Raw genomic sequence first — 72089 nt, forward strand, 5'->3', positions numbered from 1 at the left:
TTTCTTTGGTGTACACTCTTATGTAAATGAAGAGGACATTTCCTGTCATAGCTGAAGTGTTTCATTTGATTTAGTTGTAGGAAGTCCTTAGGTTCCCTGCCTCATTGAGAGAAAAGTAAGATCAAAGGAAACAGAAAAAGAGTCAGAGATAAAAGAACTGTAGGCTGGGAGCGGTGTCTCACACCCATAATCCCAGCATTTTGGGAGGCCGAGGCAGGTGGATAACCTGAGGTCAGGAGTTCAAGACCAGCCTGACCAACATGGAGAAACCCTATCTGTACTAAAGATACAAAATTAGCTGGGCATGGTGGTGCATGCCTGTAGTGCCAGCTACTCGAGAGGCTGAGGCAGAAGAATTGCTTGAACCTGGGAGGCGGAGGTTGTAGTGAACCGAGATCAAGCCATTGCACTCCAGTCTGGGCAACAAGAGCAAAACCCCATCTCAAAAAAAAAAAAAAAATCTGCCACCACTGCATCAGAGAAACCACAAGAATGATACATGTCAGACATCAGATGCTTTCCAGACAGACTTCAAGACTAAGAAAGTCCACGTGAATGTCTTACTGGACTTTGAGGATCTTTTTTTTTTACATGGAGTCTCACTCTGTCGCCAGGCTGGAGTGCAGTGGCGCGATCTCAGTTCACTGCAATCTCCGCCTCCTGGGTTCAAGCAATTCCCCTGCCTCAGCTTCCCAAGTAGCTAGGACTCCAGGCACGCACCACCATGCCCATCTAATTTTTTGTATTTTAGTAGAGACGGGATTTCACCATGTTGGCCAGGATGGTCTTGATCTGACCTCGTGATCTGCCCACCTAGGCCCCCCAAAGTGCTGGGATTACAGGCGTGAGCCACCGAGCCCAGCTGGGACTTTGGGGATCTTTAAGGACTTTCAGGAATACAGGTCCTGAAGGGGACCAAAGTCAGGATCCAGAGTATAGAGGATTTAAGTGAGAACCAGCAGTAGGAAAGCAGAGATGGCAATTATGGAAGACTTGTTTTTTAGAAATTTTGCTGGAAATGATGGAAACAATTAGCAAAGCATAAAGTCTTTGTATGTTTTTTCATATGAATAGGAAAGACATAGTAGGTACTCAGTGAATTCACAAATGAATGACGATAACTAACGTTTATTTGTGCTTTCTGGGTGTCAGGTATTAGCCTAAGCACTTAAAGTGATTTAACTCATTTATTATCTCCAACAATCCTACATAAAGTAGTGTTATTATCACCAATATCCCATTTATAGTAAGGAAACTAAGGCACAGAAAGTTTAGGTCACATGCCCAAGTTTGTTTTCAAGGTTCATATTACTGTCTTTAATGATAGGTTTGAAGATCAGAGACAAAACTTCTAAAGGGTTTTATTTTTTAAAGTAAATCTATAGTAAATTGCATTAATCTTCATTAATGATTTCATCTATTATCCAAGGAATGGTTATGACAATGAAAACAGTTAGGAATAAACCCATGCAGATTTATAAGATCAAAGAGCTTTTTTTTTTTTAATTTTTTGGGACAGAGTCTCTCTTTGTTACCCAGGCTGGAGTGCAGTGGAGTGATCTCAGCTCACTGCAATCTCCATCTCTGGGTTCAAGTGATTCTCCTGCCTCAGACTCCCATGTAGCTGGGATTGCAGGCATGCACCACTGTGCCCTGCTACTTTTTGTATTTTTGTATTTTTTTTTTTTTTGAGACAAAGTCTCACTGTTGCCCAGAGTGGAGTGCAGTGGCATAATCTCGGGTCACTGCAACCTCTGCTTCCCGGTTTCAAGTGTTTCTCGTGCCTCAGCCTCCTGAGTAACTGGGATTACAGGTGTGTGCCACCACACTCAGATCATTTTTGTATTTTTAGTAAAGATGGGGTTTTGCCCTGTTGACCAAGCTGGTCTTGAACTCCTGACTTCAAGTGATCTGCCTGCCTCGGCCTGCCAAAGTGCTGGGATTACAAGCGTGAACCACTGTGCCCAGCTAAAGAGCATTATTAAGACAACCCTCTTCCTCCCCGGTGTATCCACAGCACTCAGCCCCATGCACTTTGCGCATAATGGGATCATAAATATTTGTTGAAGAATAAATAAATAACTCCAAGCCATGAATTATTATGATCAGATTGGTAATATTTATTAATGTGAACATAATTTTTAACAATGATAAAAAGATGCAGTAAAAGAAAAAGTAGCTATTTTAGAAAAGTGTATTCCATATCCTCTTTAGCTTTTCATATAAAGATTGCTTCTTCTGTAAAACTTTCCAGCCCCAAATCAGTTTCTTTCCTTTTCCCCTCCTTAAGAGTCCTTAGGGATTTTTTCGTTGTGGGTTTGGTTTTCTGTTGTAGTTTTTTGTTTTAATGATCTATGTTGCTGAAACAGCAGAGGGAGCTAAAATTAATGAGCTGAGGTTGCTGCCGTCATCATCAATGTTTCCAAGGCACAAAGATTTGAAAACCAGACACATCGCCTTTCCATGCCACCTGAAACATGGTTTGAACAGAGAGTAGGAGGGCACCCCTCACCTAGAAGGTAAGAGAGTCGTAGTACTTAAGATTAGGGAATAGACCTGAAACACTGTGTTCACATGTTGAGAAAGCCTAAGTCATCCATGAACACGTTCCAGAGGAGGCCGGAGGAATCAGCGACTCCGACTACTAGGCCTGCAAATCCACATACTCAATCTCAGCCGTCTGGGAGGGAAGTCAGGCCCAGAGGCCTCTGGAGAGTGACATGCCGCCTCCAGCAGATGCAGGCCTTTTTGGAAGTGGTCAAGTTGGGAAGAGAGGTCTTTGACTACAGCAGATCTCTTTTAACTGCAACACATAGACCATTTACATGTCATGTAATTATTGATCTATTTGGGAGCAAATTTACCTATTTGTCCCATCTGTTTTATTTATTTATTTATTTATTATTATTATTATTATTTTTGAGACAGAGTCTTGCTTTGTCACCCAGGCTGGCGTGCAGTGGCATGATCTCGGCTCACTGCAACCTCTGCTTCCTGGGTTCAAGCAATTCTCCTGCCTCAGCCTGCCAAGTCGCCACCATGCCTGGCTAATTTTTTGTATTGTCAGTAGAAATGGGGTTTTGCTGTGTTGGCCAGGATAGTTTTGAACTCCTGACCTCAGGTGATCCACCTCAGCCTCCCAAAGTGCTAGGATTACAGAGGTGCGTGAGCCACCACACCCCGCCTGTTATATATTTTTGTGTTGTTTGAAGAGGAGGTTGAAATTATGCTTCATGTCATTCACTTTAAGAAACAATATGACTGTATGGTATGTTTTAGAGGGATTTCCTTCAAAATTGATAAAAATTAACATGTCAGAGCTTAAAATAAGCTTCAGCTATTTGGAGAATTGTGGTGTGTGCACTGTCTCATCTCTGATGATGCTGCTGAATCAATGAGATGCTGCTCTCTGCTTACTAGTCTTACTTCTCTACTTACTAGTTCACATCCCTGTCTGCTAAAGGGAGCATGAACAAAGTCACAGCATGAGTCTCTGGTGGAGTAGGCGCTAGATCTTCAGTGTTTTGATTTTCCATTGACGGCTTCAGACACTAAACAATCCAGGAGCGTACCTGAGCCTTTTCGTCTGCCCCATCTGAGAGTTATCTGTGTCAGTGTTACTCTGTGTCAGTGCATGGCTGCGGTGCAGAAGCTGGCAGTGCATTCACTCTTATTAATATGCTGAAAATATTTGCTTCCTGACATCTGTCATTTTGCATAACTATGAACACAAACCATAGACGCCATCTGGGATGTCAGGGCAAAGGGAAGTGTGGTTGTTTGAAATTCCTTTCCAATTTAATTTCACAGTTTTAAAGAGCCCTGTTTTTCTTCCATGATAATTATAGGGAAAATAATTAACAATTATCCTCTGAGTGATAAAATTACTACAAATTAAGAAACAGTTATGAATACAATTTACAAATAATTATGTGATAGGAGTATGAAAGTACAAAACTAATGGAACAAAATTAATTAAAGCTATTGAGAGATAATCTTTCTATTTATTTGTTTTGGTTCCTTGAGGGCAGACTGTCCCAAAATGACTTACAACAACTACAATTATAATTCAGAAGGATATCTGAAGAATGTGCTCACAAAGTATGTATGGTAAATGTGTTGGGTTTCATTGCCAGTGGCACCGCAGCTAGAAGTCTCAGCAGGACCTCCAGAGAAACAGAGCTGTCTTAATACAAAGTGTTAAAATAATTGAAATGAACATGAAGCATAGGGGTAAATATGATGATATTCATTCACTAGACTAGTATTTCCTTACTGGGAGTTTTTGATTTTTGAGACAGAGTCTCGCTCTGTTGCCCAGGCTGGAGTGCAGTGGTGCAATCTCAGCTCACTGCAATCTCTGCCTCCCTGGTTCAAGTGATTCTTCTGCCTCAGCCTCCGAAGTATCTAGCACTATAGGCACGAGCCACCATGCCCAGCTAATTTTTTGTATTTTAGTAGAGGCAGGGTTTCACCATGTTGGTCAGGCTGATCTTGAACTGACCTCAAGTGATTCACCCACCTTAGTCTCCCAAGGGGCTGGGATTGCAGGCAAGAGCTACCACACCTGTCCACCTTACTGGGAGTTGATGTCAGCAAAAATAGCAAAGTGAGGACCTCTGAAAATTCTTTCTTCCGTAGAAAGTAATGAGAAAATGGCAAAAATGGTCAGAATCATCTTTTCTCAGAATTCTGAAAATTTAGGTCTTGTCACAATCCAGGGAGCATTTATTCAAGAAAAATGGCTGAATCTTGGTAAGAACAACTAGCTTTATGGCATTTTCACTTGCCCCATCCCCATTCCGTTTTCTCTGACTTTGTATTAGCCTTGAAAACAGCCTCCCAATCACAGTGAAAACCAGCAACTTGGCAGCCACCAGAGGGGATGAAATGGGCTAGGGTTCTTCAAGGCCTTATTCCTTGAGAATTGTCATTGTTTCACCTGTTGGGTGGTTCCCTGAGAGACCCTACTAACAAGACTGTCTTTGTTTGACCTGACTCTGAGCTCACCTGGTACCAAAGCCTTTCCCTGGGGACATTTGTCAAAAACACTTAAAAGGCATTGTTTAACTTTGCAGCCTCCCAAAACAGTGGATAATGGTTGGGACAAATAATAGGCTAGCCAAAAAATTTAAAAGGAAAAGCTAGAGAGTGACATGTCCATTGGGGCTTTGAAGGCCACAATGGCCACAATAGGCTGTGTGCATGCCCAGCATTGTCTGCATGCTCAAGAAAGACCCAAGAAGGTCCTGAGCTCTGCCCTCTGCTGACCTTGAACCTCTGCACAGTGAGGAAGTGAAGGCTAAGATAGAGTTGTCAGCTGCCTGACTGAGTCCTAAAGGTGTGCCCAATGTACACAGATGACCCACTGGCAAAGACCAAGAGGCATGGTTCCAGGTGTTTAAGGAAATCTCTCTGTAACCATTAGCTGACTACCGAGCAGGAATTTCAGTGGCTACACACAACAAAGAACACAAAGAATTCATTCAGAGAAGTCACTGAACAAACAACAAAAATACACACAAAAGCAGTAATAACAAACTCTGGGGAGTGGAGAGAATCTGATTTCCAGAATTGCCATATTGTATTGTTTGAAATGTAGTTTTCAACAAACATTGTGAGACATGCTGTCTTAGTCCATGTTGTCATTGTTTGCTGCTATAACAGAATATTTGAAACTAGGTGACTAATAATGAACAGAAATGTATTTGGCTAATGGTTTTAGAGGCTGGGAAGTCCAAGAGCATGGTGCTAGCATCTGGTTAGAGACTTTATACTGTGTCATCTCATGGCGGAAGGCAGAAGGGCAACGGAGAGTGAGAATAAGAGAGCAAGAGGGGGCCAAACTCACTTTTATAACAAACCCACTGTCATAATAACTGACCCACTCCCATTACATGATGCTAATCCATTCATGAAGGCAAAGTTCATCTGACCTAATCTCTTCTTAAAGTTCCCACTTCTTGACACTGTTGCATTGGAGATTGTTTCCAACACATAAATTTTGGGGGACACATTCAAACCATAGCGCATGCCAAGAAACAAGAAAATATGACCCATGTGCAGGAAGGAAGCAATCAGTGAAACTGTCCCACAGTAAGCCCAGATGTTTAAATTACTAAAAACACGTTAAGTCAGCTATTTAAAATATGTCCTCAAAAACTAAAGGAAGCCGTGTCTAAAGAACTAAAGGAAAGTATGAGTGATGTCTCACTAAATAGAGAATATCAATAGATATAAATTATTTTTTAAAAGAAGCAAATAGAAATTCTGGAGTTAAAATTTACAATAACAAAAATGAAAAAGTCATTAGATTGTCTCAACAGCAAATTTGAGACCTAAGGAAGAATCATCAAACTTGGTTGATTCATCAACAAAGTTGGTTAGTTGAGATTATCCAGTCTAAGAAACAGAAAGAAAGAAGAATGAAGAAAAATGAAAAGAGTTTCAGTAGTATGTAGAACACCATCAAGCCTACTGACATATACATAATAGGAATCCCAGAAGGTACAGAGAGAGAGAAAGGGGAAGAATAATTGTTTGAAGGCATATGGCTGAAAACTTCCCAAATCTGGTGAAAAACATTTATTTATGTATTTAGAAAGCTTAATGAACCCTAAGAAGAATAAACTCAAAGGGATGCACACTTAGACACCTGACAAACATCAAAACTGAAGATAGAGAATCTTAAAAATAAGAAAGAAGCAACTCATGACATTCAATAATTTCTCAATAAAATTAAGAGCTGATTTATCATCAAAATATATGGATAGTAGAGAGAGTAGGATGTTTTATTCAAAGTGCTGAAAGATAAAGACTGTCATCTAAGAATTTATCTAACAAAACTCCTTCAGAAGCCAGGAATTCAGCAAAACTGTCCTTCAAAAATGAAGGAGAAATAAAATATTCCCAGATTTTAACAATAGAGAGAATGCATTGCTAGCAATCTACCCTACAGGAAATACTGAAGGGAGTTCTTCAGGCTTAAATTACAGCACCCCAGACAGTAATTCAAATCTATATGAGGAAGAAAGGCACACCAGTAGAGGTAACTACACAGGTAAATGTAAACAACAGTATAATTATGTTTTCACATGTAACTCTTTTTTCTTCTATATGCTTTTTTGTTTTACCTTTGTTTCTTTTTTCATCTATTTATTTATTTATTTATTTATTTATTTGAGACAGAGTCTTGCTCTGTTGCCCAGGAGGCTGGAGTGCAGTGGTGTGAAGTCAGCTCACTGCAATCTCAGCTCACTGCAACCTCTGCCTCCCGGGTTCAGTGGATTCTCCTGCTTCAGCCTCCTGAGTGGCTAGGATTACAGGTGCACACCATCACACCCAGCTAATTTTTTTGCATTTTTAGAAGTGACAGGGTTTCGCCATGTTGGCCAGGCCGGTCTCCAACTTCTGACCTCAAGTGATCCACTGGCCTCAGCCTCCCAAAGTGCTGCTATTACAGGTGTGAGCCACCACGCCCAGCCAGTCCTATATGATTTAAAAGACAACTGCATATAACAATAATTGTAAATTTATGTTGATGGGTATAACCTATATAAGACATCACCCGTACGATAATAATAGTACAAAAAAGAGGAGTGAATGGAGTTATACAGGAGCAAAGGTTTTGTATACAATTTCAATTAAGCTGATATAATTCAAACTAGATTTTTATAAATTAAGATGTTCATTGCAATCCTCAGGGTAACAAGTAAGAAAATAACTAAAAAAAATACAGGAAAGAAATCAGTAAAAAGATACACTAGAAAATCTCTAACACAGAAGAAAGCAGTAATGGAGGCATAGAAAATCAAGAAGATGTAGAAAACAAATAGCAAATTGTAGATATAAATATAATTACTTTATCAACAATTACACTAAATGTAAATGCACTAAGCCCTTCAACTAAAACTCAGAGTTTGGCAGATTGGCTAAAACAGTATTTCTCGGTACTCATCAAGTAAGCTGTAATGCCCTCTGATACAGCGGTTTTCAACCTTGATGGCACATACTTGGAAGCCTTAAACTAAACTTAATTTTCCAGAACCAATTAAATCAAAACCTCTGGGGGTGAGATCCAGATGTTAGTATGTTTAAAGCCTCCCAGGTATTTCCAATATGCAGGCAAATTTGAAAACCACTTATATAATATGTGTTTCCCTGGGTCACACTAACTTGGAGGGCACAGTGGAGTCATAGTGTCAGAATCAGAACAGTAGCCCCTGATTTGCTGTAGGTATCATTGTATCGTTGGACATTTCTGGATTCAGGAAGGCTGCGGAGTGTATTTTCACATGGGTGTTTTATGAAGGCATTCTTTATCCTCTGTCACTAGCACTCCTGGAATAAATCTTCCCCAGACTACACCACTTCCTCTCTCTGCACCTCTGGTGTTTTACTCTGGTGAGGTTCTAAAGCTGTCTTGCCTTTATTGGCAGTTTTGTATAAAAATTTTTGTGTAAAAATTGAAATCCTTATGTAACTAACTCCTTTTTTGTACTTGTTATGAGTAAATAGTTTGGAGTCAGAATGCCTATGTTTGAATTCCTTTTCTACAATTTAATGGCTGGGCATCCCTCCTCCGGCAGCCTATTTAATCTCTCTGTGTCTCCACTGTTTTATTTGCACATGCATTTTATGATTGTTATGAGAATGAAATGAGATAAGACACGTAAAAGCTTAGCGCACTGCCAAGCCCATATTAAGCACACACTATAAATGAAGGCAGTGGTGGCGGGGATTACAGCCTCATTTTCCTAAGACTCCAAGATGTGCAAAGGAAGCTGAGCAGTGGGAAACTAATCTGTTCTCAGACGCATTCATCTGCAACCTGGCATCTTGGATCTTGCCTAAGCTTATGCACAAATTTCTTCCTCCTCTGTTTGGGCTCCTTTTCCATCTACACCAGTCCCTGTTCGAAGCAATGACCCTCATCAGTAGGGAGCTTAGGGATCTTAGTACTAGATCCCCTAGTCTCAAAGGCTTTGGTCACTGGGCCATGAGTCACCTGAGTGACTCTAATAAAAATAGGTGGGAAGTGTGGCCTGCTCTGCCCTTTTTCAGTCATGCTCATTCTGATGTAAACTCACTTGGAGACTGCAGTTTGGGCACTCACTCTGGGGGTCTTGTCACAACCCTCTACTTTATCCATTTGATTTTAGAGGCCATACAAACATGCAGGAATCAACATCCCTCCTAAAATATTATACGGTTTTGGATTACAGTCATTGAAATTTGTTTATTTTAAAACATTTGGGAGTTTTAGGATGCTCTTTGGGGGGAGACAACAATACAACTTCAAATCCTTAAAAAGAATTCAAAATGAGTTTAATGCATCAGGTCTTAAAAAAAACTTTCTTTACAGTACAGTTTTTTCCATGATGGTCTGTACTCATTATACCTTTCTGAAGTGAAGCATGAAATGTTTGCAGTTATGATTTATTATTTTCTTCTTTAAAACTATTTTTACTTGTTATGTTTTTGGAAATATAGACTTTTTAAAAATTAGATTTATTTATCTAAAATTTACATACAGAAAATTTCACCTTTGTGAAAACCTGATATACCATGGTACGGGTGTGCTGCCGTTCATTTATCCACTCACCTACGGCTGTGCTGCCGTTCATTTATCCACTCACCTACGGCTGTGCTACAGTTCATTTATCCACTCACCTACGGGTGTGCTGCCGTTCATTTATCCACTCACCTACGGCTGTGCTGCCGTTCATTTATCCACTCACCTACGGCTGTGCTGCCGCTTATCCATCCACTCACCTACGGCTGTGCTGTAGTTTATTTTTCCACTTACCTACTGAAGGACATTTTGGTTGCTTTCCAGTTTGGGCAGTTATGAATAAAGTTGTTATAAACATCTATGTTTAGATGATGATTATTATTATTTTTGAGATGGTGTCTTGCTCTGTCACCCTGGCTGGAGTGCAGTGGTGTGATCTCCACTCACTGCAACCTCCACCTCCCTGGTTCAAGCAATGCTCAAGCCTCAGCTTCCCGAGTCACTGGGATTTCAGGCTCCCGTCACCACACCAGGCTAATTTTTGTATTTTTAGTAGAGACAGGGTATCACTGTGTTGGCCAGGTTGGTCTCGAATTCCTGACCTCAGGTGATCCACCACCGTGGCCTCCCAAAGTGCTGGGATTACAGGCGTGAGGCACCGTGCCTGGCCTTTATGCGTAGATTTTTGTGTGGACATAGGCTTCAACTCATTTAGGTAAATTCCAAAGAGCATGATTGCTGAATCATACAGTAAAAGTATGTTTCATTTTGCAAGAAACTGCCAAACTGTATTCCAACGTGGCTGTACCATTTTGCATTCCCACCAGCAATGACTGAGAGTTCCTGTTGCTCCACATCCTTGTCAGCATTTGGTATTGTCAGTGTTTTAGATTTTTGCCTCGCACTCCAGGTGTGTAGTGACATCTCGTTGTTTCAATTTGCAATTCTCCAGTGACATATGATGTTGATCATCATTTCATATGCTTATTTTGCCATCTGTATATCTATGTTTTTTTTTTTTTTTTGGTCATGTGTCTGTTTGGGTCTTTTGCTTATTTTTGCCCCCTTTTAATTAGGCTATATTTTTTAGAGCAGTTTTAGGTTTAGAGTACGTATGTGTCTTTTCAGATTGCCTTTTTTCACTTCATAATATGCATTTAAGCTTCCTCCACATCATTTCATGCCTTGATAGCTCATTTCGTTTTAATCCTGAATAATATTCCAGTGTCTGTCATAATATGTATTTATAATATGATAAATAATAATACCTTAACTTTTTTTCTTTTTTTGAGACAAGGTCTCGCTCTGTCACCCAGGCTGGAGTGCAGTGGCATGATCTCAGCTCACTGCAACCTCCACCTCCTGTGTTCAAGCTGTTCCCCTGCCTCAGCCTCCCAAGTAGCTGGGATTATAGGCATGTACCACCATGCTTGGCTAATTTTTGAGTAATACTTTAACTTTTATTTTGAGAAGGACAAAACTTTCTGGGGTTAAGAATATTTATGAGCTGTGACAGCTTTGGGAAAAATTTCTGGTAAATTATTTTGAAATCCACATTTTAGCACATCTAGAGATGATGATTTTCACAGAATGATTTTTCTAAAAAAGATTAACTTGTTCATACAAATCAGTTTTGTTTAAATCTGAATGTGATTTTACATGTAAATTTAGGGGCTGGGCTCCGTGGCTCACGCCTGTACTCCCAGCATTTTGGGAGGCCAAGGTGGGTGGATCACAAGGTCAAGAGATCGAGACCATCCTGGCCAACATGGTGAAACCCTGTCTCTACTAAAAATACAAAATTGGCAGGGCATGGTGGCGGGTGCATGTAGTCCCAGCTACTTGGGAGGCTGAGGCAGGAATCACTTGCACCCGGGAGGCGGAGGTTGCAGTGAGCCAAGATCGTGCCATTGCACTCCAGCCTGGAGACAGAGCGAGAACCCATCTAAAAAAAAAAAAAAAAAGTAAATTTAGGCCAGGCATGGTGGCCCACGTCTGTAATCCCAGTGCTTTGGGAGGCTGAAGCAGAAAGATTACTTTAGGCCAGGAGTTCAAGACCAGCCTGGGCAAAATAGGGAGACCCCCATCTCTACAATAGATTTAAAAAATTAGCTGAGCATGGTGATGTACTCCTGTAGTCCCAGATACTTGGGAGGCTGAGGCAGATGGATCACTTGAGCCTAGGAGGTAGAGGCTGCAATGATCCATGATCGTGCCACTACACTGCAGTCTGGACGTCACAGCAAGATCCCATCTCAAAAACACAAAGCAAACAAATAAATGTAAATTTATGCACTGGCATTTTAAGGTTTTTCTCTGACATTTCCTCTAACTTGTAGAGGTCATTCGAAATTGTATTGATAATTTTCATATAATTTAAACACTTGTTTATGCATTTTGTAATTGTATTTTCACATGGAAATTTAATTTAAAAATTTTCTTTCTCATTAATCATTGGTTCATTTGATGCTTCTTATGAAAATAATTTAATGTGATGACTTTTAAATTTAATTTCTAAGCCTGTGGATATTTGCTTTGTAGTGGTTCAGTATTTTAAAAAACTATAGAGTCCACACTCTGAAAATTCTAATAGCTTCCTGGCATGCTTTATTGCAATGCCCATGTACATTATTTTCTTTTGCAATAATTTACTGACAAAGTTGACTGCCCAATCACCTGCAGTTCCTGTCCCAGGGCTCAGGCCAGATAGTTAGCATTTGTGCGGATGCTGCAGGGATGGGCTCTGGAGACAGAAAGGCAGGCTGCTCCCCATCTCCTGGTCCTGGTGCTGCCCCCATACGAAGCCTCTCCTTTTTCTCATGGCTGCCACCACTGCCACCACCACCACTGCTGCTACAGCACCTGTTGTCACCAGTGATTAAGGCCCTGGTCCTGACCTGGCTACCTAGGGACTCCACAGTGTCCCTGGTTGCCCGGCCATTGCTCAGTGCCTGGACACTTGGCATATCTCCACTGCAAACACGCAAGTTCCATTGCCCTGGTAGACTTCCCTTCCAAAACACATATGCAAACATAAAATTAAACATTTTGGCTGGGCGCAGTGGCTCACACCTGTAATCCCAGCACTTTGGGAAGCCGAGGCAAGCGGATCACTTGAGGTCAAGCGTTTGAGGCCGGCTTGGCCAACATGGTGAAACTCCATCTCTACTAAAAAAATACAAAAATTAGCTGGGCGTGGTGCGTGCACCTGTAGTCCCAGCTACATGGGAGGCTGAGGCATGAGAATTGCTTGAACCTAGGAGGAGGAAGTTGCATTGAACTAAGATGGCACCACTGCACTCCAGCCTGGGTGACAGAGTGAAACTCCATCTCAAAATAAAAAAATAAAATTAATTGAATTGAATTAGAAATTTTAAGATGATGACAATAGAGCATTAAACCAAACATTATGCCAAGTAAAAGAAGTCAGTCACAAAAGACCACATATAATATGACTCCATTTATATGAAACCAAAGTCATACACTCATGAAGCCAGCCCAGGCTTTTGCTCACATTTCCCAACTGTGGGGCCACCTCCCATCAATAGCACCTGAGGGCCACTGGGGGTGGTGGCAGGGGTCTTTTACCCTGTGCACCCTCAACTGCTGTCATCAGGGCATCACTCCACCTCCTCCATAGACTCCTGCATGTGTCAGGAAGTCCTCGAGAGGCACCCTGACTGTCTCCGCCATGGAGGAGCTTTTGAGACTATTGCTCTACAACGCCAATGCCAATGGGCCCTTCCGATCCAACAGACCCTTCCATTAATACCGTCCCTTGCTTCCCATCACTGAGCTGCCTGTTCTGCCAGATAAAAGACTGATATTCTCGCAGGAATGGGACCACTCTTCTCTCTCCACACAGGACCCCTCACCTATCCTCCCCGCTGGTGGTGGTGTCTGGAAAGTCGAGTTACAGATCGTATCAAAGAGATCACATTCTAGCAATGAGTACATATTTGGATGATGTGTTGTTCCAGGTTTAAGTGGTAATCCTTATTCCAAACAGAAAAGTGAACCTGATTAGAAAACAAATCATTGTTCAAATTCTTCTCCACACTCTGGGTAAGACTTGCATTTCTGGTCATCATTAATGAAGCCCAGTAACAACCTTGGAGGGAGTCATTGGAAGCCCAGCGGGTAATGAGTAATGATGTAATCAGATGAGTGGTATTAGAGAACTGCAGAGACAAGACGATCTATAACCTTTCAGTCCACTCAGTTTCTGAAGAGCCATAGCATTTGAGTAACAGCCCTGCTGCCTTTTTCTCATGAAGGGGGATGTGGAAGCAGTTAGAAAGAGGGCATCTGATGATAAAGAACACAAAGAGATGATTCCTGAACCTGAACAAAAAGCAATGGAGCTTGGACACTAAACAGAATTTTTACATGCACTGATTGGACAACAGAAAAATACTTTAATCTCTATTTTCTTGCCACTGTTCAAAATCTTCATCAATAAATCACTGTATCTCATATGGGTGCATGAACTTTGAAATACATTGTAAAAATTCAATATAGACAAGGGATATGCAAAAAATATTTATCCAGAACTCACAGGTGGTAGGGGTAACTGTAACCTTCTCCATGAGATTATAAACTTGTTGAGAACAGGAACTGTGTCTGTACTGTATACTATATATCCCTAGTACTGGATTAAGTTGAATGTACTGTTCTACACATAATTGTTTGAAAGTTATTGCAATAATTGGGATTGGGAAATTATTTTGCAAAATAGGGATTTCTGTATCAGTATTTGACATAAGCAACATTGGAATCATTTAGCTCTTGTCGGGTTCAGTTAATAATTTACGGAACACCTGCCATGTTTTAGTCACTGCTTCATATATTATTTCAGTTCACCATTCTGACAATCAATACAACATCTGCATTCACAGTGAAGTTAATATACATGATATCTTGGTGTTGAATTAGCAGAACAAGCATGAACACACAGCACTTGAGTTTCCAGGCCATTCACTGCCTGTGTCTGACAGCCGCTGGTTCCCTCCATCCATGCCCCACTTGCCTCTATATTTTATGCTACAATGTTTTGTTTTTGTTTTTGTTTTGTTTTTTGAGATGGAGTTTCAATCTTGTTGCCCAGGCTGGAGTGCAATGATATGATCTCAGTTCACTGCGACCTGTGCCTCCTGAGTACAAGCAGCTCTCCTGCCTCAGCCTCCTTAGTAGCTGGGATTACAGACGCCTACTACCATGCCCAGCTAATTTTTTTGTATATTTAGTAGAGAAGGGGTTTCACTATGTTGGCCAGGCTGGTCTTGAACTCCTGACCTCAGGCAATCCACCCGCCCCAGCCTCCCAAAGTGCTGGGATTACAGGCGTGAACCACTACACCTGGCTCGCTACAACATTTTATTCTAAATCCTTCCCTTATTCAAATCAGCCTGTAACAGTTTTGAGGCTGCCATTTTTTTGTACAACAGTTGTTCCTGTTCACCTGCGGATTATAACGGTGGCTATTCAATGGCTTCTATTGCTGCTGCATTTAAAACAGCCAGTGTTATAAATGTTCATCTTCAGGCAATGAAATAGCATATTTCATGAAAATGATTATTGGTAAATACGCTATACATCTCTGCAAAAATGGATTGAGGTTATGTTTGCAAATGAGTCCCAGATGTCCTTTAAAGGCAGTGAGTCATCCTTCTGGAAGGACCCCTTTTAGACCCTTCATCTCTCGGCAGCCTGAGACTCCCTGCAAATACCTCCTCACCGTGGTTGGAGCTGGGCGGTCATTGGAAAGCCTGGAATCTAGAGAGTGGATTGCATTTTTGGCGATCTGGAAGTTCCTGGCTATTTTAGACATCCCTTGTTGAAACATCACAGGATAAATATTGCATCGACATAGCTGAAGCATCACTGACAGGCTTTTAAGAACATGCTATGTTAGTAGAACCAGAAGTCTGTTGGAAGTGTGATGTATGCAAATGTCAGAGGAAAGTCTCTACTAATCCAGAAAAGCCTGAATAAAACACTGCACAATCTATAATTCATGTTTGTATCATAATTCATACCCAGACTTTCAGGCAAACTATACTTTAGCGAGGGTTTAAAAATTATTGCAGAGCACATGTAGCAGACAGCCAAGATATTTCATGATTATATATGAGCCACTATTTTTTCTTGTAGAACATTTTTGTGTTGTCTGTCAACTGATGAATGGATAAGCAAATTGTGATATATGCATTCAGTGGAAAGAAATGAAGTACTGATACAGGCCACAATATAGAGGAACCTTGAAAACGTTATAATAGGTGAAATAAGCCAATCACAAAAAATTACATATTGTGTGCTCCATGTCTATGAGATGTCCAGAACAGGTAAATCTATATAGATAGAAAGTGATTGTTGGTTCACAATCTGGTGAATATATGAAAAAACATCGAACTGTACACTTTATTTTTACTTATTTATTTTCATTTAATTTTTTTAGAGACAAGGTCTTGCTCTGTAACCCAGGCTGGAGTGCAGTGGCATGATCATAGCTCACTGCAGCCTCAACCTCCTGGGCTCAAGCAATCCTCCCACCTCAGCCTCCTGAATGGCTGGGACTACAGGGATGTGCCTGATTAATTTTTGATTTTATTTTATGTTATATATGTATGTATTTATTTATTTATTTTATATAGAAAGAGTCTTGCTATGTTTCCCAGGCTGGTCTCAAACTCCTGGCCTTAAGCAATCTTCCCACCTTGGCCTCCCAATGTGTCGGGCTTGTAGGCATGAGGCACCTCGCCCAGTCAGATTGTACGCTTTCAATAAGTGATTGTATGATATATGAATCACATCTCAATACAACGATTAAACATTTGAGGGTTTTAAAGTATTAATGGATGACTACAAATTATAATTTAACTCTAAAAATGGAAAAGTCTCAGTTCAGAACTAGGTCATTTAGATCGATAACTTTAGGTTAAGGCCGCATAGTGCTGAACGTGACTATTAAAAGGGCAGAGTTATAAATAGTCTGGCTCGCATGTTCCTCCCGCTCTGTAACATGATTACGGGTTCATCTTGGACACCTTGTCAACTTCTGAAGTGAAGATCTCAAGAAAGCTGTTACAACACCAAGGAGGTGGGACTGTGCAGTGGGATGTGCTCCCAGAAACGAAAGCTTGTAAATTAAGCTGAGAGTTGGTGAATCTGCAAGATTTATGGCTCATGTAAAAATATGCTAACACAACTGTAAATTGATACACCACCAAATTGCACTCTGTCTTCTTACACAACACCATTTAAGCTGTCAGGCACAGTCTTTTGCGAGAATTAATTGCCACATGTTAAATGGAAATAGAGTCTCCCGTGACTTGACAGAGCCCTTTCGGAGCCAGTACCAAATGTTCTTTGACCAGCTTGCAGGAGACACAGAACGGGCTCTCCAAACAAACAGCAATTTGAAAAAATTAATTCATGGAGTCCATAATAAGGCCTTATGGATTTGGGGGCATTAAATTTAACCTCATTTAATCCTTTAGGACAATTACAAAGGAACTGTATGTCTTTACTTATCAAAGCACAACCTGGCTTTAAAATCTTTTGAGCAGGATCTTAAAAGGTCACAGATTGAGAATTTTGCCTCAGGAAAGTCTTTCTCTATCATTCTGTTTGTTTGTTTCTTGTGTGTCTCTTCTGGAAGTTGCAGAGGTTGAAATTGTTTCTTGAAATACCTGGAGGTCCAACCATCTTTCAGGAACCTCCATTTTCTGGGCAAATTTTGCCTCATAGTTACAGGTCAGTAGAGCATGAGCTCTCTATGTGATAAGCCGTCAATATTGGTTAAAGGACTGGGCGTGGTGGCTCATGCCTGTAATCCCAGCACTTTGGGAGGCTGAGGCAGGCCGATCGCTTGAGCTCAGGAGTTCAAGACCAGCCCGGCCAACATGTGGAGACATTCTGTCTCCACTAAAAATACAAAAATTAGCTGGTTGTGGTGGTGCACGCCTGTAGTCTCAGCTACTCAGGGGACTAAGGCAGAAGAATTGCTTGAATCCAGGAGGTGAAGGTTGCAGTGAGCCAAGATGGCACCATTGCACTCTAGCCTGGGCAACAAAGTGAACCTCTGTCTAAAAAATAAAAATAAATAAATAAATAAAGCAAACTTGGCCGAAAGCCAACCTTCTCTGTTTTTGTTGTTGTTGCTCTTGGCTGATTTGGGGGTCTTCTATCCTCTCTCTGCAGCAGTGGTCGCCAACTGTTTTGGCACCAGGCACTGGTTTTATGGAAGACAATTTCTCCATGAACGGGGCTGGAGGTTGGGGGGATAGTTTCGGGATGATTCAAGTGCATTACATTTATTGTGCACTTTATTTCTATTATAATACATAATGAAATAATTATACACTCACCATAATGTAGAATCAGTGGGAACCCTGAGCTTGCTTTCCTGCAACTAGACAGTCCCATTTGGGGGTGATGGGAGACAGTGACAGATCATCAGGCATTAGATTTTCATTAAGGAGTACACAACTCAGATCCCTCACATGTGCCATTCACAAAAGGGTTCTCGCTTCTTCGAGAATGTAATGTGCCACCGATCTGAGGAGGTGGAACTGAGGCAGTAATGCGAGTGATGGGAGCAGCTGTAAATACAGAGGAAACTTCAGTGTGGCCCAGTGGTTGGGGACTCTTGCTCTGGAGTGGCTTTGAATCTTGTCATGGTCCTGGCCTCCCTGGATGACAGGCGAGAGTCACATGTCTACCAGCTCTGCCTGAATCAGAAAGGGCTGCTGTAGAAATTTCTGCCTATTTATTTTTCCCTCTGAACCTTCTGGAATTTTCAGTAATGACCTCAGGACTGATTTTACTAATACAATCCTTTTGCATTTTGTGTTTTTTTTTGTTTTTTTTTTTTTTTGTTTTTTTTTTTGAGACGGAGTCTCGCTCTGTCGCCCGGGCTGGAGTGCAGTGGCAGGATCTCAGCTCACTGCAAGCTCCGCCTCCCGGGTTTACGCCATTCTCCTGCCTCAGCCTCCCAAGTAACTGGGACTACAGGCGCCCGCCATCTCGCCCGGCTAGTTTTTTGTATTTTTTAGTAGAGACGGGGTTTCACCGTGTTCGCCAGGATGGTCTCGATCTTCTGACCTCGTGATCCACCCGTCTCGGCCTCCCAAAGTGCTGGGATTACAGGCTTGAGCCACCGCGCCCGGCCTCCTTTTGCATTTTGAATTCACAACATAGTATTTGATATTCTGTGTTTCAAACTCTCACTGTCCATAGTTTAAAACACTTGTGGTCATATGCTATCAGTCACTAGTTCTTTAGTAGACAGCATGCTTTCTTCATATATTATCTCTGACTAGGAATTTCGGAGAGATGCTTTTCATAGGTTCATGTTCCTCCCGACCCTGAAGGATTCTATCTTAAGGAGTGTTTTCTGGTCCGATTTATACTGGAGCCACTGATTCTAGTAACACTAGTTTCCCTGCCTCTTTATGTCCACAGCTCTCATTCTCATCTGCCTCTTTTTAAAACTGTCATAAAATTAAAACGATAGCTCACTATTCTCTATAGGCTTTAGGATATTTTATATTCCCTATTCTTAATTCAGGAAATGGGTTTATGTAACACCATTTATTCCAAATCTTTGTTCATTAAACAAATGAATTAACAAATTAGATTCATTCTAACTTTATCTTTCTAGTGGATTTATTCATACCAGTTACATTGGTAGAGTTGTCTTTCATTGTTACTTAATAAATGGGTAGTCTTGTTAATTTAAATTAAAATTTTAAAAATGGAGAAAGAGGATGAAAAGGCCAGTAATCCATTCTAACTTTGTAAATCTCTAATCCTTGAGATTCTATGTGGCAGATGAGTGAAACATTTCATGTCTTTAAGGCGATATTTATTCAAAAGGCTGTTTTTTATTTTATAACAGCTTTATTAAAATGTATTTTACATACCATACAATGTATAAAGTATATAATTTAGTGGGTTTAATATATGCACAGAGTTGTGCGACCATCCTGAAATCATTGTCGAACATTTTCTCGTCCCCAAAGAAACTCCATACCCACTGGCAGTCATTTCCCATCTCCCTCCTCCCTTGCCTCTCACACTCTAGGAAACGCAATCTACTTTGTGTCTCTGGATTTGATTTTATTATTATTATTATTTTGAGATGGAGTCTCACTCTGTCCCCCAGGCTGGAGTGCAGTCAGGTCCAAGCAATTCTCCCGCTCCAGCCTCCCGAGTAGCTGGGACTACAGACATGTGCTACCACGCCTGGCTATTTTTTTGTATTTTTAGTAGAGAAGGGGTTTCATCACGTTGGCCAGGCTGGTCTTGAACTCCTGACCTCGTGATCCTCCCGCCTCAGCCTCCCAAAGTGCTGGGATTACAGGCGTGAGCCACTGCACCCAGTCCTGGATTTGATTACTCTGGACATTTCCTATAAATGAAATTATACAATATGTAGTCCTTTGTGACTGGCTTCTTTCGCTGAGCATCATGTTTTCAAGGTTTATCCATGTTGTAGCATGTATCAACACTGCATTTATTTTTATTGCTGAATAACATTCCATTGTGTGGATAGATCACATTTTATTTATCCATTCTTCAGTTCCTGGACATTTGGGCTGTTAAAGCTTTTTAGCTATTGTGGTTAACGCTGCTATGAACATTTGTGTGCAAGTTTTGTGTGAACATAGGCTTGAAGTTCTCTTAAGTATAGAACTAAGAATGGAATTGCTTGGTCACATGGCAACTCCATATCTCCCTTTGAGGAATTGCCAAACTGTTTTCCATGGTGCCTACACCATTTTATGTCCCCACCCACAGCGTATGAAGGTTTCAATTTCTCCACCCTCACCAACACTTGTTACTGTATCTCTTTTTCATCATAGCCATCCTTATGGGTGTTACGTGGTACTTCAACGTGGCTATTTATTTTTAATGTGGTATTGAGTGATAGTGGACCTTTTTTTTTTTTTCTTGAGACGGGATCTTGCTCTGTCACCAGGCTGGAGTGCAGTGGCATGATGTCGGCTCACCGCAACCTCTGCCTCCCGGGTTCAAGCGATTGTCCTGCCTCAGCCTCCGGAGTAGCTGGGACTACAGGCGCCCACCACCACCCCTAGCTAATTTTTGTATTTTTAGTAGTGACAGAGTTTCACCATGTTGGCCAGGATGGTCTCGATCTCTTGACCCCGTGATTCGCCTACCTCAGCCTCCCAAAGTGCTGGGGTTACAGGCGTGAGCCACCCCATATGGCCGGTAGTGGACCTTTGTGGATTAAAAAAAAAAAAGATGTTGCCAGTTATAGTTACCTTTGTCATCTGATAGATTAATGTTCATCATGCTAATTCCATTGTTTTTTAGAGCAGCGTTTCCCAATCTTTTTTCTTTCCTAAGCCATGTCCTCTTGGAAAAATATTAAAAGTGCATGCTACCTGGAGGTTCTCATATACTTCCTAGATTGAGGATTATCTTCACTTGTTTCTGAAACTTTTTTATTTCACAGATCAGTAAAATAAACTTGCCAACTTTGTATTTGGCCATTTACCAACTACATTAACATGATTTCATCAAATAAAGGATATTTAACCCTCAAAAGAATAGAATAACTATTTCATGCTAAAGAGTCTTTTTCAAGGCTATTTTATCAGCCCCTCTCCCCAACTGTCCTTAATTTCCAGTATGAAAATTCTAGTTTCTCATGTGGCTTCCCACAAACCCTCTGGTGAGGACTTACATTGGAATAATGTTACGGATACTGTAGCAGGCCACTGGCCCTCTCTGATAAGTGTATAGCCCAACTGGCAGGCAAATGGGTGAATGAACAGAGAAGCCATGGAGACAGGGATGCTGCCTGAGCCTGAACCAAGAGTGTTCCCATAGCCACCTCTGTTCTATTTCAAGCAGATCTGTGCCTAAAAATACTGGCCCTGCCTATCTTCATAATTAGAGTAAAAATTGTTTCTTTGGCCGGGTGCGGTGGCTCATGCCTGTAATACCAGCACTTTGGGAGGCCAAGTTGGGCGGATCACCTCAGGTCAGGAGTTCGAGACCAGCCTGACCAACATGGAGAAACCCTGTCTCTACTAAAAATACAAAAATTAGCCGGTCGTGGTGGTGCACGCCTGTCATCCCAGCTACTTGGGAGACTGAGGCAGGAGAATAGCTTGAACCTGGGAGGCAGAGGTTGTGGTGAGCCAGGATTATGCCATTGCCCTCCATCCTGGGCAACAAGAGCAAAATTCCATCTCAAAAATAAATAAATAAATAAAACAAAAATAAACAAAATAAATTTTTCTTCTCTGATGCAAGCCAAAACATGGGATGAAATGTTGGTGGACATTCCCAGTGGAGGCATCAGTGGGGCACATCCAGCACATACTGACCAATCTTGGCCTTTCTAAAAATGGGACAATGTACCACATGATGCCAAAAAATTGCACAAGGTTCATATGGAGGGTTCTTACCTGTAAAATTCAGCCTGAGCCTATCACTTAGACCTCTAGGTCCAACTATCAATTTCCAGAGGATACAAGGGTTTGCAGCACAAGTCAAATGATACCACAAGGAAACAATCAGCCAATGTAGATTGTGGGAGTCTGCAGACAAATGACCCATTTTCTTTAACATACTATAGCATGTGGAAAAGAGACTTACAGAATAAAAGAGACTTAGAGATATAGCAGCCAATTTGTGATTCTCATTGTATCCTGATTCAAACAAATCGTCTGTAAAAAGGCATTTTTAAGATGAAGTAGAGCAATTCATGTATGATCTGAATATTAGATTATATTCAGGAATGGTTATTAGTTTTCTTAAGCGATAAATAGCAAAGGGATGATGTTTTTTAAAGTATTTACTATCCTTTTGTGGTTCATAAGTATGGTTATTTCATTTTCATGTTAATGTGTGAGATCAGCAGATCAGCCTCCCTCAAACCTTGTTACTACATCAGCACCACATTACCCATCCAATGTGGAAAAAAAAATATTTACTAATTATCACTTAGACATGCACACTGAAGTATTTACAAGACACATGTTGTCTGAGATTTCTTTCAAAATACTCAAGAAGGCTGAGCATTATGGCTCACACCTACGATCCCAGCACTTTGGGAGGCTGTGGTGGAATGATCAGTTGAGTTCAGGAGTTCGAGACCAGCCCTGACAACATAGCAAGACCGCATTCTACAAAAAATTTAAACATTAGCTGGGCGTGGTGATATGTGCCTGTAGTCCCAGCTACTTGAGAGGCTGAGGTGGGAGAATTGCTTGAGCCCGAGATGTTGAGGCTGCAGTGAGCTGTGATCGTGCTATTGCACTCCAGCCTGGGCAACAGGAAAAAAAAAAAAAATGCTCAAGAAAAAAAGTTATATTGGGGAAATGGATGAAAATTAATTGGCAGAAAAATTAACATAAACAGACCCAGAAATGAGACAAATAATAGAATAAGTGGACAAGGACTTTAAGATAGTAACTATACCTATATCCTATATGTTCAAGATGGTAGAGAAAAGTATGCCCATGTTAAAAAGAGACATGGGAAATATTTTTAGAGACCCAATTAAAACTTTTAGAAATAAAACTAAATGTCCAAACTAAAAAATATATTGGATGAAATTAATAACAGATTAGAAAGTGCAGAAGAAAAGATTAGTAAATGTGAATATATAGCAGTACAAACTGTCCAAACTAAAACATACAGAGAGAAAAAAAGACTGAAAAAAAGAATAAAATATAAGCGAACTATGGGACAACTGCAGTTAGTCTAACATACGTGTAATTGTGTAACGGGAGTCTGGTGGGAAGAGGAAGCAGAGGATCATAAAAAAATTTGAAGAAAGAATAACCAAAACATTTCCAAATTTAATACAAACTATTAATCCACAGGTTTAAGAAACTTAACAAATCCCAACACAAGACATGTAAAGAAGATGATGATAAAATATATCAAAATCAAGTTGTTAAATCTACTAATAAAAAGGAAAAAAAAGCAACCAGGAAGAAGATACAGGTATGGAGGAATAAAGATAAGAATGACAGCAAACTTCTTGTTAGAAATAATACAAACCAGAAGATATTGGCAAAGCACCCTTATAGTACTAAAAGACAAAACAAAAAACACTGTCAACTTAGATTTTTATATCCAGTAACAATGTCTTCAAAAGCAAAATCAAAATAAAGACTTTTTCAGACATACAAAACCAGAAGAATTAATCACCAGTAGACCTACACTATAAGAAATGTTAAGAGAAGTCCCTTAGGAAATCTAGTTTTATAAAAAGGAATAAAGAACACCAGAAATGGTCATTCTGTAAGGGGCATGGGGGGGTGCAGGGGAGGTTAATATAAAAGACTCTTTTTTTGTATTTAAAAACAATCTTTGAAACATAATTTTGTAAAGCAAAAATAACCACAATGCATTGTGGGCCTTATAAATAAAGTAAAATTTTGACAAGAGCACAAAGGCCAATCCAGGATTTGAATTTATTGTTGCAAGTATATGTGAAACGGCATGACATTACTTGATGGTAGATTATGATAAGTTAAAATGCTTATCAGGGGTTGGCAAACATTTTCTGTAAAGGGTCAGGTAGTAAATATTTTAGTCTTTGAAGGCCTTACGGTCTCTGTCACAATTACTCAATTCTACTGTTTTCTTATTCTATTTTATTTTTATTTTTACTTTTTTTTTTTTTTTTTGACACAGGGCTTCACTCTGTTATCCAGGCTGTAGTTCAGTGGCGTGATCACAGCCCACTGCAGCCTTAAGCTCCTGAGTTCAAGCAATCCTCCCATCTCAGCCTCCCAAGTAGCTGGGGCTACAGGTGTGTGTCACTACACCCAGCTAATTTTTTTTTGGTAGAGATGGGGTCTCCCTATGTGGCCCAGGCTGGTCTTGAATTCCTGTGATCCTCCCACCTCAGCCTCCGAAAGTGCTGGGATTATAGACGTGAGCTACTGCACCCACCCTCAATACTGTTGTTGTAGTGTACAAGTAGCCAGAGGCAATAAATACTCTAATGGGTGTGGGTGTATTTCAATAAAACTTTATTTACAATAACAGGTAAAACTAGCAGATTTGGCTCAGGGGCTATAGTTTGCCAACCCCCGATATATACTATAAACCCTAAATCAGTCATTAAAAAAAGAGAGGTATAGCTAACAAACCAGCAAACAGATAAATGAAATCATAGAAAATACTAAACAAATTCATAAGAAGGCAAAATGGGGAATGCAATAAATAGAAAACAAATAGTAAGATGGTAGGTTAAACCTAACTATATTAATAATCGCATTAAAAGTAAATGGACTACCAGTCATTAAATGACAAATCAGAATTGAAGGTAAAAAAAGACCCAACTATATGCTGCTTATAATAAATGCATTTTAAATACAAAAATAATAAAAAGTTATAAGTAAAAAGATGGAAAAAGATACACCATGATAACAGTAATCAAAAGAAAGCTGAAGTACTACATAAATATCAAAGTTGATTTCATACCATGGAATATTATCAGAGATGAACAGAGTCATTTCACATTGATAAAGGCGTCAAGTCATAAAAAAAAATAGCAGTCTTAAATGTTTTTGCACATAATAACAGAGCTTTAAAATGCATAAAGGAAAACTGGTAGAATTGAAAGGAGAAATAGGCAATTCCACAATTACACTGAAATATTTCATTTTTGTTTTTGATTTTTTGAGACATTTTTTTTTTGCTTTTGTCGCCCAGGCTGGAGTAAAATGATGCAGTCTCAGCTCACTGCAACCTCCGGCTCCCAGGTTCAAGCAATTCTCCTGCCTCAGCCTCCCAAGTAGCTGGGACTACAGGCGCCTGCCACTATGTCCAGCTAATTTTTGTATTTTTAGTAGAGACGGGGTTTCACCATGTTGGCCAGGCTGGTCTTGAACTCCTGACCTCAGGTGATCTGCCCGCCTCGGCCTCCCAAAGTGCTGGGATTACAGGCGTGAGCCACTGCGACCGGCCTATACTGAAATATTTCAGCACTCTCTCTTAGTTATTGATAAAATAGACAGACCACAAATCCATAAGTGTACACAAGATTTCAACAAGATGATCAACCAACTGGACCTCATTGAAATTCCACCCAACAACAGCAAAATAGACATTATTTTTCGGTGCATATACAAATCATTCAAGACCAGCTCTGAAACTTTAACAGGATGGTAGGTAAATCATTCTATCACAGTCATTTATCTTTTTATCATTTGAGGATACTATCTCTGTATCACATGCCTTCATGACAGACAGAACAAGAGGAAATAAAAATGACGGAGTACCGGAAACAGAGAGCGCAGTCGAGGAATGCATCAAACCTCCGGGCAAAACTGATCTGCCGTGACCAGGAACAGGGCCTCATTAAAACACAAATGACAAGTACTAAATCTTGATTGTGAAATCACAAGGGGAGAAATTAGAAATAGAAATAGAGCTACCTTATTTGGTAGAGTGTAATTTAAATACACATGGTTCATTGGAGACAAAATGAATTGGGGGAAAAATAAGCATACAGTCCACACACAACATTTCCCTATACAGTCACACATCACCTTATGGTGAAACGTGTCATGAGGTGAGTTTGTTGTTGTGAAAACATCGAAGAGTGTACTTAAACAAATCTAAATGGTCTACTATATACCTAGGCTGTATGGTAAAGCCTATTACTCCCAGGCCGCAAATCTGTACAGCACGTGACTACACTGAATATTGTAGGCAGTGGTAACACAATGGTAAGTATTTGTGTATCTAAACATAGAAAATGCACATTAAAAGTACAGCATAAAATATTTAAGATGGTACACATATATGGGGCACTTACGATGAATAAAGCTTGCAGAACTGGAAGTCGCTCTGGGTAAGTCAGTAAGTGAATGGTGAGTGAGTGTGAAGGCCTAGGACATTGCTGTACACCACTCTAGACTTTATAAACACTTTTAGGCTACACTAATTTTTTTTTTTCTTGAGACAGTCTCATTCTGTTGCCCAGGCCTGAGTGCAGTGGCGTGATCTCGGCTCACTGCAACCTCCGCCTCCTGGGTTCAAGCAATTCTCCTGCCTCAGCCTTCCAAGTAGCTGGGACTACAGGTGTGCGCCACCACTCCCAGCTAATTTTTGTATTTTTAGTGGAGATGGGGTTTCACCATGTTGGCCAGGCTGGTCTCGAACTTCTCACCTCAGGTGATCCACCCGCCTTGGCCTCCCAAAGCGCTGGGATTACAGGCATGAGCCACCGTGCCTAGCCACTAAATATATTTTAAAAATGTCTTTCTTCAACAATAAATTAACCTTAGCTTACTGTAACTTTCTTACTTTATAAACTTTTTTAAAAATATATTTTGACTCTTTTGTAATAACACAGCTTAAAACACAAACGCATTGTACGGCGACTTGTATATACATATTTTCTTTCTTTATATCCTTAGTCTCTAAGTTCTTTTCTGTTTTTAACTTTTATTTATTTATTTTTTGCTTTTTAAACTTTTTTTGGTGAAAAACACACAAACACACACATTAGCCTAGGCCTACACAGGTAGGATCATCAGTATCACTGTCTTCCATCTTCACATCCTGTCCCACTGGAAGGCCTTCCGGGGAAGTAACAGGCACGCAGCTGTCATCCCCGGTGATAACAATGCTTTCTTCCGGATCCCTCCTGAAGGACCTGCCTGAGTTTTACTTAACTTTTTTAAATAAGTAGACAGAATACGCTCTAAAATAATGATAAAAAGTACAGTTTAGTAAATACATAAACCAGTAAAATAGTCATTTATTACCATCATCAAGTATTATGTACTGTATATAATTGTATGTGTGATACTTTTGTATGACTGGCAGCCCAGTATTTACAACAAAAACATGTGAGCAATGCATCACACTACCATGTGACAATGAATATGGTAGCTCTGATGTCACTGGGCAAGAGGAATTGTTCAGCTCCTTTATAATCTTACGGGCCTACCATCGTCCATGCAGTCTGTCATTGACTGAAATGTCATTGTACGGCACATGCCTGTACATTATGTTTTGCATTGCTCTGAAGAGATAATTTAATGCTAATCCACTAATTTAATTATGACAGGAACTCATGACTCTACAAGTCACCAAATGATTAAAGTGAAACAAAATCCCGTCTAACTAAATGGAAGGCAAAGTATGTAAAAACTTTCAGAGATCAAGCCACAAAAGAGACTTGTCGTGTGTGGGCCTAGGAAATACCAGCTATGTAGACAAACAGTGATGGGGAAATAGAATTTTAATCCTGGAATCTCAACATTAAAAAGTTTTTAGTTGGTTTTTTTTCACTGTTGATCCCCTAATCTTATTTCTTCTGACAGTGACATTTTTTGCTCAAGGTTAGAGCTGTAGTTTCAGTGGAGTGGAACGAACGTCCTTGGCCTTCTGCAGGCACAGGCCCTGGAGTTTAATTCCGTTCCCCTAGTGAGAAGCTGCAGGACTTGTAGCATGTCCGGTAACCTCTTCCGCAGCCACCTTCCCACACCAGGGTAGGCTGTGATCAGGAGCCAGTTATCAGCTCTAATCCTACCGACACACAGTTGCTCACTTGGACGTTTCAGCAAGATTGTGAAGCTACGTGGAGGAATTCACAGTGGTGTGGATGTGATCAAGTGTTCTCACCAAAACACCTGGGCAAGGAATTGGTGCTAAAAGACCCTAGGCCAACTTCCAGGTCCATGCTGTCTAACAGGAATATGTGAGCCACACATGAAATGTTAAACCTTTTCACAGTCATGTTTGGAAAAGCAAAAGGAAATCAAGTAAAATTAATTTTGGTGATGAGTTTTATTTAATCCATTATATCCAAGTAGTAGTGTTTCTACATACAATCAATATAAACATTATTCATGAAATATTTTACTTTCTTTATTCTATGTCTTCAAAATCTAGAGCGTATTTTATACTTTCAGCACATGTGAACTTGGACTGGTCACATTACAGGTGCCCAACAGTCGCATGTGGCTCCTGGCTACCGTATAGGACGGTGCAGTACCAAATGATTGATGGTGGAATGGGTAGACAAGAAAACCTTCGGCAATATACAAGTATAAAGTCAATATTTTTATTATCGGGGAAAATACGCAGTGCTAATATCTTACATGTTCAGTTCCGCCTTGCGGAGGGTGCGGTGGAGTGGGGAACTCTGGTCAGCGTCAGCTCCCAATGTAAGCTAAGCCTTCTGCTCACGGGACTGATGAAACTTGTTCTTACAGGCTTAGAAATGTGGGTCATGGTGAATACGTAATTTGTAAGTCCTAAGAGAAAAAAGAATTACTAATAGCTAGGGAATTATTAAGAGAACCAGACCAAAGCTATTCTGCATGTTTTGCCATTTAATAGCATTTTCAGAGCCCAAACGGTCAGTGAGAACCAAGCTCTGCCTGGGAAATGCTCAGATATCCTGTCTCATGGGCCAGCTCATTCTCCCTCTTTTAGTTACATTAAATTCATAACCCCCTCCTTCCACTGCCGCCACCCACCACGTCAGCACCACTGTGTGTACACCACTGTTCTCCTACAAGTATGTTTTATAGATGGTACTCACATGACTGGAAATTTGCTCACTGGGATTCAGGAAGAGACATCTACCTGTCTTGCAGGAACTCTCACTAGACCGTTGCCTGACAGCATGAAAAGACCCTGCAGTTCCAAGTTGAGGTTAAGAAAGTAAGTGTGCCAATTAAGTGAAACCTAAAATTACATAAGAATAAACCCTTTTTAAAATCGCTAACATGGTGAAACCCCATCTCTACTAAAAATACAAAAATTAGCCGGGCATAGTGGTGCGTGCCTGCAATCCCAGCTACTCAGGAGGCTGAGGCAGGAGAATCGCTTGAACCTGGGAAGCAGAGGCTGCAGTGAGCCAAGATTGTGCCACTGCACTCCAACCTGGGTGACAGAGTGAGACTCCGTCTTAAAAATAATAATAATAAAATAAAATAGCTTACACTTGTATTCATTACCCATTTCTGCATAACAAATTACTCCAAAATTTAGTGGCTTAAAATAACAAACATTTATTATCTCACAGCTTCTGGGATCAGAAATTTGGGAGTGGTTTGGTTGGTTACAAACAAAATGTCATCTGAAGGCTTGACTGGGACGTGAAGATTCACTTCCAAGAGGGCTCACTGACATGCTTGTTGGCAGGAGGCCTTAGTTCTTTACCACATGGGCCTCTCCACAGGGCTGCTTGAGCGTCCTCCCTGCATGGCAGCTGGCTTCCCCCACAGTAGGTGATCCAAAAGAGAGCGCGAAAGAAAGTCACACCACCTTTCCTCCCTAGTCTTGGAAGCCACACATGCCCACTTTCACCACACTCTATTCACTGGAAGTGAGTTACTAAGTCCAGCCCCCACTCGAGGGGAGGGAAATTAGGCTCCACTTTTTGAAGGCAGGAGCATATTTTCAACTCAAAGAGTTCAGGGGCATCTTTTGAAACTGCCACAACGTTTGTTGGATATCCTTTTCTACAGCAGTTCCTCCTGACTTCCCTCACACCCAGACTCTACTGCTAAGTTCTGCAGCGTCAATTGGGAAGGCTCCTGGCCCACAAGGTATCTTCCCACCAGCCACATCAGGCCCCGGACACAGGTCTTAATAAACAGCCCAAGCCAGGGCTTATGAAACTGCAAGTTTTGACCCATTGGTAGATGTTGGCCAGTTTGTTTTTTTTTTTTAATAGTTGAGATGAGAAAAATATGTGTATGTATTCCATGTAGTAAGCATAGATTTCATAAAACATTTATTTCAATTCATTCATTCATTTGCACAAAAAATAGTCTTTGGGGACCTATGATGTGCCAGAAGCTGTTTGGGGCACTTGACACATGAATGAAGAAAACAAAGACCCCCATTCTCCAGGAGCTAACAGTCTAGTGGAAGGATCCAGACCATAAAAATAACCATAGTAGAATCAAGAATTTAGTATGCTCAAAGGTTTGACAGGAAAAGGAAAAACAGGGCAATATAAGGTGGTTCAAGAGTGGTAGGGGGTGAGTTGCAACTGTAAATAAGGTAAATAGGTAAGCGTACTTGAGACAGTAGTAAACATATGATGTGTACATACATATGTGTTGATATGGTTTGGATCTGTGTCTCCACCCAAATCTCATGTCAAATTGTAATCCCCAGTGTTATAGGTGAGGCCAGGTGGGAGGTGATGGAATCATGGGGATGGCTTCTCCTGGCTTAACACCACCCCTCTTGATGTTGTCATGGCAATAGTGAGTGAGTGAGTTATTGTGAGATCGGGTTGTTTAAAAGTCTGTAGTACCTCCTCCCGCTCCCTCTTCCTCCTTCTCCGGCCATGTAAGACGTTCCTGCTCCCTCTTTGCCTTCCACCATGATTATCAGTTTCCTGAGGCTTTCTCAAAAACTGAAGCTGCTTTGCTTCCTGTACGGCCTGTAGAATGATGAGCCAATTAAACCTCTTTCCTTTAGAAATTACCCAGTATCAGGTATCTCTTTATGGCAATGTGAGAACACACTAATACATATGTAACATATGTGTGTGTATGTATGTGTGTTTGTGTGCACCTGCATGTGTATATATCTATGTGTGTACTGAGTCTGTTATAAAATTAATTTCATACCATGAATCATACCAGCAAATCCAAAAAACACTGCCACTAGACCACGATCTGGCCTAGATACCATGGGAAGGGAGAAGACAGGGAGAAGAAGAGGAGCACCCCATTCCCCTCAGTTCCCAGACCCAGAGCCAGCATCTCCCTGGTAAGGAAAGAGACACAAGCTCTGGGCTGGTGTGGAGTGCCATCTCAAACCAGGAAATTCTTCACCTTTTTAACCTTGCTAAACCCAAGCCATTTACTTAAAAAAGCCATCCCAACCTTTAGCAAGCTCAATACTAAGTTCACAATTGCAATAGACTATCATGTGTATTGCATAAAGAATAAAGCTGCTGTGTTGGAGAAACATGGTGGGGTAGGAGGTGGAGGAAGAATTCCAGGGAATTTCCTAAAAATAAGAGTTAGGGGGAAAGACTATATGGGGAGAAAGGATTTCTATAGTTTGTGAAAAGTCTTGGATGGGAGAAAATGTATGACCTAGAAAGAAGGCAAGTACTAGAGTTCTAAACTGGGGGCTGATAAAGTGGTGAGATCAGAGCCAGACTGATTTTAAACCCAAGTGAAGTTCATGTTAAAGAGTCTGAACTTTACCCTGAGAGCAATGCAGCGCCACTGAAGAGTTTTAAGCAGTGAGAGATCTGTATTTTAGAACTATTTTAGAACACTGAGCCTCGTGAAAGTAAATAGCAAAGATCCTCAAAGTGCAATGTGAGCAACCCATGAAGTGTGCAAAGCAGGCTGTTGATGGTCTGAAGACTATGCGAGATATACATCTTACCAAAAAAAAAAAAAAAGTATTGGCTGAGTGCACGCCTGTAATCTCAGCACTTTGGGAGGCCGAGGTGGCCAGATCACTTGAGCCCAAGAGCTCAAGATCAGTCTGGGCAACATGGCGAAACCCTGTTACTGCAAAAAAACAAAAATTAGCCCAGCGTGGTGGTGGGTGCCTGTAGTTCCAGCTACTTGGGAGACCGAGGCAGGAGGATCACTTGAGCGTGGGAGGTCGAGGCTGTGAGAGGTCGACGCTGCAGTGAGCTGTGATCGAGCTGTTGCACTCCAGCCTGGGCAACAGAATGAGATCCTGTCTCAAAAAGAAAAAAGTATTAAGCTTTACAAAACTGTAATATCTAGATTTCAGCATATAATTATATGTAATTTATAAGTCAATATATTGGGAGTACATACTACAATTTTGTGCCGATAGGGATGTGCAGTCAAACACGTTTAGAGACCCCGGCCGTAGGAGATGGCCTGGAAGAACGCCCGGGAGACGGCTCCCCTCAGCCTCTGCTTGGTAGGTTTGCTTCCACCCCGGGGAAGCAGGGCCCCTCCCAAGACTGTTCACAACGGAGGCTTACAGCAGGAACCCAAAGCACTGCTTGCTCAGTGATGTATAGACTAAGTGGAAGAATTTCTTGGCTATGCATCCCAACTCTGGCCTCAGCAGCACGCTTTCCAGGAAAGGGAGGAACCCAGGTGTTCCAAGGTACAAGGAAAAGAAACAGGAAGTGCTGGCAGGACTCAGGGGAGGGAAGTTAGCAGGGCCACTTGGCCGACGGCCTCAAGGTTGAGGAGCCTCAAGTTTTGGCTACTGTTCAATGACAAGTCTGTGCAGAGGAACACAGTGAGACTTTTTCACAAATGCAGACTTTGACCTTGAGCGACATCGTTTTCTAAGAGGCATGCACTCGCCATTACAGAGGCTGTTGCCATGGAGACTCATGAGTGGCCGCTGTTTGTGAGAGTGAAGAGCTCAGGCTGTACTTCTGGAAGACAGAGTTCTGTGGCGTTGAAACTCCTCCTATACATTTGGTGGCCTCTCTCCAAGAGAGCACTTTGAGAGATGAAAAGACTGTGTGTGTGCGCTCCTTGTAGATGGTGAGCATGTGGCTTGATGAGGAACCTTTGAATACACAGATTTCCTCATTTGACCCGGCTTAATGAGAGGTTTTCCTTTGAAATGTTTTTTCTTTGGTATTTATTTTTCGCTTAGCTTTAAATTGAATTTATGTAAAACAGGATTTTGCAATCGCCTTTTGTTTTTTCATGCATGCCCTTTGAAAATATCTGCTCTGTCTACTATTTTTAGACTATTTCAATCTTTTACGATCCTCATCACTTGCCGTTAAATAATTAATTGTTGTCAATTGCACACTGAATTTTTTTTCAAATGTCAGCCTCATCCAGAATACAATTTAAGTAGAAACTAACCACAAATAATTTAAGAATTTAGATACTGCAGGTTTACAAATTTTTATTTGGCTCACAATGTATTAGGCAATCATTTTATTGTTATCCCACGGTTCATTATTAGATCCTATGGAAATCTACCGCCACTGATACTAGTTCAATATGAGGGTGGAAGGGAGGAGGACCTCAAAAAATCTAAGGGCTACCTGGTTTCACTGAAGATCCTTAGAAGTTGTTTAGACTAGAATGTGACCGTGGAGAAAAATTTAAGAATTTAAGAAAAATTCAGGAGGTTAAAGCAGTCGAATTGTGTTGTACTGAGTGTGGAAGGTGAAGACAGGCAACAATTAGAGACAACACCGAGGGTCCTGCTTGTGACCTGCATGGTGATTCCACTCCCTGAGATAGGGAACCATTGAAGAGGAAAAGTTTTTAGCTCGTAGACAACAACAAATTCATTCCTAAACATGTTGAGCTTGAGCAAGTTTGTCTTTGTATTAAATATCTATTGTAGGCCGGGCGTGGTGGCTCACGCCTGTAATCCCAGCACTTCGGGAGGCTGAGGCGGGCAGATCACGAGGTCAGGAGATCGAGACCATCTTGGCTAACACGGTGAAACCCTGTCTCTGCTAAAAAATACAAAAAATTAGCTGGGCGTGGTGGCGGGCGCCTGTAGTCCCAGCTACTCGGGAGGCTGAGACAGGAGAATGGCGTGAACCCGGGAGGCAGAGCTCGCAGTGAGCCGAGATCACGCCACTGCACTCCAGCCTGGGCGATGAGCAAGATTCCATCTCAAAAAAAAAAAAAAAAAAAATCTATTGTAGAGATGGGGTCTTGCTATGTAGCCCAGGCTGCTCTTGAACTCTTGGACTCAAGTGATCTGCTCACCTCAGCCTCTCAAATGCTGGGATTAGAGGCATGAGCCCCTGCACCTGGCTACAAGAAAGTTCTGCGACATCCAAGTGGAGAAGTAAAGTGGAGAAGATCTGGAGTTGAGAATAGAAGTTTGGGCCAGCAATGTTAATTTGGAAGTTGTCATATAGATAATGACTGAAGCTATCAGCAGAGCTGAGATGAATGGAGATCTTGGAAATCTCAAGAAGAGTATTGGCTGGGCACGATGGCTCATGCCTGTTATCCCAGCACTTCAGGAGGCCGAGGTGGGTGGATCACCTGAGGTCAGGAGTTTGAGACCAGTTTGGCCAACATGGTGAAACCCCATCTCTACTAAAATACAAAAACTAGCCCTGCGTGGTGGCAGGCACCTGTCGTCCCAACTACTCGGGACGCTGAGGCATGAGAATCACTTGAACCCGGGAGGCAGAGGTTGCAGTGAGCTGAGATTGCACCACTGCACTGCAGCCTGGGTGACAGAGTGAGACTTTGTCTCAAAAAAAAAAAAAAAAGAAGAATATAGAAGGAGAACAGAGCTTCGGACAAAGCATTAGGTAATCCTGATATTTAGTTATCAAAGGATGAATGTCTCAAGAAGGAAAATAAGTTGATAATGTGCTAAATGCTGTTTAGAGATTAGGTAAAGTGAGTATGGAATGATGTTGAGAGCACTGGAGATCCGACATAAACTACATTGGTGTGATGGGAGTGGACTGGGCAATGAGAAGTGAGGAGACAAAAATCATAAATCTATACACAGCTTTCACTACATTTAGTTATAAAGGAAAGAAGAGAAAGGTGGAGGTTGCTGGAGGGAGTGCAAATCATGGCATAGTTTTTGGTTTTGTTAGCTTTAAGACGAGAGGGACATGAGCATGCCATGGAAAGAATCAGTTGAAAGGGATAGTTTGAAGCCACAGAGGAGCGAAGAGATAATTGCAAAAGTGGTCAGGAAGACCTCCCACAGGTCAGGAAGAAAGAACATCTCCTAATGTAACAGAAAGCACAGAAAGACTAGATGCAAGTGCCAGGTTGGTGCAAAAGTAATTGAGATTTTTGCCATTAATTTAAAAGAAATTGAGAGAGTTCTTGGCCGATGGCTTCATTTTACCCTAAGAAGCTAAGGATGAGACGGGAGGTAAAAGGATTAGAGGTTTGAGGAAAGCAGGAACGTTTCAGAACTGTTGTCCAATAGAGAAAGAAAGGGAGTGAACCAGAAAATTATATTAAGACTTCCAGGCAGAGCTGGGAGTCCATTGAAGACTGGTGATTATTCATTTATAAATGCCTCTTTTCACAGGCCTAATGGAAAGACTGCCAAAAGCGTATTAAATAATTTCAGATTCTTTCTTGATGATTACTTTTAATATGGATGTCATAATAATTTTCCTACATATATTTTATCATCTATATTTTCCTTTCATCATGCTTGAACATCAAATTCAAATCCAAGAGAAAAGTTAACATAACTGAATCTAATTATTTTTTTCTTTACAATTAAAATGTACCAGACTGTCTGAAGCCAATTAATCCATGAACCCACCCCCCAAAATACTAATATCTCAGTATGAGTATTTGGAATGCTAATAAGGGTACACAGATAAAACCACAGCATTAACATAGTGGCCTTTGCAAGGCAGGCTGCTGGAAGGGTTAGCTAAAAGTGTGCAGAATTCAATAATTCATGGAGAATAAGGGAGTCGTTAAGATGCAATTAAGGAGATACGTAGTATTCAAAATCAAACTCATAATTTTTTGTTTGTTTGTTTTTTGAGATGGAGTCTTGCTCTGTCACTAGCCTGAAGTGCAGTGGCGCAATCCTGGCTCACTGCAACCTCCACCTCCTGGGTTCGAGCGATCCTCCTGTCTCAGCCTCCTGCAGAGCTGGGATTACAGGCACGCACCACCACACCCAGCTAATTTTTTATATTTTAGTAGAGACGGGGTTTCATCATGTTGGCCAGGATGGTCTCAATCTCCTGACTTTGTGATCTGCCCGCCTCAGCCTCCCAAAGTGCTGGGATTACAGGCATGAGCCACCGCGCCTGGCCCAAACTCAGAATATTAAATAAACTCAAGAGCTTGAGTGCCCAAAAGCAAAGTATCCAGGTAGCCTTGTGAAGCACTGTGTGAGACCAGCCGCAGGCTGTGTGATGGTTCATTTTATGTGTCGACTGGCCTAGGGTAATGGATGCCCAGGTAGCTAGTGCAATGTTGTTTCTGGGTGTGTCTGCGGGAACATTTCTCTTCTGCAAAGAGATTGGCATTTGAATTGGTGGACTGAGTAAAGAAGATCCCGCTCACTGACGTGGGTGGGCATCATCCCATCTATTGGGAGCCTGAACAGAACACAAGGCAGAGGGAGGGTAAATTCTCTCTCTCCTGGAGCTGGAACATCCATCTTCTTCTCTTGGACATTGGAGCTCATCATTCCTGGGCCTTTGGACTTACAACAGTGGCCCCCTGGTTCTCAGGCCTTTGGCCTCAAACTGGGAATTACCCCACGGGCTTTCCTGGTCTCCAGTGTACAGACAGCAGATTATCGAACTTTTTTTTTTTTTTTTGAGACAGAGTTTCGCTCTGTCGCCCAGGCTGGAGTGCAGTGGTGCGATCTCGGTTCACTGCAACCTCCGCCTCCCGGGTTCAAGCGACTCTCCTGCCTCAGCCTCCTGAGTAGCTGGGATTATAGGCGCCCGCCACCATGCCCAGCTAATTTTTGTATTTTTAGTAGAGACGGGGTTTCACCGTGTTGGTCAGGCTGGTCTCAAACTCCTGACCTCAGATGATCCACCCCCTCTTGGCCTCTCAAACTGCTGGGATTACAGATGTAAGCCACCACGCCTGGCCTGTGGAAATTTTTGACCTCCATAATCATGTAAGTAATTTCTCATAAGTCTCCTCTTATATACCTATGTATCTCCTACAGGCTCTGTTTCTCTGGAGAACCCTGACTAATACAGGCTGATACAGTAAGAAAGGCAATGAGATAACAAAGAAGGAAGATAATGAATGTTGGAAACAACTATTCTGGGAGGAAGATGAATATAAAGAGAAACAAAGACAGAAATGAAAGAAAATATTTTAACTGCACCAATGTTTATTATTTGATCTCTGGCTATTAGGTTTCTGTCTCCTGGAGTCCCGGAGAGAGAAGCAGCTGGTGATCTTTTTCCAGGTGTTCCATTCGAAATAGTAGAGCAGTTTCTTCACTGATGAAGTTTAGGAGAGTCCTAAAATGTGCCGGTCATTTCCATCTTGAGCTTTTCTCTTTGCTCTGTGTACTCTTGTGGGAGTTGACCTTTCTCTTCATATAAGTACATTCTCTCCTTTTTTTAATAAAGGGACAGGGTCTCACTCTGTCGCCTAGAGTGCATTGGGATGATCACAGTTCACAGCAGCCTCCAACTCCTGAGCTCAGGCATCCACCTGCCTCAGCCTCCCAGAGTCGTGAGATTACAGGCGTGAGCCACCATGCCCAGCCTCTCCTTTTGTGTATGCTCAAGAAAAGTCTAAATAGAAGACCAGCATCCAAGTCAGGAGGTTCCCTTTCCACCCACTCAGTGGCCTGAGGCAGCAGCCCAGAAATCTTCCTGCATTCTTCCATCTCCCTCACGCCATCCATACATATCCATACTGATCCATCCACAAGTCCTCTCAGTTCCACCTCTAAAACATCTTTCAAATCCTTTCACCTCTCTCTCAATCCCTATTTCTGCCTAGGGCCACCATCGTCGCTCACACAGATCACACCTGCCTCTGCCCAGGCCTGCCCTCCACTCCTCCCTAATTCAGCAGTTGCACAACCAGAGATTTGTCCCAGATGCAAATCTGATCATGCTAGTTCATGATCAGTAAGCTGTGCTGTGGCTCTGAACTGCTCTAAGAATAGAGCCCAAACTTCTAGAACCTTGGCTGCAAGGTCCCTCGCCTGCCCTCTGTCTCACTTTCCCCAGCACTTAGGTGCCTGCCTGCCTGGACTTCTCCGGGATGCTCTCATCTCAGCCTTCTCTCCTCCTTCCCTCATTTCCTCCATTCTCTTGTCTTCTTTCCACCCTATTCACTGGGCAAACTCCTAATGCAGGTTGCTGTTTAGATACTGTTTACTCCAGAAAACCTTCTGGAACCCAGCTGTTTCTTCTAGACCCCACCTTTTCCTTCCTTCAAACATCAATGTCAAGAAACCCTTGTCCGCTGGGCGCAGTGGCTCCCAGCACTCTGGGAGGCCAAGGCGGGCAAATCACGAGGTCAGGAGTTTGAGACCAGCCTGGCCAACATGGTGAAACCCTGTCTCTACTAAAAATACAAAAAATTAGCTTGGGCATAGTGGAGGGCGCCTGTAATCCCAGCTACTCGGGAGGCTGAAGCAGGAGAATGGCTTGAACCCGGGAGGCAGAGGTTGCAGTGAGCCGAGATCGTGCCACTGGACTCCAGCCCAGGCGACAGAGTGATACTCCATCTCAAAAACATAAAAAATAAAGAAAAATTAAAGAAAGAAAAAAAAAAGAAAAGAAAAAGAAATCCTTGTCACACTTTATTGCACCTATTTGCTTGAAAGCTCAAATGAGCTTGAAGACTCAAATATTATGACTATCTAATAAAGATTTACAATAGCTCTCTGTCCTGTGTATGTGCTTATTCTGCCTTCTCCCACTAAAGGGACAGTTCCTTTAGGGGAAGAATTTTGTCTGCTTCATTCATCCCTGCTGCTCAGGACCCAGGAGAGGACCCAGCAAAGATGCTGCGTTAACTTTGCCAAATGAGTGAAGGTAACGAATACTCAGGAGGGCCAAAGAAAGACAGTTTTGGCCAGGCTTGGGTTGGAGTTCAAAGCGGAATAGCGCGTTCCTGTGCCCCAGATTGGAGGTGATAGGGGCAACATAACAGAGGGGGTCTCACCGGGAAAGTGAACCCCAAGGAGGGAAGGGAAGACAGGTTAGAGTAACGACGGTCAGGATCAGTCTATTCTGCTCATTGCTATATTCCTAAGCACAGTGGTTGGGCTGTTACAAGTTTCTGAAAATATTCAGTTGAATGAATGAGTGATCAAACAAATTCCTCATGCAGCCCACAGCTTTTGGGGACTTAGAAAATGAAACGTGGGCCAGGCGCGATGGCTCGCACCTTGTAATTGAACCACCTTGGAAGGATGAGGTGGGCAGATCCCTTGATCCCAGGAGTTCAAGACAAGCCTGGGCTACATGGCGAAACCCTTTCTCTAAAATAATACAAAAATTAGCTGGGCGTGGTGGTGTGCGCCTGTGGTCCCAGCTATTCAGGAAGCTAAGGTGGCAGGATTGCTTGAGCTCAGGAGGTGGAGGTTGCAGTGAGTCGAGATCGTGCCATTGCATTCCAGCCTGGGTGACAGAACAAGACCTTTTCTCAAAAAAAAAAAAAAAAAAAATTTGATCAGACTTGGGGAAAATGCTGACAAGACATTGAATTCTAGTAATGGAAATTCCAATATATTCGTTTCTATAAGAAATAAAACTGACAAGTGGGCCCAGAATTCATAAGACCTACCTTATTTTCCCTAAAGATTTGGAAAGTCAATCACATAATCTTTCTTGATGAGCATAGATTCAGAGAAAGGGAAGTTATCATTCAAATGTTCTGTAACATATGGCACTAATTGCCCAGTTCCTTAATTTCTGTAGTTGGTGTGTGTGCCTGCCAGTGAAGCCCCTGCGCCCTGTCCAAAGGGGCACCGCCAGCCCCAGCCTTCCAGACCCTGCTGTGTTGGTCCTGTTTGGCCAGTCAACCCCCACATTACAGTGACACATAATTTAGATAAGCCAGCATCTTCTGTCAGGTTATTAGGGTCTTGAGCCAGCCTCAGAGTCTTCCCCCAGATTGGCAGATCTCTATTGTGCCCCCTTGGAAGTTCCGATTTTGTGGTGGAACTTTTCCAAAAGCAACCACATCACCCTCATTTTCAAGTCCTAAGGAGTCACCTGCCCCAAGCAACGCTTTCCGCTTGAGCATTCGGAGACTGCAGAGGTGGGTGGAGCTGTAGATGCATTAGGTAATTTACTGGGTCAGTGACTTGTTTGAAATTGAGGGCTTCTTGGCAATGACGTTTGAAAAGAGAAAAATGTTCAGTCTAGGAGACAAGACAAGAATTAGAACAGCTATTGAGAACTCCACAGCAAGGCGGCTGAGATTGCTTAGTAGAAAGAAGCTGGGGGCAAAGTGTCCACTCTGAAGCTAGAGCTTAGTCATTTTAAAATGAACAACCTGTACGTGGTAACATGCGTAAATACCTTGTTATTTGTGTCTTCTATAATTACTTTCTTCTTATTCTCCCTTGATGTATGCAAGCTCTTGGAAACAAGGAAGAGTCTCTTAATGGTATTAATGACTAACAATAGCTCTCTTTCCTCTGTATGTGTTTATTCTGTCTTCTTCCACTAAAGGGACAGCTCCTTTAGGGAAAGAATTTTGTCTGCTTCATTCATCCCTGCTGCTCAGGACCCAGGAGAGGACCCAGCAAAGATGCTGTGTTAATTGTTGCCAAATGAGTGAAGGCAATGAATGCTCAGGGGAGCCAAAGAAAGACAGTTTTGGCCAGGCTTGGGTTCAAGTTCAAAGCGGAATAGCACATTCCTGTGGCCCAGACTGGAGGCAGTAGAGGGAAAGCACTGGGAACGTGAAGCCCAAGGAGGAAAGGAAGACAAATTACAGAAACAGTTCGGCCCAGGCAGGCTGGCATCTCCCAGTGCTCCCCTCAGTCGAAGCCTGAGAGAGCTTGTGTGTGTGTGTTTGTGTTTGTTTTTGCTTTTGTTTTTGAGATGGAGTCTCGCACGGCTGCCCACTGCAGCCTCCGCCTTCCAGGTTCAAGTGATTCTCCTGCCTCAGCATCCCAAGTAGCTGGGATTACAGGCACCCGCCACCAGGTCTGGCTAATTTTTTGTATTTTTAGTAGAGACGGGGTTTCACTCTGTTGGCCAGGCTGGTCTTGAACTCCTGACCTCGTGATCCTCCCGCCTAGGCCTCCCAAAGTGCTGGGATTACAGGCGTGAGCCACCGCGCCCGGCCTTGTGTTTTGTATTACTATAAGAGATGCTGTCTAATGAGTGCTACTGAGGCAAACAGCAGTGTAGAAATAGACAACTAGCTTATATCTGGCAGCAAACACCATAGAATAATTTAGTGTTTGAAAAATATTAACTTATTTACAGTAACAAAATGTCACATTGGTAAGTTACTTTTTAATCGACAAACAAACCAAAACAGAACAAAGGAAAAGGTTAGGAAAATTTTAATGGCTTTGGTAACTTGACTTCCTAAAACTGTTTTGAGTCATACTTTCACTGTTTTCATCTTTAAAAAGTAAAAACAGTAAGCCTGGAACGTGGACTAAGAAAACAATTAAAAACGAAAAAAATAAAAGCAGACTTGGCACCATGGCTTATGTCTGTAATCCCAGCACTTTGGGAGGCCGAGGTGGGGGGATCATTTGAGCCAGGAGTTCAAGACCAACCTGGGCAACATAGTGAGACCCCCATCTCTACAAAAAGTTTTAAAAAACAATTAGGCAGGCATCCTGGTGCATACCTGCAGTCCCAGCTACTCGGGGGATTGAGGTGAGAGCATTACTTGAGCCCAGGAGGTTGAGGCTGCAGTGAGCTGAGATCGTGCCATTGCACTCTAGCCTGGGAGACAGAGCAAGACCCTGTCTCACAAATAAAATAAAATAAAACAAACAAACAACCTACATTTTCCTCATGACCTTTTAATATTGCTATATCAGAAAGTGATATAGATTAAGTCACTTTAGCTCCCTGTGAAAATATTTTACAGAATTCTCTTGGAACCTTATGTTCCTGTCTCTCCACAAGAGAGGTCATATGTTTTTGAAATTTCCATTGCAGACTTACCCTGCCTTAGCTTTTCAGTGTCCCAGGATCAGCTTCTCTTACAGCTTTATACTGGAGAACACATTCATCTCCTAAAGAATTGGTGACTTTTTAAAATGTCAGATAACAACAGACACATAAATCATCATCCCTCTTTGACTGCCATGAAGTCACAGCGAAATGTTGGGCTCCGCTACAGATCCTGGCACAGGAATCCTTGAGTTCAAGAAGCACTCAGGCCACACACATTTTGTGTGTCGGTCCCTGCCATGCTGTAAAAATCACAGAAGTGTGTGAATGACAAAGATTTTATTCATGCTGCTTGGTTTGGTTCCACAATGAGCTCCAGGAAAATTCCAGCGTGCCACTGTTTTTTTCTTTTTTCCTCAGCCTCTTCCAGATGTTCATTAACTACTGTTGCCCCCATTTATTTAAGTCGGCACACAGAGGAAGGTGTGTGAAGTGATTATGTGCTTTGTACTTCTTGTTTTTTGTGGTTTTTTTTTCCCCTTTAGATGGAGTTTTGCTCTTGTCACCTAGGCTGGAGTGCAGTGCCGCAATTCTCCTGCCACAGCCGCCCAAGTAGCTGGGATTACAAGTGCCCACTACCACCCCCAGCTAATTTTTGTACGTTTAGTAGAGACAGAGTTTCACCGTGTTGGCCAGGCTGGTCTGGAACTCCTGACCTCAGGTGATCCACTTGCCTTGACCTCCCAAAGTGCTGGGATTACAGGCATGAGCCACTGCACCTGGCCAACTACATATATATATATATATATATATATATATATATACACTTTTTTTTTTAACTCTTTTTTTTTTTGAGACAGAGTTTCGCTTTGCTCTTGTCCCCCAGGGTGGAGTACAATGGAGCAATCTCGGCTCACTGCAACCTCCGCCTACCGGGTTCAAGCGATTCCTCTGCCTCAGCCTCCCAAGTAGCTGGGATTACAGGTACCCACCACCACGCCTGGCTAATTTTGGTAGTTTTAGTAGAGATAGGGTTTTACCATATTGGTCAGGCTGGTCTTGAACTCCTGACCTCAGGTGATCCACCCACTTCAGCCTCCCAAAATGCTGCTTTTACAGGCATGAGCCACATGGCCCAGCCTACTACCCACATTTTAATCATCCTTATGTAGCTTTAATTGCGAATTCCTGGACTCTTCTAGAGTAGGCTGACTTTTGAAAAATGCATGAATTTTAAAACAAAATTAACCCTATGTATAGTATACATCAGTTAAGCAAAGGTTTCTTCACAGACTGAGGTGAAATATTTGGGGGTCCAAAAAGTGTTTGTGGTGGCCAGCTTCGTGGTACAGTGATCATTATAACAGTGATTCATTTCCACAAGTATTAAGCACCTACTGTCTCCCATAGGCCTGGCTAGGCTTAGAGATGGAGGAAAACTTTAAAGTAATGGAATCAATATCCTTGTCTTTGAGGTATTAACCTGCAGTAGCTGAGGGCATATGTCCTGTTTACCGAAAAAAATTTTTTTCAAAGCTAAACAAAGATTAATTATAGAGATTTGAGGTTTGGTTAGTCTTGGGAGGTTTTGTGAACTTCGAATTTGATCTTAAAAGAAGTGTAGGATTTAGATGACGGGAAATAAGGAAAGAATTCTTGTTCCAGGAGAGGAAAAGCATAAACCGAGTTTCCATAAAGGGAACCAGTAATGAGCTGTGGGCATGGGCAGGGTGGAGAGTTAGGAGGGAAAGGTGCACCGTCTTAGAAAACTGGTTGGAAGGCTGACTAGGGACTGGGGAGTTAGGGGTTAATCTCTCAATCCGATTCATGCTAAAGAACCATTGTGAACTCTTAATCAGAGCAGAGAGATAATGGAAACGGTGCTTCAGAAAGAATCCACTTGTGCAGACAAGAGGCTTTGTAATTACAGAGAGGAGGATATGAAGGTTTTCATCAGTATCAAGAGCTGTCTGAGCTACAGAAAATTTCTAGCTTCTATACAAAATGAAGGTTTATACTGCACAGCAGAGGGAGAAGAAAAGGAAAAGGGCATTAAAGGATAACGTTTAGTTCAACAAAGAATGGTAACAAAAGACTAAAGTTTCTAGCATAGCACTAGTGACATTGTAGGGCTTAGTAAGTATTATTATGGTTGTTATTATTACCATTGTAAGATTATTTTGCATGATGTTTTAATAGCAATAGAAAATAAGAAAATCTTACATTTTGTTATGTGCCATCTAGGTTAGAATCTGATTTCTTTTTTTCCCTTCCAATAACCCTGAGATGTAGATTTTTTTATAGTTGAAGATATACGGCTCAGAATGGCTGAGAAACACACGGCTAGCAAGTGGTAGAGGCTGGATCTGGACCCAGATGTGTCTGGTTCCCAAATCCATGCTGCTTCCACTCTGTCTCTGAATTGGGAATCAAAAGATCTGCTGGAAACTAAAAGAGCAAAAGTATGATTGAAAAACCAATGACCGCTCTAAACTCACCTAAAGAGTCAGTGGGAAGGGAGGATGTTCAACCGTGAAGCACAGAAAAGGGCGGGGTCTGAGAGGCAGAACTGGGAGAGGATTTAGCTCCATGCAGCAGAAAGTTTGGTGATTCTGATGGATACATTTCAAGAGGTTTCCCTGAAACACAGGCAGTGTCCGGCTTTACAAGGCTGGGATGCTGTCTCCCTATCGTTTATGCAGAGATTTTATCATCGACTTCCTGGATACCTTGCTAGAGAGGAATACATGCTCTCCGTACTGCAGAGGACCCGGAAAGGAAGAGTTCAGAGCTGCAAAGGAAATCGTACTTCACAGAGTAAAACACTGATGATCCTATTGCTACCCTGGCCTCTAGGGAATTGTATTAGCATAAGCCTCTTTCTCCATGTACCTAATCAATATGTCATACTAATGAGATGAAGTTTCTGAATGTGCACAACTAAGAGAAGAGTATCATAAAGCAATCCTACTACGAGGCCCCTAGATGGCTAACCAGAGGGCCTCTTTCTGGTGACACTGACCCTTGAGAAGTTCAACAAAGGGGGGTGCATATCCCTGAGCACTTTCCATCCATTGCTGGGTCTCCACTTCCTGGAAACCTTTTCTGCTCAAATTATCCTACTTAAAGTTTTTGTTTGGAAGTGGCATACATCAATCAATTCTTTTTTTTTTTTTTTTTTTTTTTTTTTTTTGAGACAGAGTCTCGCTCTGTTGCCGAGGCTGGAGGAGTGCAATGGTGTGATCTTGGCTCACTGCAAGCTCCGCCTCCCAGATTCAAGTGATTCTCCTGCCTCAGCCTCCCAAGTAGCTGGGGTTACAGGCACCCGCCATCATGCCCAGTTAATTTTTGTATTTTTGTAGAGACGGAGTTTCACCATGTTGGCCAGGCTGGTCTTGAACTCCTGACCTCAGGTGATCACCTCAGCCTCCCAAAGTGCTGGGATTACAGGCCTGAGCCACCGTGCCCAGCTGCATACATCAATTCTATTCACATTTTACTCATCAAAGCAAGTCACATGGCCAAGCCTCATATAAATGATGTAAGTATAATTTTCCATAGTAAAGGCAACAAATAATTGGGAGTAATAGTGTAATCTACTATGTGGCATGGATTTGCTTACTAATTTGTTTAATTGAAGATTCTATTCTTTCCAGCAATCAAAAAGAATCTTGTGTCTCTTCAATAAATTCCCTGTTACTTCTATTGGAATTTGGTTTAATGGTTCATATTTAGAAGTATTTTGCTGGGTGTAGTCAGCTTTGCTTCAGTAACAAACAGGCACAAAAATCTCAGTTGCTTACAGTAAAAACCATGTGTATGTCTTGCTTGTGTTCCACGTGGGTCTGCCACGGTCGGCGGTGCGGCCGCTCCGCGTGGGTCTGCCACGGTCGGCGGTGCCGCTGCTCCAGGCCGCGAGTTGGCAGCAGGCCTATTCTGGTGTCTTCTCGATCTGGGACCTCCACCAGAGAAGCAGCCCTGATCTGGGACAGGCTGTGGTAGGGGGCAGAGCGAGTGTCCCTGCCAAAGCAGGTGTATTAATCAGGGCTCTTCAGAGAAATATATCTATATATATATATATGGTGGATACGTATGTATAATGGATATATAGAGATAGGATATATAGAGATACATATATATGATTTCGTCTAGGAATTGGCTCACACCATTATGGAGGGTGAGAAATCCCATATTCTGCTGTCTACAAACTGGAGAACAGGGAAAGCCGGTGGGTGATTCAGTCTGAGTCCAAGGGTCTGAGAAGGGGGCTTGGAGGGGACCAGTGGTATAAATCCCTGTCTGAGTCCGAAAGCCTGAGACTCAAGAGCTCTGATATCCAAGGGCAGGAGAAGATGGAGTTCCTGGCTCAAGCAGAGTGAACAAACTCACCATTTCTTCTTGTTTTATTATTTGATTTGAGCTCTCAACAGATTGAATGATGCCCACTCACAATAACGAGGGTAGATTTTCTTTACTCAAGCTACCAATTCAAAGGCTCACCTCCTGTGGAGACGCCCTGCAAGCATGTTTGACCGGCTATCTGGGCATCCCTAGCCCAGTCAAGTTGACACCTAAAATTGGCCATCATGGCAGGCAATTCCATTGAAGCTTCTGCTCATCCTGGTGTAAGTCACATCGGTTCAGATTCCATTGGCCCAGACTGACAACAAGGTGTGGAAGTGCACCCTGACCCCGTATATGGGGGGTGATGTGAGTTCCCCTGCAATGAACAGGGATGTCTAATCCTCTGTGACACCGTGGAGGGGTGAACAGCTGCAGACAATAAGACCATCTACGATCAAATCTTACAGGCGTTTCCACTGAATTTTGTCAGTGCAGTCAGCCCTCTGTATTCTTTTTTCTTTGTTTGTTTTGTTTTGTTTTTTTTGAGACGGAGTCTCCCTCTGTCGCCCAGGCTGGAGTGCAGTGGCGTGATCTCGGCTCACTGCAAGCTCCGCTTCTTGGGTTTACACCGTTCTCCTGCCTCAGTCTCCTGAGTAGCTGGGACTACAGGCGCCCGCCACCACACCCGGCAAATTTTTTGTATTTTTAGTAGAGATGGGGTTTCACCATGTTAGCCAGGATGGTCTCGATCTCCTGACCTCATGATCCACCTGCCTCAGCCTCCCAAAGTGCTGGGATTATAGGGGTGAGCCACCGTACCCGGCCATGCCCTCTATATTCTTGAGGTCCTCATCTTCAGATTCAACTAGCCACAGATAAAAAATATTTGGAAAAAGAACAATTTTTAAAAAATAAAAAAATACAAATTTTAAAACCAATATAGTATAACAACTATTTACATAACATTCACATTGTATTAGGTATTATAAGTAATCTAGAGATGATTTATAGAAAAGGGCCAGGTGCAGTGGCTCATGCCTGTAACCCCAACACTTTGGGAGGCTGTGGTGGGTGGATCACCTGAGGTCAGGAGTTTGAGACCAGCCTGGCCAACATGGTGAAAACCATCTCTACTAAAATACAAAAACTAGCCGGGTGTCGTGGCATGTGCCCGTAGTCCCAGCTACTCGAGAGGCTGAGGTAGGAGAAGCGCTTGAACCTGGGAGGCAGAGGTTGCAGTGAGCAGAGATCACGACATTGCACTCCAGCCTGGGCAACAGTGGGACTCGGTCTCAAAAAACAAAAAATAAAATAAAAATTTTAAAGTATAGGAAAGAATGTGCATAGGTTATATGCAAATACCATGCAGCGGTTATATGCAAATATCATGTCAGGGACATGAGCATCCAAGGATTTTGGTATTCTCGAGGGTCCTGGGACCAATCCCCTGAGGATGCCAAGGACAACTGTAATTTGAATGACTGTTGACACACACAACTTAATGTTCTACTTCCGTCATTGCATTTTTGAATTGACTCTCATGCCTTTCCAAACGACAGTATGATCCGCAGTCTCATTTCAATAACATCGTGTTTTGGAACCAAGAGACAAACTATAAACCTCAGGGCAGATTATGGTCTGGAGATAAGAATGCATGTTACTAACATGAAATATAATTATTTTGTTGACTGATTTGTTTATATCCTCACCTCATTCCAAAATTGATTTGATGTGAGAGATGGGGATTAAATATCATTTTGGATTTTTTTCTCTCCTATTTCTCTTTCTGTTGTTTTTCCCCTTTTTTCTTTCTTCCCCTACTCCAGAGACTAGGGAATAAAAGAAAAGGCCAGATGTTAAATATTTACTTGGCAGTTATTGAATGTCTATTACCAGTGCATGACAAGTAACTACGGATACAATAATAACTAAGGAAGTGTTTCTACTCATTCGAATAAGTGTCTATTTGGTGGAGGAAATGAACACAAACAAAAACATACAATCAAATATGATAAATACCCTAAGAGTGTTGTGGGGTTTTTGTTTTCATTTTTTTTCTGAGATAAGATCTCACTCTTTCAGGCTGGGGTGCCGTGGCATGATCATAGCTCACTGCAGCCTGCAGCTTCTGGGCTCAGGCAATCCTTCCACCTCAGCCTCCCAGGTGGCTGGGGACTTAGAGGCTGTCACCACCACACCCAGATAATTTTAAAACTTTTTGTAGAAACAAGGTCTCACAGTGTTGCCCAGGTTGGTCTCGAACTCCTGGCCTCAAATGATCCTCCCTCCTCAGCCCCGCAAAATGCTGGGATTACAGGTGTGAGCTGCCAAGCCCGGCCACCCTAAGAGAGTTTATATAAACGGAATTTAGAGAGGCTGTTTCAGGAAAAGTCGAATTCTTTCATTCTTCCTTTTGGGGAAGTTTCACAGAGTTGATGCTAAATACAGAAGAAAGAATGGGCCACCAGAGACCTCTGAACAGAACGGTTCAATCAGATTTGTTTTACAAGGATAACTATGGTGACAGCATAGGGTGGACAAGGTGAGAGAGGCAAGGAGACCAGCTGGTGATTGCAAACGGCCAACCGACAGGGTGCGGGCGGGGACTGTGGTGTTGCAATGAGAGAAGGAAGAGGGAGGGCTCAAGAGACACTTAAGAGACAAAAATGGACAAGACTTGGCAATTGCTTGTATGTGAATGATCAAGACAAAATAGTGCAAAATATTTTCCCTGTAATATATTTCTGGGTGAGGTAGAAGGGGTTGACTTTGGCTATATGTGTAAACACAGTACAGTAAATCCTCACTTAACAACATCAATAGATTCTTGGAAACTGCAACTTTAAGCGAAACGACAGATAACAAAACCTATTTTCCCATAGGTTAATTGATAGAAACCAGAGTGAAGTTCCTAGGGCGTAATTTCCCATCACAAAAATATCATCAAAGTTCTAAATAAAGGCCAAAACACTTCTCATGTTACACATTGTAATAAATGTGAGCCATACAAATATTTAAGAAGAATTAATCAAAACAAGTAAGATAAGTATTTATTCCCTTATTCCAGGTCCAGGTGGTGGGAAAAGGAAGTGAGGGAAACAGGAGGCATCCCAGCAGTTGAGGATGCCAGGTGGGACCTGCTCTGGTCAGGTCGCCCTCCCATTTCAGGGTGACCCAGATTCACCCACGCTTACCCTCACTCACCTGCACTCACTCACACTCATCCACATACCCTCACTCACAATCATTTTCACTCACCCTCACCCACAATCACTTTCACTCACCCTCACCCACACTCGCCCACACGCACCCTAACTCACACCCTCCCCCACATACTCACCCACACCCTCACTCACCCACACCCACACTCACCCACATTCCCACCCTCACCCCCACCCACACTCACTCTCACCCACGCTCACCCACACTCACACTCATCCCCACCCACACTCACTCTCACCCACGCTCACCCACATTCAACCACACACCCTGACCCACACTGAGACAATGGCGACATGCCAGTTCAACGAATGGGCACAGCTTTGGGACATGGGAGGAACCCAGACTCCTGGGAGAAAGGCCCCACAGCGGTGAAAACAGGCAGAGGCCACCAACGGGGCTGGAGGGAAGGTTTCCTCTCTTCAGCGTGGCGCCCTTATCGGAGGGCCTGCCGCAGCTGCTGGTCCTCCTGGTGTGTGGGCTCCTCTTGTTTCTGGGAATGCAGATGAATGGAGTGACCCCATCTGACCTCACTATTTAGTGACATTGAACAACTCAGACTCTGGTGAACTCTGAGTGACCAGGCCGACCCTCTGCTGCAGGACAGGCTCAGCCCAGGAGTGGCCAAGCACAGAGCAGCCCCCCAACTGCACCGAGTGGTCCAAGGTGGGGGTCACCTGACCAAGAGCGAGGCCAGGGCCCTTCCCTGGGATGCCTTCAGACTAAAAGAAGGAGAAACCCTTTCGTTTACAATTTCTGGTGGCGGGACCCAGAGCTGCCAGGAATCCTGGTTCCCAAGTCAAGGGGAAACCATTCTGAGAGAATTCAGGGAGGCACAGGGCGTTGCTGTCCTTCTTCCAGTGAGCCTCGAGGTCTGTCACACCCTTGCCCTTTCTGATGTCTGGTCAGTGTGCCAAGAAACAGCCTTTCCCTTCCCAAGTGAGTCTGTGTTACTCATACCCAGAGTCCTATGCCTGCTCAGAGGGTTACTATTATTATTATTAATTTTTTTAGAGACAAGGTCTCACTCTGTTGCCCAGGCTGGAGAGCAGTGGCACAATTACGGCTCAGTGCAGCCTCAAATTCCTGGGCTCAAGCCATCCTCCTGCCTCAGCCTCCTGAGTTGCTGAGACCACAGGTGTTCACCATCACACCTGGCCAATTCTGAGGGTTATTGTGAGGATTCGTGTTCATGTGCATCATGGCACTATGGCAGATCCCTCCTCAGCTCTCTTGGCCTCTCTTGATCTGGGGCCTCAGGCCAGACCATCACTGCAGCCATCAGCTCTGCGTGGACTCCTACCAACTTCAAACAGACACAAACTCCAGAGATAAATTCTTCCCCCTTCCTCCCCTAAATGGTGTCCCAGGAAGTGATTGTTTGTCTTAGAAGATGGTCCCTATGATCAAGTTTGACACCAAGGTAGTGGCCAGGTTGGTAACTCACCTTCCTCATGGTTGCCCTACCTTCCCCACTGCGCTCCCTGAGCTCTCTCCTGCCCCCTGGGCTTGTGCTACCTCATACAGCAGTACAGGTATAAGCTGAGGCAGGAATCTAGGCTACAGAGAGCGTTCAGTGGATGGCAGCTTGTGTCACGATGTCTTCTGTATCTGACGACCTTCACCCCCATCAGTTGCTTTAGGACTTCAGAATCCCTTCCGCACTGAAAAAACTAAGACTTCTTGTATTCATTTACCTTTCTCCCTTCCTTCCTTCCTTTCCTCCTTCCTTCCTTCCTTCCTTTCCTCCTTCCTTCCTTCCTTCCTTTCCTCCTTCCTTCCTTCCTTTCCTCCTTCCTTCCTTCCTTCCTTTCTTCCTTCCTTCCTTCCTTTCTTCCTTTCTTTCCTCCTTCCTTCCTTTCTTCCTTTCCTCCTTCCTTCCTTCCTTCCTTCCTTTCCTCCTTCCTTCCCTCCTTCCTTCCTTCCTTCCTTCCTTTCCTCCTTCCTTCCTTCCTTTCTCTTTCTTTCTTTCTTTCTTTCTTTCTTTCTTTCTTTCTTTCTTTCTTTCTTTCTCTCTCTCTCTCTCTCTCTCTCTTTCTTTCCTTTTTTTTTTTGTGTGTGTCACTCTGTCACCCAAGCTGGAGTGCAGTGGCATGATCTTGGCTCACTGTAACCTCTGCCTCCCAGGTTCAAGCAATTCTCCTGCATCAGCCTCCCAGGTAGCTGGGATTACAGGTGTGCACCACCATGCCTGGCTAATGTTTTTGTATTTTCAGCAGAGATGGGGTTTCACTATGTTGGCCAGGCTGGTCTGGAACTCTTGACCTCAGGTGATCCACCCACCTAGGCCTTCCAAAGTGCTGGAATTACAGGCGTGAGACACCATGCCTGGCTGTTTCCTCTCTTTCTTTACTTCTCTTCCCCAACTCCACCCTTTCTTTCTCCTGTTTTCCATCTTTTTGTTACTGTATTGCCTACTGTTTCAAAGAAAGTCTGCATATTTTACAATGCTTCATAAAATATTTTCCCATTTACAGAAATCATTTCCTTTTGGTTACTTAAACCTTGTGTGTCCAACAGAGACCCAACAGGAGAAAACAGGGCACGCTCAGATGAAGATATGTCGACGTGAGCTAATAAAGAGGCTATTTACAGAAGTGCGGCTGAGGTATAGAGAAACTGCAAGAGATACCGCAGCACCACCGCTGGGTGAACCAGACAAGGAGAAGAGCATTTGCCAGAACGGAAAGGAGCCAGTCACGAGGGAGAACCACCCTGAGAGGAGCTCTGAGCTGAGGTTAGGGATGCAGACAACCAGGGGGTAGAATGCAGAGATGCGGTACTTTTGCTTTCCAGTCGTCAACGCCAAAGCATTATACTGCATTCCTTCAATATATAATAATATTTAAATTGCCTTTTTTTTTTTTTCTTTTCAGAGACAAGGTCTTGCTATGTTGCCCAGGCTGGTCTCAAACCTGAGCTCAAGGGATTCCCCTGCCTTGGCCTCCCACAGTGCTGGAATTACAGGCATGAGCCACCGTGCCTGGTCCTGAAAATCATAAAGATTGCCTTTCTTTATGAATTTCAGAAATTACCAGTTTATAGTTCTGTGAAAAGAAATATGTGTGGTCTTCGTGATACACCCACCTAGAGCGTAAATATAAGGTACATATTAGAAGCTTGTCTATCAGAAAATAGGAAGATATTTTAACTCTTAATACTCAAATCAAGAAGGTTAAGGAGGGTAGAATTTCTTACAAAAGGGAATCCCCTCTCTTCACTGCTCCCTGCTTACAAATTTTGATGAGAATCTCCAGTTCTGGAGTCTCTAGTTCTAATAAACCGACCGACTCGGGAAGACAAATATGAAATAGTACAAATAAGCAAATTGAAGAAGTCATACTTCACTTGAGTCCATTTTAAGGCCTCCCGTAAATGAGCCATTATAATGAACTCATGAACATGCATTAAAAAAAACATTCAGATTGAACAACATGACTCATAGTTTTGAGTAAAATTGATGTGAACTTTTTACAGGAAGTTTACACACAAACTCTCACTTAAATGTGGAAACCATATAACTTGATTTTTGTATGATTACAGTTTCATTTAATTATGATTTAGGATAATAATTGGAGAAAATACATCATTGAATGGTAGTTCAAGGGAAATTTATTTTTAATTTAAAATGAATGCAACTGAAGAAACTAAGCTGTCACATGAGCAAGGAAACCCCAGAAGCCACACTCAAAGACTGCTTTTCCGTCCAGTGAGCTGGCCAGAGTTCTGCTAGAAAATACAGTGACTGGGCCGGCCGACCCAGGCAGAGCTACCTGTCACATAGAGAGGTTCGCAAACATGGCTGAAAGCAAGACTGACACCCATTTCAAGGATTCCGTCGGACTAAAAAGCCTCTGCACAATCAACACAATGAAAAAGCATGTGGAGTGGGAGGAAATATTTGCAAACCGTGCATCTGATAAGTTCCCCAAAATATACGGGAAACTCAAACAACTCGATAGAAAAAAACAAGAAAAACCCCAAATAATCTGATTTTAAAGATAGGCAAAGGACCCAAATAAACATTTCTCCGAAGAAGACATAGAAATAGCTAACAGGTATACGGAAAGGTGGTCAGCATCACTAACTGTTACCAAAACACCAGGGGTTTGGACTGGGTCCTGCTGCTCACTGCACAGAAAGCCAATCACTGAGGCAACGAGTATTGCCAAGGAAGAAGCTTTAATCTGGTGCTGCAGTCAAGGAGATGGGAGCTCAGTCTCATATCCTTCTCCCTGACCGGCTAAAACTAGAGGTTTATATAGCAGGGAAGAAAGGTAACAATGTGTAAGAAAACAGAAACTAAAGAGGGGCAAGGGAGTAATCATGAGGAACGAGGGTCCCACATCCCATTGTCTGGATCTGGTGATCTGGTGTTCTTTGCTTTTTTTTTTTTTTTTTTTTTTTTAGAGAGGTCTGAAAGTGGTTTTCAGAGGAAGGAACTCAGATAAAACAAATGTAAGGTTCTGATTTTAAGACCAGAATGATCAATTTCTATGTTTATCCATAAAATTATCTATGAGACTATTGGGTTAGTTTCATAATCACCAGGGAAATGTCAATCAAAATCACTATGAGATACTGTCCCACACAATTAGGATGGCAAAAAGATGAAATATAAGTGTTGGCAAAAGTTTAGAGAAAAGAGAAGCCGTCACGCCTGTAATCCCAGCACTTTGGGAGGCCGAGGCGGGCGGATCACAAGGTCAGGAGATCGAGACCACGGTGAAACCCCGTCTCTACTAAAAATACAAAAAATTAGCCGGGCGCGGTTGTGGGCGCCTGTAGTCCCAGCTACTCGGGAGGCTGAGGCAGGAGAATGGCGTGAACCCGGGAGGCGGAGCTTGCAGTGAGCCGAGATCGCGCCACTGCACTCCAGCCTGGGCGACAGAGCGAGACTGTCTCAAAAAAAAAAAAAAAAAGAAAAGAGAAGCCGTCTACATTGTAGGTGGGAATGCAAATTAGTATAGCCATATGGAAAACAGTATGGAGGTTCCTCAAAAACTAAAAATAGAACTACCATATGATCTAGCAATCCCACTACTGTGTATACATCCAAAGGAAATGAAATCAGAAATCTACATTCTTATGTACATTGCAGCATTTTCACCATGGCTAAGATATTGAATCAACCTATGTGTCCATTGACAGACGAATGGATAAAGAACATTTGGTGTATATGCACAATGGAATACTATTCAGCCATAAAAAGAAGGATATCCTGTCATTTGTGACAACATGAATGAACATGGAGAACATTACGCTCAGTGAAATAAGCCAGGCACAGAAACACAAATACTGCATGGTCTCACTTACATGTGGAATCTGAAGAAATTAACTCATAGAAATAGAGAGTAGAACAGTGGTTACCAGGGGCTGGGGGTAAGGGGAGGAGATGGAGAGATATTGGTGACAGGGTACAAAATATCAGTTAGGATGAATAAGTTCTGGACATCTATTGAAAAACATGAGGATTATGATTAGTCATAATGTATTTCATACTTGAAAATTGCCAAGAGAGTAGATCTTAACTGTTCTCACTGCAAGAAAAGAATAAGCATGTCTGGTGAGGGATATGCTAACTAGCTTGATTTAATCATTTCACAATGTATATGGATAGCAAAATGTCACTTGTATACCATAAATATATATAATATTTGTTTGTCTTTTATAAATAAATAGCTTAACTTTTTAAAAAGAAAAGAAAAAAGACTGATAACCACTTTTAGAGGTTAGGAAAGTGAAAGACAATCTAACTGAAAACTTTGTTCAAAAGCTTTTCCTCCAGAGCCTGGACGCAGTGGCTCTCGCCTGTAATCCAAGCACTTTGAGTGGCTGAGGTGGGCAGATCGCTTGGCCCAGGCATTCTGCTTGAGCTTAGGAGTTTGAGACCAGCCTGGACAACATGGTGAAACCCTGTCTCTACAAAAAGTAGCTGGGTGTGGTGGTATGTGCCTGTAGTCCCAGTTGCTTGGGAGGCTGAGGTGGGAGGATGGCTTGAGCCTGGGAGGGCAAGGCTACAGTGAGCCAAGATCGTGTCACTGCCCTCCAGCCTGGGTAACACAGCAAGACCCTCTCTCTCTCAAAAAAAAAAAAAAAGCTTTCCTCCACCTAGCAATATGGTCGGCAATAGAATAGACCTCAGCGCAGAAACTCTGGTGGAATCGTGACTGTTAGTCCACTATCCATTCATTCAGCAAAATATTTATTGCGCACCTACCATATGCCAGATTCTGCTCTGAGTTTTGAGGATACACCTGTGGACAAAACAAAATTCCTGACCTCAAAAAGTTAGATTCTAGTTGGGAGGGAAAGGTAGCAAACAATACTTATGTCAGACATAACATATATCCTGCATGACAAATGCTACATTTAAAAATTACAGCAAAAAAATAGACATGTGCACTCATGTTCATGGAGCATTGTTCACAATAGCCAAAAAGTGGAAGCAAACCAAGTGTCCATCAACAGATGAATGAATAAACAATATGTGCTCTCTACACACAATGGAATAGTATTCATCGTTAAACAGAAGGAAATTCTGCCACACGCTGCAACACGGATCAACCCTCAGGACATTATGCTAGTGAAATAAGCTAGTCACAAAAAGCAACATACTGTGCAAGTCCACTTATATGAAGTACATAGAGTAGTCAAATTCACAGAGAGGAAAGGAGATTCGTGGTTGCTAGGGGCTGGAGGATGAGAGAATGGGGAGTTATTGTTTAGTGGGTGCAAAGGTCTAGTTTTGCAAGATGACAAGAGCTCTGGAGATGAATGGTGGCGATGGTTACACAGCAATATGAATGTAGTGAATACCACTGAACTATACCCCCAAAAATAGGTAAGGTAGCTGGGCACAGTGGCTCATAACTGTAACCCAAGCACTTTGGGAGGCCAAGGCAGGAGGGTATCTTGAGGCCAGGAGTTCAAGATCACCCTGGGCAACATAGTGAGATCTCGTCTCTACAAAAAATTTAAAAATCAGCTGGGCATGGTGGCACATGCCTATGGGCCCAGTTACTTGGGAGGCTGAGGTGGGAGGATTGCTTGAGCCCTGGAAGCGGAGGTTGCAGTGAGCCATGATGTCACCACTGTACTCTAGCCTGAGTGACAGAGTGAGACCCAGTTTCACACACACACACAAGGTAAGATAGTAAATTTTATGTTATGTGTATTTTATTACAATTTAAAATATTTTTTAGAAAAAGCATAGACAGGCCGGGCGCGGTGGCTCAAGCCTGTAATCCCAGCACTTTGGGAGGCCGAGGCGGGCGGATCACGAGGTCAGGAGATCGAGACCATCCTGGCTAACATGGTGAAACCCCGTCTCTACTAAAAATACAAAAAACTAGCCGGGCGTGGTGGCGGGCGCCTGTAGTCCCAGCTACTCGGAGGCTGAGGCAGGAGAATGGCCTGAACCTGGGAGGCAGAGCTTGCAGTGAGCCGAGATCGCGCCACTGCACTCCAGCCTGGGTGACACAGCGCGAGACTCCGTCTCAAAAAAAAAAAAAAAAAGAAAAAGCATAGACAGACCAGAACTGTGACTCATGTCTGTAATCCCAACACTTTGGAAGGTCAAGGTGGGTGGATCACCTGAGGTCAGGAGTTCAAGACCAGCCTGGCCAACGTGGTGAAACCCCGTGTCTACTCAAAATACAAAAAATTAGCTGGGCGTGATGGCAGCAGGCACCTGTAATCCCAGCTACTCGGGAGGCTGAGGCAGGAGAGTCACTTGAATCCGGGAGGTGAAGGTTGCAATGAGCTGAGATCACACTATTGCACTCCAGCCTGGGCAACAAGAGCGAAACTCCATCTCAAAAAAAAAAGAAAAAGAAAAACGATAGACAGTGTGTTGGAATGGGGTTAGCATTGTTAGATAAGGGTTCTCTCAACAGACTAAGAACACCCTTAGAGTGTGTCCAAAAGGATACCCAAGAAACTAGAATCAATGCCTGCCTCTAGGGAAAGGAACCCAGGGACAAGAAGCCAAGATTGGAACGGAGGTCAGCCACAGTGGCTCACACCTGCAATCCCAGCACTTTGGGAGGCCGGATCACTTGAGGTCAGGAGTTCAAAACCAGTCTGGTCAACAGGGGGAAACCCTGTCTCTACTAAACAAAAAAAACAAAAATTAGCCAGGCATGGTGGCATGTGCCTGTAATCCCAGTTACTCAGTAGGCTGAGGCAGGAAAATTACTTGAACCCAGGAGGCAGAGGTTGCAGTGAGCTGAGATGGTGCCACTGCACTCCAGCCTGGGTGACACGGTGAGACTCCGTCTTAAAAAAATAAAAAAAAGAGTTGGAAGGGGATTTATTTTTATTATATATTACTTTATTATTTATTTACTTATTTATTTATTTATTTTTAGACAGAGTCTCGCTCTGTTGCCCTGGCTGGAGTGCAGTAGCACAATCTCGGCTCACTGCAAACTCTGCCTCCCAGGTTCAAGCGATTCTCACGTCTCAGCGTCCTGAGCAGCTGGGATTACAGGCATCTGCCACCAGGCCCGGCTAAGTTTTGTATTTTCAGCAGAGACGGGTTTTCACCACATTGGCCAGGCTGACCTCAAACTCTTGACCTTAAGCAATCTGCCCGCCTTGGCCTCCCAAAGTGGTGGGATTACAGGTATGAGCTACCGAGCCCAGCCCCTTTTATGTATGTTGAATATTTTATTGTGTTTTTGTACTACCTACTCATAAAAAACTGGCTGGGCACAGTGGGAGGGTGAGGCACTTGGGAGGCTGAGACGGGAAGATCACTTGAGGCCAGGAGTTTGAGACCAACCTGGGCAACATAGGGAGACTCCCTTTCTACAAAAAGTTAAAAAATTAGCTGGGTGGGGTGGCTGGAGACCCACTTGACAATCCATTTACTACAAGCTTGTCAGTATTTAGAACTGGGGCAAGGTAAGTTAAATGATGTAGATGTTTTCTTTCTTTTTAGTTGAGGGCAGGCAGGAGATGGCATTTGCTAGTAGGCATTCTGAATGATGTAGCCGAGGCATCTCAAATAACATATCTGTTTAAGAACATACATGCCTGCCTTAACAAAATAAAGCCTCATCTTTTAATGTTGGCGATGGAGGGAGAATTCCTACAAGAGAACCTTTGTCCCAAATTCATGTATGCTGCGGAGATCTCCCCTAATTGTTGTTGTTTCTCACTGGCTTGAAGGAAGGAAGAATTATACTATTCATTGTATGTTCTCGAAGACATAATAGCACAATTAACAGTAAGACTACAGTATTTTTATAATTCTCTGCTCAAGACTAAGAGAAACAAAAAAAGCACATGACAACATATAACATTATTTGGCTTACATTATTTGGCTTATAAAATATGTCCTCATCTGAGTCTTATAGGCTGCAATCTACCTGCAGTCTGATACGCAGCTATCTGGTGAGTGCTTCTTGAAACCCGGATTCGAGAGAAAGCTAGGTGTTTCCTCTGCTGAAGTCCACATTTTGAATTACAGCTTCCAGGTTGACAAATGTCTTCCTTCCAAAATGGCTACCCCTGCGACTCATGTCCCATCCTGACCTCATCAGGGAAACCTCTCTTCCCTCCCCACAAAGTGGGGAACTCCCCTGCAGTCTCAATGAGAACAGCATATCCAAGTCAGCACAAACAGAGAAGAGCTGCTTTTGCAAAACAGGTTTTCATTGCAGTCAAAAATGAAAACTTCTTCTCCCCATCACACCAGTCCTGCTGCTTATTCTGGGTTCTTGATTAATTTACTCTGGAAACTAAAAATTATTCTGGACTCCTGTCTTCCTACCTCCTACCTCCCCACTTCCGACTAGCCACTAGGTCTTCCAGTGACGCTACTTTCTGAAGAGCTCTCAAATTAGTCCACTTCCCTCCATTCCCCATCCCATGACCTCTAATCCAAGGTGCCATGATCACCTGGAGGTGGACGACTCCAGTTTCTCCCACTCCAGTCTCCTCACCACGCTGTCCACAGTGATTTATCCAAATCCAAATCTATTCACATCAATTCCCTGCTAAAAACTTTCACAGGTCCCCATTGTCTCAAGTGTCAATCCTAAAACCCTTGCAAACAAGCCCCAATTTACTTGTCTTATTTCATCCACCTGCCTCAAAACACCTTAGTAGCCTTCGGGACAGCGGTAGGTTTCCCAGAAAATGCAGCCTTTCACAGCTCTCTGACCTGGCTCCAGCGGTTCCCTCTGCCTAGAACGTCTTCACAGTTTCCAGCTGGCAAATGCTTAGTCTTCCTTCAAAATCCATCCAGTGTTTTTGGGCCTGTGTTTTTAAGCATGAAGTTTCTCTGACTCCTCTAAATGGTCAGCAGCTTCCTCCTTTGAATCCAAAACACTTTGAATAGAATTCTAATAGCATCTTTCTTATTTTATTTTATTCAATTTATTTTTTTGAGATGAAGTTTTGCTCTTGTCGCCCAGACTGGAGTGCAATGGCGTGATCTCAGCTCACTGTAACCTCTGCCTCCAAGGTTCAAGCGATTCTCCTGCCTCAGCCCCCCAAGTAGCTGGGACTACAGGCGCCCGCCATCAGGTGTGGCTAATTTTTCTATTTTTAGTAGAGACAGGGTTTCACCACGTTGACCAGGCTGGTCTCGAACTCCTGACCTCAGGTGATCTACCTGCCTTGGCCTCCCAAAGTGCTGGGATTACAGGTGTGAGCCATTGCACCTAGGGTTGCATCTTTCCTATTTTATAGCAATTGTTTTCAATTCTGCCTTTCTTCTTCTTCCCCAGACTGAAAGCTTCTGAAGAGAGAAAACTATCTTTGTATCTTCACTTAGCACAAGACCTAGACATAACAGAAGCTCAAGAAATGTATTCATTAACTCATTCATTAAAAATAATTGTTAGTGTCTGTTGCTTGTGAAACTGTGGGCTGAGTGCTGGGGATGTAACATTGCAAGAGACAGACGTGATCCCTGCTCTCTGGGAACTTGAGTGATGAACAAATTAACTAAACGTGCTGCAGTTGTTGGTTTTTTTTTTTCCTTCTTAAACCTATTTCAGCTTTGCTCAGCCTTCACCCAAAGAATTCAGATTAGTTGATACTTACACTATCATCTCTTCCCTAAAACACCAACCTTGCCAGTGACAGTATTAGGACCAATAAATATTGCCATGTTGTGAGTTCAAAGACGTTCAAGTCCCCATCTCTACCTTCCAGAGGTGTGTAGTTTGCCTGAAGAGTAAAAACCAACATACGGAACAATTAGGAAACAATATAGGGAAATAATTCAGTGCTAATTGTTTGGGACAGACTGCATGTTTTCAGAAGGGAGATAATGAAGTCAGCCATATAATGAGTGCATAATGTATAGCTCATGCTGTGCACACCGTCAGTGGATTTAGCACAGCAGCAAGATAACTTTCAATACACAAGACAAGGCTTTGCTCCCTGTCCTAGCGTAGGAATCAGATTTGTGGGAAAACTGACCTGTGCCTCAGCCTGGGGGTGAAAGGGACTACCACGATGGCAGGTAAAAAGAAACGGAAAAGTGCCGTCCTAAAACTCAGATTTCTGGAGTCCCTTTCACAGAGCACGGAAGCGCCTGGGTTGGAAAGAGCTGCTGTTTTACTTATCTATCTGTTTTTTACAAGGAGAGGAATTGGAGAACAGTGCGGGAGAGGGTCATTCAGGACCCCAAGGTCCTCATGGCCCCCAACGGGTTCTTGCCAAGGGTGGCAGGAAAACACCTGCCATACTCTGAGTGTTCATATTCTTTTTTATTATTATTATACTTTAAGTTTTAGGGTACATGTGCACAACATGCAGGTTTTTGTATGAATAGATTTTTCCTTTTGAATACTTCTTTCTCAGACACCCTTGTTCTGGCTGCCCCCAATCCCTTATAAGCCAGCAACCCAGGTCTGTGGTTTCGACAGGAGCAAACACAGCCCCGAGCTGTTTTCTGCATGGCCACCCTCCCTGAGGGGCCAGTGGGTTCTCCTGCTGGCCCTCAGGGGCTGTGCAAGGGGAATGCAGAAGGCTGAGTTCCACATTCTTGAAGCTGTCTGCAAAAATGCGGCCTCTTGAAGAGCCCCTTAATTGAGGCATTCTGAGCTTTATCCCAGTTAGCCTCATCAATGCTAGAGTAAATCCTCTTCACCCTTTTCCTTCATGCCTGAGAGTCCAGCTCAGGACGAATCAGCCCCGCACAGCAAAAGGGAAGGGAACATAGGAACCAGCGTTGCCTAAATACATGGACTGCATTTGTTAGACTATTCAATTTTGGGCAACAAGAGACAGAAATATTAGATATGATTTGATATTTCTAAATTTAAATGCCTTCAAAGGCCTCTGGAAAGACCCTCCCTTAAGGAGACTCCCTCACGTCCGTTGCACCTCAGTTAAGCAGTTAAGGACTTCAGAGAGAAAAGAAAGGCAGCCCGCGGTTACCATGAGAACGTGCCCTCCTGGTCTCAGAGACTTCGTGTTTACGTTTTTAACTCGATATGGTCTTCGCAGCATTGGCCCAGTTTCCACCCTTGAAATTAATGTACTGGAAGGCTCATAACGGTCGGAGGTGAAGAACCCAGGCTCGTGTTTCAGCCCAGCAGACTCTGCAGGGATGAAACAACACGTGGGTCCCATGGACACTGAGGTTCTTGGGTTAGTTTCAAGGAGATGGCACGCTCTGTTTGTTAGAGCTAACAATTGTAGCTGTTGACGGAAAAAGTCTGACTCGGTTATTATTCTTCCCTTAAGTAAATACTATTTTTTTCTTTACAGTACAATGACTCGACGCACATTTGGAAACATGACTTTTTTTTTTTTTTTTTTTTTTTTGGTAGCACGGTACCTAGAATCTTCTTTAAAAATCTGTTTCTAAAAGGGAAAAAATTCCATTTGAAGGAAGCATTAATATTTTCCATATGTGTTGGCTCCTGAGGGTGGAATTAATATTCAGATTGAGATTCAACCCATGTGGGTTGGCAAGTGGAGGCCTGTAGATCACAGGCAAGCAGCAGCCGTGCGAGTCTCAGCTGATCAAGAAATCCACCAACCTCCCAGGTGTGAAAAGCTGGCGGGGCTCAAAGGGCTCAGCTCTGAAATCAAGCCCTCAGCCAGGCTTTGAGACGAAATTTCACGGGCAACACCGATTGAAGCAGCTCCTCTCATAGGTCAAAAGATACTTTTCCACTTTGTGAAATGCATGGGCGAAGACATTCATGGAGTGTCTGAGCTGCAAGGGGCCACAGAGATCACCCCGTGTGGTCCCATGTTGGACAGCTGAGAGCGGTAGAATGCACGGTAGCAGCAGGACCTGCCCAGGTCTGGATAGCTCCAAGGTCAGGCATCACTGCCCTCAGTCCCGGGCTCCCAGTGCTATGCCCAGTGCCATGCACATAATTCTACAATCTGCAAACCATTTTCCCATTTTGGGAATTTTTTTTTTTTGGAGACAGAGTCTCGCTCTGTCACCTAGGCCAGAGTACAGTGGCGCAAGCTCGACTCACTGCAACCTCTGCCTCCCAGGTTCGGGTGATTCTCCTGCCTCAGCCTCCCAAGTAGCTGGGAAAAAAATTTTTAAATGTGCATATGTAATTCCAGAAAACATAAACAAATAAGATTTGTTTCTGGCCTCTTCTTAAGCTGTCATTTTATAAAAATTAATCTTTTTTTGCTTTTTGGAGATAAAGTCTCACTCTGTCACGCCCAAGCTGGAGTGCAGTGGCACAATCATGGCTTACTGCAGCCTCAAATTCCTGCTCAAGTGATCCACCCACCCCAGCCTCCGGAGTAGCTGGGACCACAGGTAGGCGAGCATCATCATGCCTAGCTAATTTTTTTTTTATTTTTTGTAGAGACAGGGTTTCACTATGTGCCTGGGCTGGTTTCAAACTCCTGGCCTCAAACAACCCTCCCACCTCAGCTTCCCAAGTGCCTCAGCCTCCCATCACACCTAGTCAATTTTTTTATAAGTAGGTAGTACAAAAGCACAATATAAAATTCAAAATACATGAAAGAATATACAATAAAAGTAAATCCCCTTCCTACTCTTGCCCTCCAGTCCCTTAGTTTCCTTCCCTATAGGCAGGCATCGATTCTGGTTTATTGTGTCTCCTTTTGGACAAACCGTAAAGGGCAATCTTTTAAAATTATTTAAGATGCATTTTTGAGCCGGGCATGGTGGCACCTGCCTATAGTTCCAGCTACTCAGAAGGCTGAGGCAGAAGGACAGCTTGAGCACAGGAGTTTAAGTCCAGCCTGGGCAACGTAGCAAGACCCTGTCTCAAAAACAAAATTCATTTTTGCCACTTTTTCCTTATGATCACAAACGCCTGTATGGATACTGACTGATCCTAGTTATTGCCCAGGTAATTTCTCATGAAAACTAAATAGCAATAACCTGAGAAGATCTACAGACAGGTGGGAAAAAGCAGATTGCTGCCTGATTGCTGCTTTCCTTCAATATTTTGTCTCCAACACGTACATTTTCTTTCTAAAATTTCTGTGTCCACAAACAAATGAAGAGCTCACAACGTGGCTGCTCAGAATTTGTGGCTTTCAATAAGCAACTGCCACGATTTCGAATAATCAACAGAAAGCCAGTTCTTCAATTCCTTTTTTTTTCTTTTTTCGAGATGGAGCCTTGCTCTGTCACCCAGGCTGGAGTGCAGTGGCGTGATCGTGGCTCACTGCAATCTCCACCTCCCAGGTTCAAGTGATCCTCCCGCCTCAGCCTCCCAAGTAGCTGGAACTACAGGTACACACTACCATGCTCGGCTAATTTTTGTATTTTTAGTAGAGATGCAGTTACACCATATTGACCAGGCTGATCTCGAGCTCTTGACCTCAAGTGATCCACCACCTTGGCCTCCCAAAGTGCTGGGATTACAGGTGTGAGCCACCGTACCCAGCCCCAGTTCTTCATTTCTGAAAGACAGCCGTCACAGTCTAGTTGCTATGGTTTGGATATGGTTTGTTAGGCCCACCAAGTCCCCTGTTAAAGTGTGGTTCCAGTGTTGGAGGTGAGGCCTGGTGGGAGATGTTTGGGTCATGGGCGTGGATCTCTCATGAATGGCTTGGTCCTGTTCTCACGGTAGTGAATGAGCTCTCCCTCTATTAGACCCCAGAAGAGCTGATTATTGAAAAGAGCCTGGCACCTCCCTCCACTCTAGCTCTCTCTCTTCCATCCTCTCTTGCCACGTGGTACTGCTCCTCTTTGCCCTCTGCCGTGAGTGGAAGCTTCCTGAGGCCCTCACCAGAAGCACATGCTGGTGCCTGCTTCTTGATGGCCTGCAGAACCGTGAGCCAATAAAGCTTTTTTCTTCATAAATTACCCAGACTCAGGTTTTCCTTTAAGCCTTTTCAGATAATTCGTCATTATCTGTGATTTAAAATCGAGACTCATAAAGAATAAAGGTAGAAAGCTAGGAACACCTATTTGTTGTGTCTTTTTCTGAGCTTTCTCTGATATTTATGTACCCCCATTGCTCCAGGTCATGCCCCCTTTCTTTGCTGGGACTATTAAAATAGACTCCTTTGGTTGTCCCTGCATAATCAAGACACTGTGGTCGAATCCTAGTGGGCGAGTGGGAGAGGGTTACAGGGAGAAGTCAGAGGTTACAGGGACTATGATAATGAGTTTCAGCTTCATAGTGAAATGCTATTGCAAGATTTGAAGCAGAGGGTTTACCTCAACACACACACACACACACACACACACACACACACACAGCAGAGCCTTGAACAAAGGTTACAAATTACACAGGTCCATTTATATGCAGATTTTCTCCCACCTCTGCTACTCCCGGGACAGCAAGACCAACCCTTCCTCTTCATCCTTCTTCTCAGCCTACTCAACATGAAGCTGACGAGGAGGAAGACCTTTATGATGATCCACTTCCACTAAATGAATAGTAAATATATTTTCTCTTAATTAAGATTTTTAAAATATTTTATTTTCTATAATTTATTATGCAAATATGGTATATAATATATATACAAAATATATGTTAATCAACTGTTCATGTTACTGGTAATTCTTTTGGTCAACAGTAGGCTATTCGTAGTTAAGTTTGGGGTTTTGGGGGTTTTTTTCGAGACAGGGTCTCGCTCTGTCACCCAGGCTGGAGTGCAGTGGCATGATCATAGTTCACTACAGCCTCGACCACCTGGGCTCAAGCAATCCTCCCACCTCAACCTCCCAAGTAGCTGGGACTACAGTCATGTGGCACTACATCCAGCTATTTTATTATTTTTTATTATTTATTTATTTTTATTTTATTATTTATTTTTATTATTTTTTATTTTTTATTATTTTTTATTTAAATCCCTTGGGAACTGAGAATCCAAAGAAGCAGAACTATCCTGTGTTATGGAATGAAAACAGTGAGCTGATTACTCCAAATTTAGGAAGGAAACAAAATTGAGAGTGATTTAGGAATTACAGCATTCCTCAAAGGTTAAGGACCAAGATAGAGTCACCATCCCCTGTTACTAAGTACAGATCCACATCAAGTCAGCTCTTTTTTTAAATTTTTTGTTTATTTATTTATTTATTTATTTATTTATTTATTTATTTATTTATTGAGATGAATTCTCACCCTGTTGCCCAGGCTGTAGTGCAGTGGCACAATCTGGGCTCACTGCAGCCCCCTCTCCTGGGTTCAAGCAATTCTCCTGCCTCGGCCTCCCGAGTAGCTGAGATTACAGGTGCCCACCACCATGCCCAGCTAATTTTTGTATTTTTAGTAGAGACGGGGTTTCACCATGTTGGCCAGGCTGATCTTGAACTCCTGACCTTGTGATCCACCAAGTAGTTCTTTATATTGAGAGTCCTCACATGCATGTTTGATACATTTGATAGCAGTTTTGAAATAAAGGTGTTAAATTCATCCTATCTATCCCTGAGTGGGCAGAAGAGATGCTAATTTAGCTTACTATATCAATACCTGTGGTCTATAATAGGCCTGGTTCTCAAAACTCTGGATTTGTATGGATAGGCCACTCTCCTCTCCCTCTCCTTAATCCCTTGTATGGTTTCAGTTTTTTGGACTCCTTGGGATAGGAAAATGGAAGAAAAAAGACTACACCACTCCTGTCCTAATCCAGCCAGCGAATTTTACCAGCAGAGAGTGCCTCTGTGACTACTTCTACCCTTTCACTGGCCACCTTTCAGAACTCTGTTTTATTACGGATAAAACATGTCCAATCCACTCCTCGCTTCCAAGGAGCAACTAATAAACACCAAGAGAGTTTTTACTGATCAGTTACTGGAAATTTTCCATTTTCCATTTTAGCTCAAAAGCGGCGTAGTCTGTAGGGAAATTCTACCCTAACTTCGCCTCACCTGTGCTGTGCTAGACACCCTGACTTCTGGGACAAGGTTTTGTGCGAGAAATCTGGCACACAAGCTGACTGGCTTGTTCCCTCTCCCAGAGACCCCATGCCAGCCTGTCACTTCCACTTGGCTTTTGAGTCTGCAATTCCAATGGGTCCTCTCCTGGACCAAGCCAAATAACATGGGATGGGGAGAATTTGTACAATGGGAAAGTTCTTTAATGATTCAACAACTATTTATTGAGGACCAATTATTGACTTAGTGTGGAAGTTTTAGGGAGTGAATAAATGACGCCTTTGCTTTCCCACCCAAGCTTGAGATCTCAGAAGAGCGTGTGGAAAGTAACAGGGGGCCAGGGCTGGGCAGCAGGAGACATTCCCAGCTAAGGAGCCAGAGAAAGAAGAGAGACTAATGCAGACACGCAAGGGGGTCAGAGACGTAAAAAGCAAGTGCAGAGAGTGTGGTTTCAATGGAGGCACAATCAGACAGTTTAAAGAAATGACAAAACTGTTGAGTACCACAAAGGTTAAAGAGAATGGGAGGCATTTTAGAAGGAAGCAGAAAAGACATCAGCTTACTGAGAATGTCTCAACTACCATTACCACTAAGTCTTAAGAGTCCTAACTTTTTTTTTTTTTTTTTTTTTTTTGAGATAGTGTCTTGCTCTGTCGCCCAGGTTGGAGTGCAGTGACACAATCACGGTTCATTGCAACCTCCAACTCCTGGGTGTAAGCGAATCTCCTGCCTCAGCCTTCTGAGTAGCTGGGACTACAGGCAAGCAGAACCACACCCAGCTAATTTTAAAAAAATTTTTGTAGAGATAGGTCTCACTCTGTTGCCCAGGCTGGTCTTGAACTCAAGGCCTCAAACAATCCTCCCACCTCAGCCTCTTAAATTGTTGGGATTACAGGCATAAGTCCCAACTCTTTTTTTTTTTTTTTTTTGAGTCCCAATTCTCAAGGGCAAAATAATGGCTAGAAGTAAGCCGTGCATACCGTTCCCATTGCAGTCTGTTGGTGGTGAGCCTGTGTTACAGGCTTAACATGGGGTCTAATCCAGAAGTGCTGATCTCTGCTTTCTCAGCTCAGTGCAGCCTGAAAATCTCAAGGTACTTCACTACATACTAAGAAGGGAATAAATACCCACATTTGGAATCCAGTAAGCAAAAGGCAAATTCTCTGTGGATCCTGTTTAACCCAGTCGGTGATGAGTTAACTAACAATGACAGATTTTCATCTTTTGCAAAATTGTCTACAAAGAATGACAATCAGAAAGCAGAGTGCCTGCCTGTGAAGAATGTTGAAAGTTTCATCAGAACGGCAAAAAACAAATGGGTTTGCTCTTCAGTGTTAATGCCAATCAATTGATGATGGCTCCCTAAAATCTATATTGAGAAGAACTTTGGAGGTCCTTGAAGTTCAGCAAGTAAAGAGCACCATGAAAAATATGAGCTGTGTCCAGCGTGGGTATCTAACTGACAGCACTCTTGCCAAATATTTGCTGTTGCTACACCTCCCTTTCCTTGAACCATACAAGACTTTGGCCAACAAGTATCATCTTGGGATGTCACATTTTGAACATTTCTTCTAATGTACCTGTGACCTTGCACATTTGCGGTTTGTCACCAGCTTCTTGAGGTGCAAAACAACACTCTGAAAAGGAAGCTTTTGTACAGTGACTGAGACAGCCCTGCAAAAGGTCCTCCCTGATTAAAGCAATACAGTTTTGGTGTCTGGACAACAGGATGGTTGTCTACAATTTGACATAGGAAAGCAAGGGTAACGAGCCGACTCTTCATCTTTCCCAATGGACAAGCAGCAAGCCCTGTGTGTATGACTTGACCATCACAGAATCTGATGGATTTTGCTTCTGAGATCAGAGGAGAGTTCAAGTAAAACTTCAGAGAGCCCCATCTTCCTTTATTCAGACCAAGCTGCTCAGTAGGAAATTAGTATTTTGTGATGGTTGACTGTCCATTTAACGCTTCTATAACAGGTTTGCGCTGTGCACTATTTCTTGACGAAGTAAGCATTATTAAAATTAATTTATTTCCCCTACTTAATATCAAATCTTGCTTCTTGTTTTGGAACCAAAAGTATTCTTGGGTTTTTCCCCACTTGGACAAAATGCATCAGCTTTTAAATTTAGAGGAAAAAAATACAATAGCTAAGTACTCCCATTATGCCCTGACAAGTAGATTTCCTACCAGAATTATTTAATATTACTTAGCAATATGCACAAGCACTTAATCCACTCAACATCTTTATCCTAAGAAAACAGGCCTAGTGAAGCCAGGCACAGTGGCTCACATCTGGAATCCTAGTACTTTGGGAGGCTGAAATGGGAGGATCACTTGAGCCTGGTAGTTCGAGACCAATCTGGGCAACATAGCGAGACCCCATCTCTGTATTTTTTCTTTTTTCTTTTTTCCTTTTTCCCTTTCTCTCTCTCTTTCTCTTTCTTTCTTTCTTTCTCTCTTTCTTTCTTTCTTTTTCTTTCTTTCTTTCTTTTTCTTTCTTTCTTTCTTTTTCTTTCTTTCCTTCCTTCCTTCCCTCCTTCCTTCCTTCTCTCGTTCTTTCTTTCCTTGTTCCCTCTTCTCTTTTTCTCCTTCCTTCCTTCCTTCCTTCCTTCCTTCCTTCCTTCCTTCCTTCCTTCCTTCCTTCCTTCCTTCCTTCCTTCCTCTTTCTTTCTTTCTTTCTTTCTTTCTTTCTTTCTTTCTTTCTTTCTTTCTTTCTTTCTTTCTTCTTTCTTTCTATCCGAACTCCTGGGCTCAAGTGATCACCTGTCTTGGCCTGCCAAAGTGCTGTGATTACAGGCATGAGCCACCATGCCCGGCCTCCATTAAAAAAAAAATAATTGGGAGGCCAAGGCGAGTGGATCATGAGGTCAGGAGATTGAGACCATTCTGGCTAACACAGTGAAACCCCATCTCTACTAAAAAAACACAAAACAATTAGCCAGGTGTGGTGGTGGGCACCTGTAGTCCCAGCTACTTGGGAGGCTGAGGCAGGAGAATGGCATCAACCTGGGAGGCGGAGCTTGCAGTGAGCCAAGATCGCCCCACTGCACTCCAGCCTGGGCAACACAGCGAGACTCCGTCTCAAAAAAAAAAAAAAAAAAAAAGAAAGAAAGAAAGAAAGAAAGAAAACAGGCCTAGTGAGAAGGGATGATAGGTTTAAAAACCAAAGACACTGGATTGGATCAACAACAGTTTCATGACATCCATTCAAAATGTATTTATTAAGGACATAACATATTGGGTGTCAGCACTGTTCTAGGCACTGAAAATACAGCTGTGAACAAAACACACACAGTTCCTGCTCTCAAGGAGCTTACGTTTTAGTGAAAGGAGACAGTCCAATAACCAGATGCTATGAAGAAAATAAAAGGTGGGCCAGGAGTGGTGGCTCATGCCTGTAATCCCAGAACTTTGCAAGGCCAAGGCAGGCGGATCACCTGAGGTCAGGAGTTCCAGACCAGCCTGGCCAACATGGTGAAACCCCATCTCTACCAAAACTACAAAATTAGCTGGGCGTGGTGGTGTGTGCCTGTAAGCTACTCGGGAGGTTGAGGCTGGAGAATCCCTTGAACCTGGGAGGTGGAAGTTGCAGTGAGCCAAGATTGCACCACTGCACTGTAGCCTGGGTGACAAGAGTGAGACTCTGTCTCAAAAAAAAATTTATAAAAAAAGAAAAGAAAAAGAAAAGCTGATGGGACTGGCTGGGTATGGTGGCTCACACCTGTAATCCCAGCACTTTGGAAGGCCTAGGTGGGCGGATCACCTGAGGTCGGGAGTCTGAGACCAGCCTGACCAACATGGTAAACCCCGTCTCTACTAAAAATACAAAATTAGCTGGGCGTGGTGGCACATGCCTGTAATCCCAGCTATTCGGGAGGCTGAGGCAGGAGAATTGCTTGAACCCGGGAGGTGGAGTTTGCAGTGAGCCGAGATCACGCCATTGCACTCTAGCCTGGGCAACAAGAGCAAAACTCCATTTCAAAAAAAAAAAAAAGTGATGGGATTGAGAACATGTTATTAGAACACTTTCTCTTTTCATAGGGGTTATTTCTTTTCTATTTGAATTATATCTTTGTATACTGTCTCAAATTTACACAAAGTCAATATTTGTTTGGATTAATATCACTTTAGCTGGAGTAGTAGTATTAAAATTCTCTGAAATGGCTAAGTTCAGAAAACCTTCCTTTAGTTAGAGTTTCATAGCTTATGGTCTTCATTTTAACTTCAATGATGTTGGAGAAGGGTTTTGATGGGTCAGAGGAACAAACAGCATTCTAGAATATAAAACAGGCATTGCAGGAGTAGCTACACAATAAAAGGAGCAACTGAAATGGAAATCTGAGCAAGGGACAAGCATTTAGGCAGAGGGAAGAGTAAGTGCAAAGACCCGTGGCTGGACAGTGCCGGGTGTGTCCAGGGAAGAGCAAGGTGGCCCATGTGACTGGAATGGAGTAAGCAAAAGGAGAGTGCTAGGAGAAGTCAGAGCTCAGAGCCAGATTACATGGGGCCTTTTAGGCCAACATAAGGACTTTGGATTTTACTGTAAGACGGGAAGCCATTGGAGGACTTTAGGCATAGGAGAGATAAATGTGGCTGAATCTCTTTATCTGCTTTGTGGACAATAAACATAAAGGCAGAGGCGGAAGCAGGAAGACTGATGAGGAGGCTGTTCCAGTAGCCCTGGTAGAGGCGATGGTGGTCTAGGGGAGGCAACGGGCAGCAGAGCAGCAGGCTGCTGAGTATATCTCAAAGGCCAAATGACAGAATTTTCAGACAAATTGGTTTTAGAGTATAAGAGAAAAAAAGAGCCAGGTGCGGTGGCTCACACCTGTAATCCCAGCACTTTGGGAGGCTGAGACAGGCAGATCACTTGAGCCCAGGAGTTCAAGACCGGCCTGGCGACAAAAACTCATCTCTACAAAAAATACAAAAATTAATTGGGCATAGTGGTGCACACCTTTGATCCCAGCTACTTGGGAGGCTGAGGTGGGAGGTTCACTTGAGCCCAGGAAATTGAAGCTGCAGTGAGCTGTGATCATGCCACTGCCCTCCAGCCTGGGCAACAGAGTGAGACCCTGTCAGAAAGAAAGAAAGAGAGAAAGAGAGAAAGAGAGAGAGAGAGGGAGGGAGAGAGGGAGAGAGGGAGAGAGGGAGGGAGGGAAAAGAAAAGAAAAGA

The 72089-nt window shown here is 42.8% G+C and overlaps 1 pseudogene; it reads left to right on the forward strand.

Annotated features, from left to right (window-relative positions):
* Window positions 1–22354: 22354 nt before the first annotated feature.
* On the forward strand, window positions 22355–22469 carry LOC116274374 (annotated as a pseudogene).
* Window positions 22470–72089: the final 49620 nt, after the last annotated feature.

The sequence above is a fragment of the Papio anubis genome, chromosome 3, assembly GCF_008728515.1.
Source record: "Papio anubis isolate 15944 chromosome 3, Panubis1.0, whole genome shotgun sequence".
NCBI classification, from domain to species: domain Eukaryota; kingdom Metazoa; phylum Chordata; class Mammalia; order Primates; family Cercopithecidae; genus Papio; species Papio anubis.